The 63160-nt window shown below is 39.8% G+C and overlaps 1 protein-coding gene across 5 annotated transcripts; it reads left to right on the top strand.

Annotated features, from left to right (window-relative positions):
- The first annotated feature begins 6102 nt into the window (after positions 1 to 6102).
- Positions 6103 to 50324, top strand: HYCC1 (hyccin PI4KA lipid kinase complex subunit 1). 5 transcript variants are annotated; one of them, XM_018909501.3, is made up of 12 exons: positions 6144 to 6229; positions 26545 to 26624; positions 27488 to 27589; positions 31247 to 31426; positions 34159 to 34239; positions 34779 to 34894; positions 35217 to 35312; positions 36990 to 37106; positions 37833 to 37920; positions 38412 to 38571; positions 44809 to 45023; positions 45974 to 46137. In XM_018909501.3, the coding sequence occupies exons 2-12, from the start codon at positions 26574 to 26576 to the stop codon at positions 45986 to 45988; spliced, it is 1221 nt and encodes a 406-aa protein (XP_018765046.1). In that variant the 5' UTR covers positions 6144 to 6229; positions 26545 to 26573; the 3' UTR covers positions 45989 to 46137. The 5 variants fall into 5 exon arrangements, with proteins under 5 accessions (XP_050826685.1, XP_009084285.1, XP_018765046.1 ...); XM_018909500.3 differs by having other exon boundaries at positions 44809 to 45103; positions 45974 to 46111; XM_050970728.1 differs by lacking the exon at positions 44809 to 45023 and having other exon boundaries at positions 6103 to 6186; positions 45974 to 50324.
- Positions 50325 to 63160: the final 12836 nt, after the last annotated feature.

The following is a 63160-nucleotide window of genomic DNA, read 5'->3' as shown; positions in this document are numbered from 1 at the left end:
ACTCTGAGCCCCCCCATCTAGTTGCAGATGTCCCTGCTGGCTGCAGGGGTGTTGGACAAGATGACCTTAAAAGGTCCCTTCCAACCCAAACTGTTCTATGATTCTATGATTTCCTAATTCCAACCTTCTGTCTCCCTTGCAGCTTAGCTTGCAATTTGTCATCCTATCTGCTTTAAAATAAACATTAATCTCTCTGAGGATTACGAAACTTAGTAATGTAATTGAAGCCTTAACTTTTCCAGAGGGAATTGCTTAAAATGTGAGTCTCTAAGCCAGTGCTGATTCTTGTACACTGGAAGAGCTACAGCTGACAGCAGGATGTGGCCATGGGGCAGATCAAAAAGATGCTTCTGTGCAGACACACTGATGCTCCTTTTCAGGGCTGCTTTCACAATTCTGTGTGGACCCAACCACAGTACATGGCCTGAGGACTTCCTAACACCGGCTGGGTGTCGGGGCGTCCAGGCTGCTTCTCTGGATTAGCAGAGGACCCATGAACTTCTCAGGCTTGGCTCTAGCACCCTAACTTTGGGGCTAATGGACTTACATCAGAAGGGAGAGCTTCTTACATAAAAACGTCTGCGTGTGTTTCCAGCTTTTGGGATTCAAAGGCAAAGCTGACAAGCGTGACCCAAGAGCGAGCAGTGAAATGTCAGCCGGTAGTTCTGAGTACAGCCCCAGCCCCTTCATGAGCTCACGGCCCGCCGAGGGAGGAAGTGGTGAGCTCAGCCGGGCAGCCTCGCACGCCGCCGGCATCGCCCCGGCCCCGGCCCGGCCGCCCCGGGGACACGGCTGGGCTCGCTCCCTGCGAAACATCCCATGTCTGCAAGTTTCTCACCAAAAGAATATGCAGCTCCTGGGCTGGCCAGGGTGTCTGACGGCCCTTGTAAACCGAGCTGCTAATTTTCTGCAGTCCAGCAGCAAGATAATAAATACACACATTCAGAATATTGCCAACGTGCCCAGGCACACAGGGGCGGGAGAGGAATTTTCTGTAGGAGTAACAATTAGCAAGCATCTGAAGAACCATGAGAACTCAAAAATCCCTGAGTTGCTTTGCAGCATTTTTCCTCATGCATCCTCACCAGCCCTCCCTGTTTCTCCTTGTGTGTACCAGGGAGGAGCAGATCCCAGTTCAGGCACTACAAATAGTTGTGGTTAGGCAGAGGAAACCCAGCTCAGCCGTGATAATTTGGATAACTGCGATACTTTAATTGAGCTGCTAATACCAAGGTGTTGCGTAGAAGGCCTGTGGGTAGCAGCTTTTCTTTCAGTCCTTTGCTGAGCAGGAAGGACTGTGGTGCTGAGTGCGTGGGCAGCGTGCCACAGGACTCACAGGAGATGCTCTGCTCTAGTGGATCCTTATCTCTCCCTTCTAGCTCCCCCCTCCCTCTCCTGCTGTCAGTTCTGTCGTGGTGCTCTATGTTTGACTGTGCTTCTCATAACAGCAATCTCCACATTGTTCCTCTCTTCCCCTCCTTTACCTTTAGGGCTCATTTCTAAGATTTTGGACTACACAGGTTTTGATGCAATGCTTGTGCCTTTCCACTCAAACAAATAGTCTTGTGAACTGCTGTGCTTACAAGCCCTGCATACACACTTTTAACCTCTGCTTTTTAAGTGCAAGGAAGAAAAAGTAATGGATATCCTAGCTCTTGTGTAGTGGGGCTAGTTTATATTTTTTTTTATGTTTATGATAATTTGGTTGCTATGTTTTTAAATATTGCCTTATGTTCGTGTATAGTAAGAAAAAGCTTTTTCTGTTATCAAATCCTTATAGTATTTTCTCCTCAACGTTTAATAAAAATCAGAATCTATTATCTTGTATTTTCAGGTATTGTAAGCATCATCTCTTAGTGCAAAATATTGATATGGAATATACTGTTTAGATAACTGGCCTTCAACAGCAAGTCAGATGCAGTTTTAAATTTGAGTTATGTTAATTTGAACTTTTAGAAAGGCTTTGCATAGTATAATAAATTAACTCTTCTGGTTTTGATTCTACTGTAGTGGTTTTGTGATAAATACTTTGCAATATTAGCAGATCAAGCCATAGCAGCGTTGTGCCTGTGTGTAAGCTTTGTCATGAAAAGCAAAGTAAGGAGAACTCCAGGTTGTCAGAACTCCAGCTAGTAAGAAGTGTTAGATAAAAGCTATCTTTATTTAGAATACATAAAACTTACCACAAATTATAAGTTAAGGATATTTTTTATAGTTCTATGCCAATGTATGATTTTTATTTTTAACTTGAAGTTAAAAAATTGACCAACAAAATGATTATAGAATCTTTCCTTCTTGAACAGTTTCCTTTAAAATGCTTTGTGATAATATGAGAAATCTGCGACTGTGAGATATTCAGTGTTTCAGAGTCAAACAGATGTGAGCTAGTGATTTTTCACTTTCTGGAAAGATCTGGTAAAGAGCTTTCTGCTAGAGCAATTTTCTGTCAAAACATGGATTTGATAAAATGTAACATTTTGTAGGAAGATATTGATTTCTTTTATGCTTTCAAGAGAAACCTACAGAAATATTTTATTTATGGTTGAAACAAGAACATAAAGAAGAAAACCATAAGTCAAAACTGAACATCTGACACTGTCAAAATATCATAGCTGGTGGTTTCAGAGGCCCTAAAATAAAAATTGCAGAATTTGTGGAGATTTTTTACAAAAAATGCTGTCATCTTATTTCTATTAGAAAATAAATTTTGGAGTATCTGTTTTTACTTCCTAGTTTAGCATTATTTTCTTACTTTTTTTTTCCCCTGACTTTTTACATGCTTTGGTTGCTGAAACTGTTTTCATTAATAATGCCAGACCAGGAGTCTCCAGAGCCTTCTGCATTTGATACAAAGCTTTTGGACCTCTGCTGATTTGCAGAATGACTCGATGCTTCCTTGTAGACCCAATTAGGGGAGTTAATCAAAAGCTCTGTAGGAGTGTAGTGTGACTTCTGGGCATCTTTGAAAATCTTGGCTGAATTTTTAATCAAGATCACTGATTGCTCTTAATTCTGCAACAAGTGTTGCTCCATCCTAACCAAAACAGAAGGGCTGCTCCACAGTGGTGCTCCCATCCTTGGAGCAGCACCTGCTGTTACTCTGGTCACAGCCAGCCTGGTCTAGGCTGGCACTGGGACAGAGGGCCAAGCAATTGTCCCTTCTGGAATTCTGTCTCTCTCCCTAAACATGCCCTTCTTGGTGTCTCAGAGGCTACAGATCTGGTCTGAGATCAGATGACTGGAAATAACTGCTGTTTTATTCCCATGCTCCAGATTATCTTTTTAAAATGGTCTCAGTGTTGAATTGAGCTTTAAGAACATGGTCATATGACAGAGATTAGGGTTGTTAAGTATTTATTTATCAAGGATTTCTATTTTTAAAGAAGCTTACAACTCCATTATATATCTAAATATAAGAACTTGTAATGAATAGGCAGAGATTAAAAATTATGAAGCAGGAAGAAGCTCTATGTTCCAAATTATATTTCTGAGAAATGAGAATGTTTTATGAAATCTGAAGATCTCTTCTTCCTGGAAATACTGTTTGTGAAAGAGCACTGAGCAGTCCTGACTTCTGTGAAAGTGGAACAAAACTTCTGATTCTATGTGGCCTTCCTCTGAGAGGGCAGTTCGAAATGGATTGCTAATGGCAAAAATCTCTGCCCTAAACATCAGACTAAACTGCAATAAGTGATGTGTACATCTCTGCACAAAAATCTAAGCACATGAAAACCAAAATTTATTGCATACTTTTCTGTGCATCTAAAATATTTAAGGCTAATGTGCTAAGAATGCCTGAAACACTAAAATAATTAAGGAGTTAAAAAAATAAAATCTGTAGAAGTAATATAAGCTGAACTATTTTCTTTTGCTAATGTGACCTGACATTGAAGGGCAGTTATCTGCTGCATGAGAATAATTTTGTTTGCAGATGATTCATTACTTTTGATAATCATTAGAGGTATAACACATTAATAACAGTAAAATTAATAACTAATGATAGCATGATCTCAGTTCCTCTGTTTGCAATTATCAGGGTCACTTGGTATGTCACAAGCCACATCAGCAGGCAGTCTCCCTCCTGGGAGACACTGGGTCTGAGCATGCAGGCTAATAAATTCTTCCTGCACTGCTGTATCTCTGCTTCCACTGCTTGTTCTTTGGTCCTCTCAGAACTGCAGGACCAGCAGTAAACCAACTCAGGGGACAGAATTGTGTTTGAAAATACTTGGGTTTTTCTACTTGGTTCTCTTCAGACTGAATTGACTTGGCCTTTTTTGTAGCTATTGGATCACAAAACCCAGGAGGGTCTCAGGAACAGCTACAGGGAAAAGCACTGTGATGGAGGCTGTGTATGCCTGCAGTGCTGTTGGCAGAAAGAGTGATGGGAGTGCAGAGAAAGTCAGTCAGGTAAAGAGCTTTAAAAAACCAAAACCCCCAAACTGTTAAGTATTCTGGCTGTGATACAAATGTATATTCTTTCAAAGGTAGAAGTTTATTGTCTCCCTTTAGAAGTTCCATTTTGGTTGTTCCTAAGATTATGGCATTTAACTGTCTCTCTTCGTCTTAGCGAAATAATAAAGCTTTTATCAACCTTTGTTGGAATTAATATCTATCTTGTCAGGAAAACAGACCTATTTTATCCAGTGTCATAGAAACTGATGACAGAATGAATTTAGACCATAACACAGTGGGAGTATTCTAAAGACAAATGCCTTAGTGAGACATTTATATTCTAAAAGCAATTTTTATGTATTAACTTTATATTATAAAAGGTCCTTGAAAATAACACATATTTTACTGTCAACAAATTAGTATAGCATATACCTATGGAAATGAATGGTACAATAGCACAAGTCTAGAAACAGTTCAGACAGAATGGTGCTGATGTATGTCCCTATGCAGGATGGCCAAGAAAGAAGAAGTGCATTGAACCTGGTATTTTCTCAGGTTCAAGGCTCCAGAGAAGTCAATAAACTTGTGTGTGAATGCATTATCTGCCTCTACAGAGTAATTGAGGAAATTAACATGTGCAAGGCATAGAAGACAATGGCTTTTAAATGAGTAATCATATGGGACAGCACTTTGTGACAGTGTTGGTGGTGTTAATTCAGGCTCTGTCCTTATATGATATTTGACACAGACCAAATCATAGCCTCCTTGCCTTGATTTCACCACACAGCAATTAGATGTACTGATTAACTTAATCTTTATTAATCCAGAGGTTTACCAGAAGTGTGTGCTTCTTAGGAATAAAACATACATCCTGAAAGCATACTTAAAAAGAAACTCTGGTGGTAACAAAAAAAATGTAAAAATAAAAAACTAGCTATTTGTGGGACATGCGGTTTTATTTCAAGATTGTTCTTCAGAGCAGTCCAAGGATGTCAGCAGAAAAAAAAATAGGGAAAAAATAGTACTTGTATTTGGAAAGGCCTTGGAGTGCTGTGGGATGAGAATTGCCCACAATTGATTCACTTGGGGAAGGCTGGTAAGAATCCAGTACCTAAATAATGATTAAGACACGCCTGATGAAAATTAAGAGGCATTCAGTTCCGCGTCATTCCCATCAGGGTGCCTCTAAGCATCTCCTGCGGAGCTGTCTGCCGTACCTTTGTTGGGTTGGGGCACTGCAGACCTGACTACCTCCCCCCTGCTCCTGCCTCCAGCTCTGCTTTTATTTCCAAGTGACAGGCCGGGGGGAACGTGTGACTTGGGGCAGCGGTAGAACGCTCGCAGCTCTGGTGCTGCTCTCTCGAGCGCATCCCAAGCGCTGCCGCCCGTTTTGTCCCGAGTGCCCGCTGCCACCCGCGCTCGCAGGGCAGTTTCGGGAGCGGGCGCTGTCCCGAAGAGAGCATCTCCCCGCGGGGCACGACCCTGCCCGGCGCTCCGGACCCCACCTAAGCTTCCCCCAGGGCCACGCTGCCGGTCCAGCCGCGGCACGGAGCCCATCACTCGCCCGCCTTCCGTGCCCGCCCCGGGGCTCCCTCACAACGTGCCCCCCGCTCCCGCCCGGCCTCGGAGCGGGCCGGCCCCGCCCATCGGGGAGCGGGGCGCGCGCACGGCCCGCTCTGCCGCGCCATTGGCTGGCGTGACCGCGCTGCGCGCTCCGGTTGGCTGCGGCCGCCGCCAGGCAGCGGCGGGGCCGGGCGGTGTCCGCCCGCCGCTGCCGCTCCCGGCGGGAGGGTGAGTTTGAGTCGCGGCCGCGGCGGAGCCGCCGGGCGGGAGGGTGAGTTCGATTCGCCTCCGCTCCCGCAGGGACAACTTTTTTCCCGCGCGGGGTTGGCGCATCCCGACGGGGCGGCCGCGGCCGTCGGGCAACTCGCGGCCGAGTGAGCGGAGCCCCCCCAGGCTGCGGGTCCCGCGCCCCACCCTGGGGCAGCCGGCGGCGCGCGGCTGGGGCGGCCGTGACTCGCCGGGGCGGCGGGGGCTGAAGGGCGCGGGGAGGGAGGCCGGGAGGGGGCGGCGGAGTTGCCGGGGGCAGGCCCGGTGCCCGGGGGCGATGGAGGGGCAGGGCGACACCCTGCCCCCGGTGCGGGGCTGCGGGCCGGCGCTCCGGGCACCGGCTGCGGCTTCCCCCGGTCCCGTGGGTCCTCTCGGGACCCCGCCGGCGTCCCGGCCGCGTCTGGCCGCCCGCTCGCCGCACACAGCCCGCACCCGGTCCGGCCGCGGCAGGGCACAGCGGGCATCGCCGGGGCAGTCGGGGGCCGGCGGGGCAGCGGCGCCTTGTGCCGCCGGGAGAAGGCGGCCGGGGCTGCGGGGGAGACAAAGGAGCTGCTCCCGCGGCGTCCCCGGAGCAGGGTAGGCAGCACGGTGCCTGGCAGCGGGCTCCCGGTGCCGCTGCGGACCCTCGTGGGGAGGTTTGGGGCAGAGTTGGGCGGCGTGCTGAGGAACGCCTTCGTGCGGACCCGTCCTGGGGGTGTGTTTGGCGGTGTCGCTGCCGCCGCGAGTTGTGTGCCCGCCGCGGGGATGCGGGAGGTGGCAGCAACAGTTAGAACGGCGGAGTTGGGGAACCCGAGCGGGCAGCGCCGCAGGCTGCAGGGCTTGTGCCTCCGCGGGCTTCGTGCTTTAACTCGGAGCACGTTCAATTGAAGTGGCCTTCCATGTGCTTTGTGTGTCAAAGGTAAGGATGAAAGCAGAGAGAGTGCCCGTGGATTTGTCTTGTCCCATGTAATCCCGACAGCCATCACGTTTGTTTCCCGTCCAATTGAATTCTAGCTCTCTGCCGAAAAAGCTCCCCAGCTTTAGGTTCACAGGGAGATTTGTGCCCTTGAAGATTATGATATCCTGCTAGTATGGACCTTTCAGGAGTTTTAACGTATACTGCCAGTGTGAGGAGATGACTGTAGATGAGCCAAATATTAAAATTTCTACTACGTGGTTGGTGTTAGGGTGCTTAGCTTCAAATTCAGATTTAGTGATTTTTTTTTAAGGCAAGCTGAGCAAATTGCACTGCAAAGAGGCAAGAAGCAGTGTTATGGAGCAAAGCATAGAGTGACATTGATGTCTGCATTTTGTGGTATCTGAAAGGCCTTTCTGCAGTTTTTCCCTCCAATGATGAATTTACATGCCACAGTGGTTTTTCAGAAGTTTGTGCTTTCCACAATGTCATTGAAAGGTTGGGGTTAGAAGGGACCTTAAAGATCATAAAGTTCATGCCTCTAATGGCATCTTGCTTTTGTTCTCTCCACCATTCAACAAGTTCTTTTATGTTAAAAAAATTAAGTAATGTGGTATAATGTGGTCAAATTAATTTGCGATCTGTTGTAGTTTCATCAGTGAAATAGTTTTGGTAAAAGTAGTGTGCTTTGAAGTTGAGTTTTAAATCCTTCTGGCAGTGTTTTTGGATGTATTTTTTCCTTTAGAGTAGGAAAAAATATAAACCCACTAATTTTGAAATACAAAACCGATCTGCTTCTCTTCTGTGATAATCTCTTTGTGAGGCAAGGCACTTCTATAAGAGTGATGATAATTTTGAGGAAGTTTGGTACTACTTGGGATGATTTATTAACTGTAACAATTCACTTCCTTGCAGCAGTGAGCTGTTTTAAAGGGACATGTTATGCTTAATCAGAAAGCTTCTTCCAAGGAAAAAGGCTGTCAGGGGCAGGATCATGTTGAAATTCTGCTGTAGCCTCCTGAATGGGCGGGTTTGCTTTCACTTGAGAGAGTCCATGGGAGACATGTTCCCAGGCATAGCTGGGTTGTTAAGTCACTTGGATTCTAATTTTGTGAGGACTTGTATCACAAGCATGCATGTGCGATATTGTAAGGCTGGGCACTACAAGTGGTGTGTGTCATCTGGGTTTTGCTTAGCACAGTGGGGCTGGCTCTGAGCTGGGAGACAAGCCCATATGCTGATGCATGTGACTGGGTCAAACCTCATTGTAAGTCACTGAGTTAAAATCTCATTCATAGTACACGTTCCTCTAAAACCCCAATATCTTGAACCTTCCCCATGTTCATGTCAGGAAATTGATTTTCATTAAAGCCTGCCTTAAGGTACATATTAGGTTGTCTTCTTAATCTGTCACTGACTTCAATGCATGCAGTGTGAAAATCACCTTGTTCATACTGGAGTGTAAGAGCCAAAATGAGGGATGTGGGACTCCAGGCGGCTCTCCAAAATGCAGTTTATTCCATCCACGAGGTTATAGCAGTCCAGGGTCATGGGTGACAGAGCCTGTGCCTACAGCTGTCAGCTCCAGCTGCAGGCAGGCCTGGAGACCCTTTGGTTCTGGTTACAATGCATTATATACTTTTCTTTGCTTAACATCTTAATACAGTAGAACCAATCTATACCTTATCATAACTACCATAATTACCAAATTCATGTTACTATTCTCCAATCACTAAAAGTTAGTACATTACAGTTTAAGCCAGAAGTTGTTATTCAGTTTTCTTGCAGTGGAAAATTCTGAGACCTTTTTTCTACTTGTCACATCAGCAGGCTTGTTTGCCTGTGCTATCTTCTTGCTTAGTAAAAACATCTTCTAGTTTGGGGTGGGTTTATCCTTTGCTCTAAGTCATAAAACCCCCTTCTAACTAACATACCCTATGCCTCCTTGGTTATCCAGTAAGACTGGCTCAGCAGTTCTTTTCTTCTATATCAAAACTTGCTTCCAACTCTATTCCTTCATCAGACTCCACATTTAAAAATCTTTCTGCTAAGCATACATAGCTGTGAGACTTTATTGTCAAACTTTCATCCTTCCCAACACTGGAGGTTTAAATTATTAAAGTGTTGGCTAATGTCTGGTTATTTTAATTAGAAATAAATGGTCTGATGTGACACTGTGGTTTTTTTTTCAGGTTGTATGGAGAATGCATAGTTTGCAAAATGATTTCTTAGAGAAAAGTCACAGTTCCCAGGTTTCCCTTTGGGACTAAGAGCTTGTGGAGTATTTGAGGCTTTAGGATGAAACTTTCATGAGGCATAAATGTTTACGTTGATGAGACTATATTAAAATGTAGTAGCTCTTGGGCTCTTAACAAAGATCACCTGTGCACTCAGCAAACATACAAAGCCTCCATGGGGAAGAGCTTAGACTTAAATCTGTTAGGTGACTTGCCAGGTCAGGTTTCATTCCCAGCCCTTCCCTTTGACAGATGTGCTCTTTGCATAACCTAGCACGCTTCCTCTCTCACCAAGGGAAGACTGGGTAGAAAGCTGATCTATCCTTAGGTCTCCCCTAGGACTGTGTGGGCAGTTTTGTTAGCAGAAGTGGAAGTCACACCTGTGAATCTCTGCGCTCGCATGGGTTTCGTCCAGTGTTACCGAGCAGTCAGTCTTCCAAGAGCAAGGTGCAGGAAATTTAACCAGGAGATCTGATCTTGCTGGGTAGGAGATGAGAAGCCTGACAGTCTGACCTTCCCTGCTTGCATACTCTATTTTCTTTGAAGAGGGCTACAGTCCAAATCTTGTACACTTTAGAAAAACTGAAGACTGCCCATGTGTAATTATATTCTGAGGTTAAATAGTTTGGCTGGAGTGACCCTGTCTAATCTCTGAGACTTCCATGGGATTATGGAAATACAGCATGCTTAAAACCTGCCGTTTATATGCAGTGTCTTTCAGTGTGTTGGTTTGTTCTTGGTAGGATGTAGTTGAGAGAGGTTGTTGATTTACTGGAATCTTGTAGCTTAGGAGAATTACAGCTTTTGTTTTGTTAATGCTGTTCTGTTTAATTATGCTAGTATATATATGTAAAAAAGATGTCTTAAATTAGAATTTTAGGCCTGTGATCTTTTCTTTAAATCTGTGTTTTCTTTCTGTTCCAGGAAAAATAGCCCTTTTGGCATTTGCTGTTCTCAGTTGCTAGAATTGAAATGGTGACGTATGAAATGCACATTTGGAAGTGGTGCATGTTTTGGAATTAAAGCATTTTTTAATAGCATCAGTTATTTAGAAACTTAAATTGGATTAGTTTATTTGAAATGCTTTGTGAGATAATCTTGGAAGGCAGCAACAAGGTGTCAGGATAAGGACAGAAATCTGTGTCAGTGTTGTTGAAGACAAGGAGTACTAAAGTATGAAAATGTTTTTAATGTGTAGCAGCTGCATGTTGCTGCTAGGCTGTGTTTAAAGCTGCTGCTCCAGCTCTGCATGCCATTAAAATGGTTATTCCTGCAATGGCCAGACTCTTTCCTCTACTCTATAATGTGTAAGTGTATGCCCACACTTTTTAGATTATGTGCTTCTGCATGAACTTGAGATTTTCTCTACAAGCAACTGACAAACAACAAACAAATAAACATTAAAAATGTTTATTCCTGCAATGGCAAGACTCTTTCCTCTACTGTTTAATGTGTAAGTGTATGCCCACACTTTTTAGAGTATGTGCTTCTGCATGAACTTGAGATTTTCTCTATAAACAACTGAGAAACTGACACTTGAGTTACTTAAAGTTATTTGAAAACATCTAAAAAGTTTTGCACAAGACTTGACAGGTGAAATGCCTCTGCATTTGTTCTTTCTGTAAATCAGATTTCTATCAGCATTTGTGTTAGAACTTTCCTAGCATGAAAACTCAAATACTCTTATATTAGATACAAAAAAAAAAAAACAAATCAAACCCCAAAACATCAAAACCAACATCTGAAAGCTCTAACAACTGTAATAGTTTTCAACTTGTAGCATTTCTACATTAGTGCTGGATATGAAGTATATTCTTGTACTTGTGGTGAAACTGTTTTGAAGCCTTTGCCCTAATCAGGACCACGTTCAAGAGGAGCAGAATAAAAATAGCATCTTGGCCGAGTCTGTGAGGGCAACTGTTATTTATGGCAATTTCTTTGGTCACATCCCCACATGAACTTACATGCTTTGCTAACAACTGGAAAGACAGTGAGTGAAAGCAGTATAACTTAGAGCCAAGTGAGTCTTGAAATTGTCTGTATGTGACCCCATTTTGTCTTGTAGTGCCAGAAAGGGGAGGATGTTGGTGTAGGTCTTAGTGTGATGAATTAAGGGTTCTGTTTATAAGGCTTCAGTTTAACTTCTAAATGGTGTACAAATGTAAAACAGATGGGTTTAATAAACAGTGGTTATTAGAGGCATTATTTATTAGGACTGGAATCAATAAAGGACATGGAATTTGGACAGATATTTAATTATCATCACTCTTGTATATGGAGAATGCCATGGAAAGTGAGGATATGCATGAAGCATTTCTTAATTTATAAATGACCAGCAATGCTGAAGAATCATCTGAGTGTTGAGATTAAGACTTAGAAATGGGTTATCTCTTCAAAACAGATGTATGTTTTTGTTTTTCCATCTCTAACCTCTGATAACATGAAATGCTGTGTAGCAACTGAAGAACAGTAAAGAAATGTAGGTGAAAGTACTACTAGTAAAACATGCTTATTGCTGATGCAAAAGTTGCAAAGTATTTGTATTCCATCCTGATTGGCACAAGAGCTCTCATTCTAAACTTTGTGACAAAAAAATGTATACTTGGGGCACTTTTGGTAGCTATTAAAGACAGCTTTCTTAGGCTATCTTATCTCATACCTTTACATTTTGTTACTTTTCTCTATTTGGAATCTAACCTTATTTAAAAATAGCATGCTCTGAAGCTGCACTGGATACTAATTAATACTCTTCAGTGCTTAAAGCCATGCTGTCTCCTAAGATTTCCTGCTGTTTGCACTGGATAAATATTTATGCTTCAGCAAGGCATTAATTTCAACCTGACGAACAGTGCATACAACTTTAATATTTTGCTAATACTAAACACCATGAATCACTCCTTTTGCTATGTTTTATTGTAGTTCCTTTTTTTAGGAAAGGAGAAAAAAAATCCCATTACACTTTAAATATGTGGTAGGGAATTATAACTAATTCTCAACAATTAACCTGTCTAGTAGTCTGAGTATTGTACAGGAGCTAGTGCTGGGTAATATAAGGTCTCCATGAGCATCTGGGTAATGGACAAGGTTGTACTATGTAGTGATTTGTAAAAAGCAATTGCTTTCTATTAATTATTTTCCATCCTATAATACTATTTGTTGTATTAAAGGAGATGACTGGAATATGTGGAAAAGCATTAAGTTGACCTAGTAAATTTTTAAAAATTGCATTTGGCAAGTTTTTGACACCAGCTACCTTCTCTGCCAGTTAGGATACTGTGAATATTTTCAGTGTACTGTGTAAATCACATCAGGTATACTACAGTCACATCCCTACCTGAGGATCTAAAGGATCTTCAGGTATAAAAATGATTTTTTTTCCCCCATGGTAAATACTCCTTTGTAGTATTTGCTGGCTGAAGAAAATTGTGTTTATTCCAGATTTGAAATAGGTAGACTGCAGCATTGTGTATTTGGTGTTAGGCTGATGAAGGGGAGAACAGTGTGATCAAAGTGGGGGAAGGAGCAGGGTTGGGGAGTTCCTTAGCTCTTGGTACTTGATGCTAAATCAACAATTTTATGTTCCTTATGTTCCATCAATTTAGACTCGTTTTGCCAGTGAAATGCTGAGTATTGTCCTACGGTTTGTGGTTAATAGCATATCTGGTTAAACCAATTACTATAAACTCGGTTAAGAGAATATATTTATTGTTGACTTCTTGTAGGCTGTGCCAAAATACCTGCCTGCTTCACGTCTGTCACATGCTGCAGACATGCTACTGTTTTTACTCAGTTACAGCTTTTAGGCTCAATAAGCTGCAGTCTCCCCGCTCACATCTCTTAGGTTCCTAATTGTATTGACTCCGTATGTCAGGTGTAGAAAGACTAACAGGCTCCTGTGTTTTTTTCCCTGCTTTGAACTAAATTCCCAGTGCAGCAGCCAGAGGAGCAGGTGAGAGGCTTTTGACAGTAATTCTGCATTCTGCGCATCTGCTTACATATGCATCTGCAGCTTTGTGAGTTCTGGTATAAGATTTACCAATTTCTGCCTGTCTTAAGAGAATGTGATTTATATTTAATTGTAAAGCTGAGCAAAAAATTTTGAATTTCTTTACCCTTCTCCCTGTTTTCTCAGCAGCATTATGTGTCAGCACTGTAAATTAGGGGTATTTTCTCAATAGTCACATTGTGATGAGGCACTTCAGACAATCAAATTTGTTCTGTTACTCAGTGAAACACAAAAAAGGAAACATCTGTTTTGCTTAGTCTGAAATGATACAGCTTGGAGTAACAGGATTCTGTTGTCTCAGCTGGAATTGGTTGAAGTTTTGTTGACTTTTCAGTAATGTATACAAATATAGCAGAACTCCTCTTCCAGCACTTCTGCATCATGCTGGGGATTGGATGAGTAAATTTGCAGTCTCTACTACTTTTAATTCTTTTGCTGCCTTACTTTAGCTTGGTATATGTATTTTCAATATCATTCTCATTGTTCTTAGGCTGAAATTTAAGAATATCTAAAGCATATGCATTTGGATTGGTTACCAAGGGTTTTTACTAGAATGGAATGGTTATTTGTGCAGTGGTATTTTCTCCCAGACTGTTACTGGCAAACTGTAGCTGCATCTGGAAGAATTGTAATGATTTTCCACCCAAAACAACATAATCAGAGATCTCTAAACTGTGCCATTCCCTTGTATACATAGTGCACTCATTCATTCCTTAAGGAAGTAATGGAAATCTTTGGTTCATTGCTATTTTATTGGTTATTCAAAAGTGGCTTTGGTTTTGTCCTGTTTTGGTAAAGAAGTGAATTCCAGTTCACCTGTGCTCACAAAACTGCTCCAATCCCATGAAACAGTGGCAGGGACAGCCTTGACCGTTTACAGCTGCTTCTTGGTGTGGTAGAATAAAAGTCCTGTATAAATTCAGTAGGTGGAGTAGGATGTGGATACATTGGATGTCAAGGGAAGAAAGAGCACCTAGATGAAGGTCCTGCTTCTACACTAAAGAGAGGAACTGACAAAAGTGGAAATGGAAAGTTAACTGAGTGATGAAACAGGAACCAAATGATGCCACACCCTTGAAGAAGTTCCTTAAATGTGTCTATAGATGTTAAATCATAGGTGTATGATCTTTTTATTTTGTGCGATTAACCCTCAAATGTCATAAGGCTTGAGAAGTGGCCATTCACTTAGATTATATTTGTTTTTTTTTTCATCCAGTGTGATGGAGGTTGCTTTGTTCTTGGTTCATTGCAACACTTATTTCATACGCTTATGACAGTTTTTACAAGCAGAACATGTTGTGTCCAAGGGTTGTTAGGCTGTATTGATGTCCTTTGGCTCTGATTCATCCAGTCCACTACGCCCCAAATACATGTGCAATCAGACCAATTTCCATGTATTGTCACAACTGTGTCTGGCATTCAAGTGACTTTTCAGACACTGCTTGTAAGCACAGTACACTAAATCAAGTGCTCAACTTCACAGACCTGAGATTATTACAGAATTAAATTTTGACCACTTTGTAGTTAGGTTACAGAAATATTTGCCTGGCTCTAAATCATCAAATCTGTGCTCTAAGCGAGTACTCTGAATTAATGACTGATTATAGAAGTACCACTCACTTCTTCTAGAATACTAAATATGTAGGATATGTAATAATGCTCTTAAAAGTCAGGCCTGCCTTGAGCAGAAGACATTGTGTGATTTAATGAGAATGCAAATAAAAGAAAGAGAAAAAGAAAATGAATGTACGCTCTGTTTTTTTAAATCTTGAACTGTTTTCTGCTACTAAGGTGGTAACAATATAACTTCCATAGAAACTTTCTGTTGTTGTGACTTTGGAATAATGGCAGATTACTTGATAATACCAATTAACTTGGAAATCTGAACTCAAATAAAGAGTCCTTCCAGAACCTGTATAATTTGAGTTTTACTAGCTTTCTATTTCTTGGAGTAATTAATATTCTGACCTTAAGGTGCTTTCATGAAATGGGAACTTTTTATTTTAAAAAGCTTTTTCATCTAACATGAATTCAATCTAAATTAATACATCTCAACATAAGAGAATTATAATCCTTTTCTGCTTTGACAGTATTATGCTTTTGGGATTTGACTTAAAAAAAAAAATTACGATGCAGAGCAAGACATACAGGGTAGTAAATTCTCTTGAGACTTTGAGTTGCATATATTTTGTCTGTATTACAGCATTTGTATGAGACAGTAGAGCATTTAATGTATTGGATGTATCTTCTGAATGAGACAGAAGCGTGGGTCCTGCCTCTAAAAATTTTAGTTGGGAATTCATGTTTTTCTGTAAAGTATGTAAAAACCCACAAAATTGTTCCTAGTTGCTCTGAAATGTTTTTCAAGTGAATGTGTCTAGTCTTGTGAGTGTATGCGGATGGGCTGTTGTGGGGGTGGGGGAATGTGGAGGGATGAGGAAGAATAAGAGAACTGTCACGAAGAGATAAAGCATGTTTCTCCTGAAACTGTTTAACACAGCTAAATACATGCATTGCATGCATATATTGATAATTTTAATTCTGTAATTTAACAGGGAGCAGTCATTGACTGCTAAAACTAAGACCTAAGGTTATTTGCAGTATTGATGCACCCCTCTTCTGGAAAATATACCTTTGCATAGATTGTTGTTTTTCTTCCCTGTGAAAATGAGCTATAAAAATACCTGTCAGTAGACTATCATAGATCTCTTTTTGCTATAAAATCTGGGGTGTATTCCTGATAGCAAGGTTCCTGCTTTTCTTTGATGATCTTAGAGGTAATGGTGGAATGGTACACTGGCGATAATGTTTTGTAGATAGAAAGCTATCAGAAATGCTAATGCTGCTGCACTGGTAGGGTTAGGGTGATGGTATGTATCATAGCACTTATCAAATGAAGGTTCTGGAGTCAAAATGAAACCTTCCCATTGCAGTTGTATTTGATCATGTCTGATATTATGCTGTATTGTAGATCTTCCCTGGGCAGCCCAGTGTGATGGCACAACCGATCCGGAGAAGTCACTGGGAGCCCCGGGGAGAGTTCTCTTTTCTTGGTGAAGGGCTGGGTGCCCTGGAATGGGTTTGGCCCAAAAGAGGGGCCTGTGCTTTACCAGATAAGGCTGTCCTGGCATAGGAATAGTATTCCCCAATTTAATATTTCCACTGAAACCTTCCAAACCGCAACTGCTCGCTCAGTCTCCCTTTCCCCCTCTGCCTCTCCTGCCTAGAGATAGAGAGGAGAATTAGGGGCACAAAAAGTAAAGGTTACAGGTTGAGATAAGAACAATTTACCGGAAACAGAAATTGAATAAGAAAGTGAACAGTAACAGCTACACTATCAATAACAAAGTGTACAAAATAGGCAAATGATTGAGACATGATTGCTCACCATGCAGAACTGGCTACCCAGAGTGCTTCCCCTGGCGATGATGAGAGAATAACATCTGGATCCTCGCTATGCCCTGCCTAGCTACTGCAAAAATTACCTCTGTCCTGGCCTGATCCTGTCATAAGCCACTTCTGAAGCGCCTAGGACTTTTGCAGCCCAATTTGTTTGCAGCTCAGTTTGTGGAGCTCCTTACATTTTATGGAGGCAGAAGGATGATTGAGTTGAAATCAAGTCCCAAGAGCTGCTATGAAATTTTTTCCTCATGTTGCTTGTGTAGTATCTTCTAAAGCTAGTGTCTGGCTTGCAGGCTGTCATGGTTTTATAGGTAGACTTCTCTGCTTTCCAAATTGAATGAGGTGCAGATACTTAGAGCAGGGTTGGAAATAGGCAGTCTCCTAAAACTCATTCTTAGCCAGCAGAATTGGACGTTTTGGTCAAAAATGGTGAGGTTTTGGTCAAAAGTCTTGAATTCTTAATATTGCTGCTAAAAAGTAGGTGAAGAGTCTCTCAGACTCCTGTCCTGCTTTGGGAACTGTGTCCTTTTCCTCCTGCTAGGTCACTGCTAAACTATTTGCCAGATAAATGCTTCTGGATTTGTACTACTTGAAACTATGTGCTGTAATGGTAGAAGGTGTTAAAATTGTGTCTTTTACAGTCAATGCTCTGAGATGAGGTTCAGGCCCTGCTCAGTTCTCCACATGCTTTTTAGTTATAGACAGGCTGTTGTGCAGCATCTGCCTGTGCATGCTTTACATAGAGAGCCTTTCAGCAGCTGAGTTACCCAACACCTTTCTTTTCATATGACTGAACATTCTGAACAAACTCTAACATGAGATGACTTGCAATTTTCACTTAGAAAACAAAACTTGGTTTTTAAAATTAGCTTGCAGCAAATTGACTTCACAAATAGATTAAGTGAGTAACTGCCTGTAAAGGTAATACTGTGGTAGCTTTGAAGATTGAGGAGGCAAGGAACTACATGTCATAGCATTGCTACCAAAATAATGCTCCATGCTTTTCAGAAGGCCACTGGTTAGTTCAAGACTTTCATGCAATACTGAAATGAAAGCTGCAACACAATTATTCTCTCTATAGTTTATTATATTTCACTGTTTTAAATTTGCCTTTGGGTTACTTCATAGGGATGCAGTGTACTTTGGGCTTAGGGAACTAAGGTGTAAAACAACAGTAGTATGTTTGGGGTACTGTACAGAATGTTTCTTGGATGGGATGAACTTGTGCAGCACTGCTTTCCCTTCCTGAAGTGATAAGAGCACTGTGTGATGCACTGTGGAATTAATTACCAGTTCACTGATGTTCTCAACATGAGTTATGGAAGTCTTGACACATAGAAAACAGACAAGATTTCTAAAGCTTTCTAGTTAATTTATTTGGTTAAGCTTGTGCTTGTACTCATTTTAATGTGAGTTAATTTGAATTCTATTGCTGTACGATGCATATAGTTATTATCTTGATTTTTTTTTTGTATGTGTTGGAACAGTTAACTATATTAATCCAGAAAACATAAGGACAATTAAGACAAGGTTTTTCAATTATGTGTGTTTTATTCTAAGATTATGCTGTTTATATATCTGTTTCTTTCTTAAAAAGTCAATAAGATGTAAACAGTAATGTTTGCATGGAATGAAAGTGGAAGCGAGTATATTTTAGCTTCTAAAAAATCTGCTTTGAAAGTAATAAGTCTTATTTGATTTCCCTATAATGAAACTGTTGATGAATTACAGATGATAGAAAAGCTAACATTTGAGGATATACTCCAGATGAAATAGCTTGAAAGAGTAGGGATTCTGCATGCCAGAGAATGAGGTGTGACTGGAGTAAGTTGACTTACAGGTGGTCTGTTGTGGCTGACTGTAGTTTTCAACATGGCAGATGTACTTGGAGTGTGCATTTGTGCAGAAGGCAACAGGGAAGAAATAGTAAAGCAGGATTTAAAAAGGTAGCAAGGAAGAAGTAGTAGAGGACCATGAAAAAATAAAATTCAAGCTGTGGAAGTTATTTCCTCTTACTTCATTTTGGCACTGTATTGTCAGGGCTGCTTTTGTCCTGCTTAAACAATACAGATGTGATTTACTATGGCTTGTATAAATTCAAGTGAATATATCAGTGCTTGTAGTCTCTTATCTCTATCCTGGTGACTTGTTTGACTGGCATGAGTAATTTGGTTGTCTTGGGACACAATTCCCCTTGATAGTAAAGGGTGAATACAAGGTTAGTTGAGTACAAATGTGGTTTGTAATTGATTGCTAATCTGAAATTGAGCAAATAAACTTGCCAGGAGTCAAAGATCAGGATTAAAATCTTCAAAAGCCTGTCCTATTAGGAGTCTTATCTTCTCCTTGAGACTTTTTAGAAAGCTTTAATCATGAATGTTTTGGGTCATGTGTGCCTATGTGACTATTTACCAGTAATGTAAATGGCCTTGTGGTTTCATGATCTCAACAACAGGTTTGTTGGTTTTTTGGTCTTTTTTTCCTTTTCCCCCCTCCTAATGGAATTGAGACGTTGTAGAAGACTGAGTTACAGTTTGATACATGAAGTACTTGATGCTTTACAGCCCAGAAGCCTCCAAACAGTATTCTGTGGTACTGGATACTTTGCACAAAAAACAACTGCATTTAAGACAGTTATATAGTTTCTGTATGGTCTAGCTGATGTATGGTTGCTTTCTATTGACTGTTTTTTTCCTTAATTACTGGCACCAAAACTGAATTTATGTCTGTCATCTGTGGCTGAATATTAATTTTTAAAATTGTAATGGGTGTCGTTCAGGAGGACTTTTCCATTTGGTGGGCAAATATCTATCGCTTTATCACATTGTTAAATTGTTGGAGAAGCGTCTATGCAGAGGATTGGGAAGTCTTTTTTAAATCTGTAACATGGAAGAGTCCACTGACTCCTGACTCTTTAAGGCTGATGTTCCACATTGTGATACAAAGTGTAAGCTCTAGAAAAGAGCTTTTATCAGTGTTGCTTCTATCACTGACAGAGGGGAGGGGAAGGTGGGAAGCAAAACTGAATAATGCCTTTGGCAAGATGAAATTAAAATTGACTGCAGTTTCACTTCCTGAGGTTCAGTAATCTTTACAAACCACTGGAAACAAATGTTCAGAACAGTTATTTTTGTGTGTTCTCTACTTTATTGTGCAGAAGACTGCAGAATGACCATAGTCAACCAGATGAGAATTTATGAAACCTTACTGACTAGCAGTGGCTGTTAATAGAGGCCAAGAAAGGAACTGAGAGAAAACTAGAAGAATGTGCTGGGGGAGCAACCTTTGACTCCAGCTTTCTGAACTAGAAGTGTTTATATATTTAGTGGCTCTGGATAGATTTTTCCATGCATATGTCCCAGTGGGTTTTTTTCTATGCATTTATGTAAAGCTCATGTACCTGGACCTCAATGCATACTTCCTTCCTACATTGTTTTTGGTAATTCGTGTTTGTTTTGAGCCTGCCACCTCTAGTGTCACCTACAACTTGTTATTTCTCTTGTTAGAAGATGCTGAATAACCATCTCTTATTTTAGGAATTTGCCTGAGCCTAAGTCAGTGATGCTTGGTGCACCATAGCTGTCCTGCTTTAAACTGAAGAAGGCAATTATCAGAGAATATTTGATACCCAGTGTTTGAGCACTGTTTGCAGTTGTATATTTAAATAGAACATGTGACTGTTTCAGGCTTAGCACAATGAGGTGTTTGTTTCTTTGTGAAAGTTTGAAAAAAATGAAGAAGTCAGACCTGACCTTTGTGGTTTCTGAAACCTGTTAGAGTGGCTTTTGGAGTCCACAATAGCATCTCTTTCTTTTCTCAGGAGACTTCAAGTGTTTTGCTGCCCATTATTGCACCTACAAGTATCTGAACAGAACAGCTTGACCATATTCAAAATTCTATAGAAGATGAACAGATGACTGTATCACTAAAATGAGTTGTGCATTAGCATCAGGAAAATACATTCTGTTCTTTGGCAGTTGAATCAAGAAGACACTTGCCTGAGTGTTCTTTACTGTTCTGTGGCTTACCAAGGATTGTGTCTTTGTCTCTGAAGTGAGGGAGAAGAAAGGGTTCAGCACTGTGAATTTTGCATGTAGACTGTAGTCCTTTAAATGAGCTTGATGAATCATGTAAGAGCTGACTAAAAGGTTTTTAATATTTCTTGTACCACTTCAAAAGGGAAGAAAAGTTGAGTCCTAATTGCCCCATCCCTACTTCTCTATAGTGCAAACTACTATAGAACAGAAGATGAGCATTTACTAGGGACTTGATCTCATGTGATTTGATGAATCTTAATGGAATGCTCACAAGTTTACTTTGTTCCTCTTCTGGGGTGAGTTGACAGATTTGGCTGATGGTTCATAAATAGCTCAACTTTCTGCTCTGTGTTTCCCTTTTAAGCTTTTTTTTTTTTTTTTAGCAAATAATACAGACTTCCCAGCAGATACTTTACAGATTAGGTAAAGATGCAGAATATGTTTATTCTCCTCTTCCAGCAATTCCCGGAGGATGAGGCTTGAACAGTTTTTGGCTCCTGTTTTTGTTTTTTCCAGCTCTGTGACTTTCCCTAGCAAATATCTAATACTGTGGTTTCAGAAGGTCAGTTCTGCAGAACTCAAGCATTCATTCTTTATCCAAGTCCAGCCTCCTTGTACTTAATCCAAATTGCATTTACACACGTGCATCTGTGGATGGATTCCACAAATGCTGGGTAGCTGTAAAGAGCAAGAAAGCCACCTATTGCGAGAACTTCTTTTTAAAAAAAACCTATGCATGTGTTGTCTGTGATTTCATTCAAAGACATAATTTGATATTATAATATTAAAGTCTTGTGTGACAGGTATGAAAATCCAAAGCCATTTAAGTAGATGGCTGCATTAGTTAGTTTGCCAGCGAATATGTCTTAATTTGTCTTGGCTGGCCCTCCACCAACTCAGTGCATGTAACTTTTTCTCCCTCCTCTATTAAAAACAGGAAATTCAGTAAGTTCCTGATGTATTTGTGCTGTAAAGGGTGAGGAAGGGAAAATTACCTATTTAGGGACTTTGTAGAAGTCTCTTCTAAGTGAGACTTGCTTTTGTCCGATAAATTTCTTTGGTATCTTATTCAAGTTACACTGCTCAGCTGAAACAAAAGAAAAATTGCTATCTCCAAAGGAAGGAGACTTACATTATTGCATTAGAATAGAGCAAGACCAATTAATAGCTGTCAGAGGCTGCTTAGGACTTGGGAACTTGTTAATTATTATTTATTATAAATCCTGTCTTTATAATAATCTGCTAATCCAAGTTGAGAGTCTTGTGGAAAATACTCCAAAGTGCTTTTAACTCACAAGGCACGAGAATACAGGTTATATTAGCCATATAAATATAGAAAATTAGCCATGTGTTAGCTAGACTGCATAAGCTGTGCCTGCTTTCATGTGGCAAATATGAAGACCTGCAATGCAAGACTATTACCTGAAGTGGCTTTACTTCATATGTAAGATAAACTAAGAATATATATACTGTCTAATAAAAATTCAACAGTCCTGAACCACCTGGCTGTTACTGAGCTCCATCACAAGTAGCTTTGTGGTATTTAAATAATTCAGACTTCTCTTTGCTATAAAAATCTTCATCGGACATCCAGATGAACAAGGAGCATGGAGACATTTGAAGCTGCTTTTCACATTTAATCAAAGTATTGTTTGGTTTGTGGTGATGAAAGTTGTTTTTAAAGAAATTCTCAAACTCCACTCATTTGAAATCTTTGCAGGGACTTAGTAAGAAGAGACCAAGAAAAAGAATCATTTAAAGAGAATTACATGCCGATGTACCTTAAAACAAGACTTTTTTGGGAAAAATGCTATGTAGTATTTATGTGTTATTTGAATTTCCTTTATGGTTTTGGTATTTATAAAGTACATTCTTAATGCAATACAACACTTTTTTTCCCTCTTTTTTTTTTATCCTCAAAGTAGCAGGTATTTGCTTTATCCACTTTATGTTGCTTTAATTCTGTGGTGGCTGGGACATCTCATGCTTACAGTGGCCTATATCTTACAGTTATATCCTCTGAAACAAAGCTGTAATTAAGGCATGTTTTTTTAATCCTCTGGGTCTTTTTTTTTTTTTTCCTGTAAAAGTTTCACAGATGGTATAAATTAGGCCTTTTTTTTGGTGCACTTAGTGTTAAAAATCCTATTCTAGAGGTACTTTTTAAAACTTTATGTGGGCTTCAGCAAAAAATTGTGTTGTTAACTGAAACTTGTTAATCCTTCTTTTGGAACAGTCTTGAGTTTTCCAACTCTGTCCAAATATTGTGCAAGTCCAACTTGATCTGTTATGTAACTAGAAGAAAATGAGGCAATCCTTAGTAAAGCAGTAGGTTGTCTGCCTGTTTAAATAGATCCCACACAGATGAAATGTGGAATTAAACCTTTTTTTTTTCCTTCTGGGGGACATCAATTGAACACATAATCCATGTCATCAAGGAAAATAATTGTAAAGTTAAGTGTTCTTATTTGTGATACTCAAATGTATATTGCTGTGGTTTGAGCAGATATATATATGGATTTTTTAAAGTATGTAGGTAAAATAAGGACTGTCTATCCCCTGTATGTTTCTACTGCCTTAACTCTCAGGGGAATGCCTCTGCTACTTTAAAAATAAATATAAAAGATCTGATCAGCAAAAACTTTGTCCTATTTCCTTTCTACAAATGTCATTTCAAAAGTTCATGCTGTTGCAAAAAAAAAAAAAAAAGTCATCTTTAAATACTTAGTCATAAAATTAGTCATAAAAATTTAGAGTATTATTCCAGTGGATAATGCCAAGGATCAAGGATGCCCTTACTGTTTTTACTGGTCAAATGAAACCTCTGTTCTCTGGGAACCTTGAATCTGAAAATAATGCTTGATGGATCAGTAGAGAAGGGTGAGAAAAAAATGAATCTGTTGGATATGTGGTATCAACTGTGGACTTGGTGTATCCAGGACTCCTCTTGGCTCTTTTAAATAATGGGATTCTTGCTTTGAGCTATCAATATTAGGACAGGTATTTGTGCTATTAATGGGGCTCAGTAGGGAATGGTTACTATTGTCAGCAGTGTAGAAACAGGTGACTCTGCAAAACCTTTGTCCACCTTCATAGGAATGAAAATAGGGCTAGTAGGTTGTGGGATTCTGTAGGAACTGGCAAGGTGGTTGCTTCAATAATTGTAGTAGGACTAGTCTTTGTGTTTGTTAGCACATGGTATTATCCTTCAAAGCCTCACTTCACAGCATGGTCTCCCACACAACCTATGCTGAGCATTCAGGGGCTGCTCCTCTGTGTTTTCATTGTTACACCTTCAGGGACCTGTCAGTGCTGATCAGAAAGACTTGGTATTCAGCCAAAGTTAATATGCATGGCAGTCCTTCCCATTTCTTTGTTGATACAGGATGACAGAGTGGGTGAGGTTTAAATGGATCTTTGGTGATCATGAAGTCCAGCCTCCTTTGCTCAAAGTAGTGAAAATTGGAACAGGTGTCTGGCTGCCCAAGATCTTATCAAACTGCCTTTTCAACCTCTCCTATTGGAGACTCCTCAGCTACTCTGGCACTTGGGGCAATTTTCTGTGCTCTGAGATCCAGGATTCCTGGGGGCTGCTCTTGCTGGTAATAACAAGAAGTAAAGGTGACAGTGAGTACCTTGACCTTTCCTGTATCTTCTCTTAGCAGATCCCCTGCTGATTCAGTTATGGAGCCCTAGCTTTCCTGCTGCTACTGCTGCTATTTTTGCAAAAGCCCATGAACCATTCTAGGACATTCTTGATCCTCCTTCTTGCTTTGATCCTTCTCACTGGGATCCTGTGATCTACTTTGTCATGGTCATTGCAGCTGTATCTGCCCTTGCCTTGACACCAATAGCCACTTTTTCCATGTTTGCAGTTTAGCATGTTTAGCAGAGGGCCTGCCTTTGGCTCCTCAGTCCCCTGTTTCAGGGGGTATTAATCAATGCACTTGTTCCCTCTTCTGTTTCCCCTCCAAGAGATAAGAGGGTAGTTCATGTTCCGTGTGAGGACCAGGTGCCTGTAATGTGAGGCTTCTTCTGCTGTATGTGAAGAGGGATTCCTCTTTTTTTCTTGCTCAGGGGATGAGTAGCAAACACCTGCCATAATGTCACCCATGTTATTCTGCCCTCTCATCTGTCACCCATACACTCCCAGCTGTCTCATTGTCCACAGCAGGGCCGAGCTCCATGTGTCCCTGCTGCTCTCCCAAATGAAGGGCACAATCCCTTTCCTCCCCCACAATCCTTGAGGAGCCCATATCCAGCCACGACAGTGGTCTGGTTTCCAAAAATTAAATCCTTACGCTTCCTTGGCCCTTCCCTGTTGTCCTTTCATCTTCCAATGGCAGTGTGTCTTTGTAGGGTTGTGAGAGGACATTGCCACGGTTGGTTTCCTGGGATTTCACCTGTCCTGGTCCATTATTTAATGATCATGCAAGTTAGGAGAAGGGGCACAGAAGTCTCTGATTGCTATATGTTATTACTGTGTATTAAAATGATTCTGAAAATGAAATTGCTGGACAGCCTGTTCAGTTTTATTCTTTTTGCCATTCATGTCTGAATAGTAATTTCCTCACAACCCTGTCTTTGCATTGAAATATCTTGGTTGCTACTTAAAACCTTCTTTAAGTTTGTGCTTTCCCCACTCCCCTTGCTTTGGAGGGTTATAGTGAGCTCTTGCTATTATCATATCTGGTTCCTCTCCCTTCAGGCTTCGTAAAATATACTGTATATAGTTTGTATATGCTCTAATATAGTGTGAATTTCAGAATAAAATACTTCTATTTGTGTTATAAAAGGCAATTCTTACCTCCATCTTTTCCTTCCTTGTCTTTCCCTGATAAGCCCATACTTATATATCAGTTCTTCAAAACTAATTTTAAACTGGCAAAGTAAAACTTGATGGGATATCTCCCATGACTGAACATTTCACCAAGATAGTGTTATTTTTTTCCCCAGATGAGTATTTAATTTTGTCACTGGTTGAAATCCATGGGTACAATTTGGATAAGCTAACAGCATGCTCTTTTAACTTCTAGTAGTTTTGCATCTTAATGATATATTGGTCTTTTGTGTCAGAATGAGCTGCTCCAAGGGACAGTTGTTCTTAAGTGGTTTCTCATAATTGGAGAGAAATCAGGAATTAATTTTAGTAGCCATTCTGCATCTCCTGTGTTCAAGTCCTATTGCTGATGACCTCTTTCTCTCTGAGACTGGCAGAATGTTGGGCTGGGGAGTGGGTCTTAGGCTCCATGCAAAGGCAGCAGGCTCATTGTCTTGCAGTTGCCATGGTGGGGGAGGACTGAAAGGTTTTCCATCCGCCTTTATTTCAGTGACCTTTTCCAAGCTGGGAATAGCAGTTGACTTGGAAAAACCTAAACAGTCGTTTCTCTTCAGTGAGTCCATACAGTTTCCTCTCGAGTCTTGGAAGCTGAAAAATAAATTGAAATTGAGGAGGTAATATTTTCTGTTTTCAGAATGCCATTTCTGAAAATCTTTGACTTGCTTCCCACGCAATACATAGTTGGAATTTATTAAACTGCTGTATGTGAAGAGTCCTGTGCTTAATGCTTCCAGCAGTGTGCATAAGTGAGGTACAATAAAAGTTCAAAGTAATGTCAGCATGTAAAATGTTAACAAGTAAAAGCATGATAAGATTCTTTAAATATTCACAGAGACCTAATTTTCATCATCTACTTAGTGTGGTGACTGGAGTATTCACAAACTGTTTGCATATTCTTTCAGGCTGAAGATTTTGAAGCAGATGTTGGAAGATGTTAGCTGTGGATACTGGGGTTGTGGAGGAGTGGTTATCAGAGTTCAAGGTAATACACTCTCCAATATGTAGCCTGAAGTGTTGAATCACTGCTGGTGAAGTATGCAGGAGGGCTTACATCCTCTAGAAAAAGAAAGATAGTAACCTTGGGTTTTGCTGAGATCATGTGATAAATACAAATGTCTCCTTAAAAGGATTTTTTTCCTTGCCTCTTTGGGGCTACATACTTCCTGACAGAGAGCAGTGAAAATGTATATCATAGATGAATGATTTTATTGGTTTGAGTACCAGACATGACTGTAGGTTTTGCTCCTGCTCTGCTTAGATACGCTGGAAATAGGTTTTCCTGTCTGTGGAGTGGAGTCCTTTCAAGAACTGGAAATAAGAATTACTGTAAGACTTACGTACATTTAAACATACATCTTCTAAAAGAGTTGTTAAAAATGTTAGATTTTTACCTTCTTAAGTACTGGAAGAAAATATGTTTAGTGTTAGAGAAGAGCTGGAATTTGCATTAACTGGAATTTGCTTTTCCACAGTAATTCTGTATCTGGTAATAATGTTCACTGCCTGTGTAGAGTTGGTCTTGAGAACTCCTTGAAGTATGCATCTGAAAACTGTAAAAGTTTCACAGGACTGACATCTCACAGGGAAATTTCATGGCAGTTGCATTTTTGTAACTTTTTAAAAATCAATTTCCCATCCGCTGTTGTTACATTCCGTATGAAATTGCAAAGTGATGGAATGCAGTGTGTCTTCTGGCAACAGTCTGAAAACGTGAGGATTTCTTTGTGAAACAAGGTTTAGTTTACAGTTAACTCTGATAAATAGTGACTTGTAATGGAAAATTGTTTGTTGAAGTAGCTGTTATATTTTAATGATAGAAATTGCTTATAATGTTTTTTATTTCAGACACTGCCAGAAGCATCCATTTCCAGCTATGCTGCCAGCTTGAAAGACAAGACTGCTTTGATTTCATCTCTTTACAATGTAATTCAGGAGCCACAGAGTGAAGTGAGTATTTTGGATCTCTCACCCAAAATGTCTGACATAACACTGGCAGAATGAAACCCAAGACCTTGCATGCTAGGTAATAGATGAAGAATCTCCTTCAAAAAGTTTGTTCTTAGTGATGACATACTATCATGAAAAAAAATTGGAAGTTTTGTAACCTACTGATCATAGTTAAGCTTGTAGGTCACATTCATGGGCTTTGGGACTTGGATGTAGAGTTGAGAAATGCATTAAGGAATTGAAATGATCTTTGTGTCTGACAGAATTCATTCTGTAATTATCACTTAAGAGTGAATCTCTTCGTGTCAGAAGCTTGTCTATACAATGCAAGAGAACAAAGTTAGGTTAGCCATCCTTTGAAATTGTTGCTTAGGGGCTTTTTTAGGTTTTTTGTTGTTTGAAATGCCTACAATATAAAGACGTGGGTTTATACAGTGGGTGTACCCTTACTGAAATGAGGGCAAATTATGAAAAAAATTGTGGGGAAGGGGGCAGGTTTTCTCAGTACCTGTACTAAGAAGGTTCTGCATCCCTTCTGTATCCTTTTATGACTGCCCTTGTTTTGAGATGTCCAGGTATGTTCAGAACATCCTGATCTGGGTTTAATTGTGTGTTGTTAACTGCCTTGTACCATCCAGAAATAATTTTGTGCATTATTTTAATACTGCACCAAATCCTTAATTCTTCTGAAAAGACCCAGAAATAAGGCATCTTCCCAAAGTTTGAGATTATGCCTGTACTAAAGGTCAGAGGATAAAAGGTTTTTATATATATGCTTTTAGAGAGAATGCTGATAGTGGAACTCCCAGGTTGTCCAGCAAAGAACAAATGTACTTTTAATTTGCTGCTCAGAAAGGCATTCTGAGTCATTCCAACTACTGAGTCAAGCCTGTCTGGTCTTCAGAATTCATATCAAAATGTAAATGAATCTGATGAGTCTCCCTGTTGATAGCCTAATTAATACTTTTATAAATTCTTTGACTTCTTCCTACTTCTGACCATCACTAGGTTTCTCAGGGGCCTTAGTAGCAGGGTGCTGCTGCAGCTTCTTCTTGAAAAGGTTGTTGGGATAATTCCAGGGGCAAGATGTTGAAGATTTCCCTGTTAGTTACACTTTGAATTGAAATGAAAAGCTAGTGCTGACACTGAGTGTTGTGCTGCCTTGAGAAAAAGTCCTAAAATCTTTTTTGGACTGTTCTCCAAGTAGCCATTGCTTTGTGGGAGAGGCTACTTGGAGCTTTCCACATTGTGAAAATATTTACAAGCCAGCAGTTAAAAAGAAAAGTAATATCTTTCCACTACTATTTGAGATTGTTAGCTGCAATGTGTAATGTCATCTTGCTGTACTGTGGAGGGTATGTGCTGTCCTCTCTTATCTCATGGGTGTAGTGCAAAGGGGAAAGATTAATGCATGGACACTGCAAATACTGCAGAGTTTAAAAATGGACAAACAACCCCATCTGTATACTTTGAATATATTAACTTACAATAATTATCAGTACCATAAAATTGTGATTAATCTTTTTTTGCAGGATGGATGTGGGGCTTTTTTTAAACATTTGAAAAGTAATCTTGGGTATTGGCATCTGTAACTGCATTTTCCTGCTGGTTCATGTTTGCTTTTTATATGGGTTGCTTTGGTTTGCTTTTCCAATAAATTAATTAGCCATTTGTAAGATAATGGACTACTTGTTTAACATCCACTTCATAGTAGCTTTGCTAGTAAAGACTTTGTTAGTTACTTTTGAGGTTCCTGGGCCACTTGCTAGGTGAAAAATGGAGTTCAGTGAAAAGAGAGTCCCGAAGATGTGTAGATTTAAAGGACTTAAAATTCACTAAACACTTCCAGTGGTCAAAAATAATTAAGTAAATGTGTGAAGGGGATTTTTTTTCCAAAGATTGAAGTTCTTTTGCTTTTTACTTAAAACACTCTTGCTGTCTTTTTAGATAGGAGCCAAACAGGCACTTGCATTAGGAAATAGCAAGTGTTTGGAGTGTGTAGCACACTTGGGTGCAGCTTAAAAGGAAGAGGGATGAAATTGCTTGGACATTCTGCTTCCAGCATTAAGAAACCTCTCAGTCTAGTTCTTTCTATCTTTTAGTTCAAAATATCTTGAAACAGGAACAGTCATTAGTGCGTTTTGATATTAGGTTGTAGCATGTGGTGGCATTTTGAGGAAGAAAATCTGTTTTGTACTGATTATGCATTTCAATGTGCTGATACAAAGCTGTCTGAAGTGAGATAATGATGTAAACATGGATACCTGTCACAGCTATTTATGGGCCTTTAAAGTTCAAGCACATCATTCAGAACTGATACTTCATTATGGGAAGAATGTGAATTGTGTAAAAAATATAAGCTGAATATGGAACACAGTTCTGCTGGTAAGGTTTTCTAGAAGGATCTCTGCTGTACTGCTTTTAAAACTGATGACTAGTTTAGCTTGGCATGGCTTTTTTGCCTTTACTGTAGATTTTTCAGGGATGATTTTTCCAAAGTGAAGCTATATCTCTCAGAAGCTAAAAGTTCCTCTTTTTTAGAATGGATCAGGTTGTCCCAGATTACTTCTTAAAAAAGAACTCAAATCTGCTAAGATCTTTCAGTTTCAGAAACAGCTTTGGGAGGTAAGAAATGTTGACTTGACTTTTTTTCCATGTTCAGGAGGAAAAGCTTAGGAAAGCAAGCAGGTATTTTTCTAGCATGGTCTCCCTGGTGATTTTGCCTCCTTTGCTTCAATAAAGGGATGAGTATAGGATTGGCTTTCTTATTTTTCTGAAAACTTACTCTACTAAAACTAAAGTTGTGATCTAGACAAGAAGCAGAACTGAATTCAGTCGTTCAGCTGGCTTTGAAAGTGCCTGCTAATTTTGACAATATTTTCTAATTGGAGAAAATTAGGAAATCTCCTAATTTCCATATATTGACAGGTGGTGCTTAACACAGTGTTTCATCCTTGTATCAGAGGTAGGTGGTAGCACAAGAAGGCACATTAAATCCAGGAACACAGGCAGGCTGATAACTTCATTGTTTTAAAATCTTTTTTTAACTTGATCTAGCTCAGTGTATTACTTCCAGTTCAGCGTTTTACATCAATTTATATCAGCTTAACATTTCTATCTCAAGTGTATAAATACATTGAAGCTTCTAGAAGCTTATAATGAGAGTAGGAAAATAAACTAATTCTACTGTGTACTAAGTTTTTGTAATTCTTGGAATTAAAGTGTTATACAGCTCTTCTCACTAGGTGGCTAAAGCTTCTAGCTTCATTTTGTTTATGCTGTTGGGAGTTGTAGGATAACAAGACTGTTTGTTCAGGTAGTTTGCCTGTATATTAGAGATACTGAGAGGTATGAGGGATGTGGTAACTATCCTCTATTTTTTGCCTTTGAGGCTGGAGGAAGTGAGCCAAAGACAAGGCAAAGCAGCCGTTGGAATTTTTTATTCATGTAGGATGAATGGCTCTACTTCTATCATACATAAGTATGTTACAGGCATGGAAGTGTGTAAGGTGACTTGAGCAGTTATTGTATCAGTCATGCCCTGATAACTAAAATGTTATTTTTATCAGTTTAAAGTATTGACTAAAGGATTGATCAAGACAAAGTTGCAGATTTTTGTAATGTTTTATTCATTCATGATTGTAACTTGTGTTTCAGCTTCTGGAGCCAGTTTGCCACCAGCTCTTTGAGTTCTACCGCAGTGGTGAGGAGCAATTGCTGCGGTTTACGCTGCAGTTTCTGCCAGAATTGATGTGGTGCTATCTTGCTGTCTCAGCCAGCAGAGATTTGCAGAGCAGTGGATGCATAGAGGCTCTTCTCCTTGGAGTTTATAACTTGGTTTGTATTCCAACATTTTGTTTTGGAATTAATATGAAGTGATTATTTCAGTCTCAGCTTTTCAAATTGGTGCCTGTCCGAAATCTACAACCTGAACTTTCATTCTTTGGTCAATATTTTCTCTGCTCTTTCTGTGGTTCTTGAATTTTTTGTTACTTATTTCTTGGTATGGTGACTAAACTCAAATTCTTCTTGAGAATTTTTTGAGACACTGCTTTTGAAATTGTTGCCTGTATTTTGACTGTCTGGACTAAAATCACAAAAAAAATTACTTTCAACTAATACTTGACTGCCGAACAGCTTGCTTAGCTTTGAGAAATTAAAGGTGTCCACTTTGAAATAACCATGACATTTTAAAAATACTTTTAATGAAAATATCCTGTTTGTTACTATATTTATGCTTTGAAGAACAGAATTAATAAGGAATCCTTAAAAGGACCATATTTTAGTCTTTTTATGGCTATTTTGTGGTTTTTTATGTCTGTTGGGATTCTTGTCTGTGTAGTTTGTTCTTGTTTAGGAAGGCTTTTTGTGAAGCGAAATAGTGATGAACTTCAAGTCTCTTCTCCAGATCTGAAAATCTGGAGAAGGCAGCTGCTATCCATCTCCTAGAAATAATCATAGGTGTCTTCACCAAGCAAGGGGAAATGTCTTTTTCACCCAGGAGTCTAATTTAAGAGACTGAAGCCCTTATGTTCCACTCCTCCCGAGGCAGAGTACAAGCTTCCTGCCTTTTCTGTATGCTCAGTTGTATCTGACAAGAAGAACATTCCTGAAAAGCATTTGCTCTTATCTTCTGCCTTAAGGCAATTCACTCCTTTATATCCATGGTGAAGTAATTTAAGGTGGTTCATGGATGTGGCTGTAATCACTTGTTTTTCTCCCAGAAGAGATTACATTTAAGTTAAGCTTGAAACCAGTTTGGTAACATCCTCTCTTAGCTGTGAAGAGTTTCTCTCTCAATTAGTAACTTGGCTTTCCATCTCCAGCTGCCTGGGGTCATAAGAATTTCACAGCAAGCTTCTTTAGGAAGCTGGAGATCAGCATGACTTTTGGGAACTTTTTTCCCTGTTTTGCTTTAAGACATAAGGAATGCTTATGGTAAAGCAGTGCCTTGTACTCATGCTGACTTCTTCCCTGCTGTTGGTGTTGCATAAAATTTATATGTTTATAAATGAAACAATCAAGATGGTATTGTTCTTTAGTGTACAGGCTGAAAAGGTAGTAGGTAACCTGCTTAGATACTTATTTTCTTTTTAACCAACAACCTTATGCATTCAAAACCAAGAGGAAGTACAAAGCCTAATATAAAAGTAATTCCTATGTAAATATGTACACTGGACTCTTGAAACTTAACATGCTTAGTAGGAGTCCTGCAGTTTCTTACTGAAGGAAAATGAGAAATGAAAAATTTGCTCAGAATAATTTTAAATTGGCTACATTGTGAGGAGTGTGGAATTATGTGGGTGAACCTAGAGATCATGAACTGGATTGTTCTACGTTCAGCTCAGGGATGTACAGTGGTAGTGCATGCAGCTGAAATTTTTTGCTTTTCTAGCTGTAATTATCAGGAGTTTTTTGATACACTTCATACACTTCATTACACATCATACTCTACAAATACATATTGAAATATACTCCTGAAACTTAATTACAAATCTGATTATAATGAAGAATACAAATATTAATATTTTTAGAAATTAGAAGTTTGTATGTAGCCGTTTTCTTTCCCTTTCTCCTGTATATTGAGGAACATGTTTTCCACATTTATCCAGAAGCAATATTAAAAATTAAAGTATCACTGGTTTATGTGGAGAGTGGAGAAGCTGTGCAGCTCTTCAGAAGGAGCAGCTCTGTGTGCCCTTTTGATCCTTTTCAGTCTTCCTTTACTGCTTTGTCTTTTATTTTAAGATAGGAGTTTTAATAATTACTCTGTGAAGTTAGACCTTCAGCCTTCCAGCATGGGTGTTAGGAGACACTGAAACTTCTCTCTCATTATTACTTCTGGATATATGAAATCAGCTGCTGAAGTTTAGAAAAGAGGGAAGTAAAATCTAGTGTGTGGTGTTTGTTTTGGTCAAATCTGCTTTGGATCATTAAAATTTATTATTTTAAGTACTCCAGTGCTCTTCTGTGGTACAAAACCACATCTTGTTTTGCCTTACCCATTAGTCTTCTGTTAGCTTACAGGAGCAAGAAGTCTGCCAGCTATTGCTGTGGTGGTATCTTTCAGGAAAGTAGCTTCTTTAAAGCTTTGCATCCATGCTTCTTTTAATTCCATAGAATGAGTTATCAGACTTGGGCTTTTGCAAGTGCTTATGAGGCTGCAGTCATTCCAGAGCTGTAGTATTTCCAAAACAAATTATTTGTTGAGTGCTTGCTTGATGGTTAATATTTTTCAGAACAGAATTATTGATTGTTAACCTTCACAATTAGCAAACAGTGTATAATTAAAGAAAGATAATGTTGTTTTAAACATGATGTTTCCTCTTAGTGTTTTTAATGTGGGTTATGTATGCAAATGGATGTGCCCTTGGCTAAGTTATTTGAAGAGTTTTTCATTAACAAACAAAATGTGCTGTGATAGAAAGCAAATAGAGAGATAATTTCTAGCTTGCAGCTTGGATCGTTATAGTACCCCTAGCAGTCCCTATAATAAATAGTGTTTAACACTTTAGGCTGTTTGTTTTCTGTAGTACAGTGTAACCATTGATATCTTCTGTCTTTTTCAGGAGATAGTTGACAAAGAGGGACATAACAAAGTGCTGAGTTTCACAATTCCATCTTTGTCCAAACCTTCTGTCTATCATGAAGTAAGTGACAGCTGTAAAGTGAAATTCCTGATGGAGAAGGGCAGTGTTACCATGATTGTCAGGGGTCTTGGCCAATCAAGTGTCTCCCAAGGCTGCAGGCATCTCACTGGCCAGAACCTGAAGGGGCATGGAGTTCAAACCAATTGGAGCATCCAGACTGGGTCTTTCAAATGTCCTTCATGCTTTGGGGGCCTATTTGTTAAGAACAAAAGTGAAAAGTAGTTTTAACATGTTGTATGATGACATTGGAACATAGTTCTGACATTTCTGAGTACTGTTGACTGGTCTCTGAGGCCTTTTCAAGGTGGAATAGTCCCAATTGCATAATACCCATGCAGCAACTCTGTATTTTTTTTCTTTTCTGGGACCATATGCCTTATTTGGTGTAAAATGAACAGATAACATCCAAACAGTTAGATAACATTGAGCCTGTTGAAAATTCATATGTAAATATGGTGATGCTTATTGCTGTCTATTTCCACTTGCATTATAGCAAGATTTGAGGTGGACATGCTCTGAATGACCCTTTTTTCCTTCAGCCTTCCAGCATTGGCTCCATGGCTCTCACTGAAGGAGCTTTGTCCCAGCACGGTTTGTCCAGGGTTGTGTACAGTGGACCTCATCCTCAGAGGGAGATGCTGACAGCCCAGAACAGGTGAAATTGTATCATGGGATTTTGCTTCAGAGTCCCTAATGGATCTGAGCTTCTAATTTTTAGTATAGTTGCAGACTGAAGGAGGATGGGTGTATGTTGTGTTTTGTCATGTGTTTTTTTGTTTCCAAACACGTGTAAATGTAGCAGAAAGATCAGCCAGGGTATATTACTACATGCAGGGGAAGAGCTTACTCAGTTGTTGATTAAATTGAAATACAATGCCAAATCTGTTCAAATAATTCTTAAAATTTTCCCTGTACATTTGTTTTCTTTTAAAAAATAAAGTTGGTAATGGAATTCCAATGTTTCTTTCAAATCCCAGGTTTGAAGTGCTGACTTTTCTTCTGCTCTGTTACAATGCTGCCTTAAGCTACATGCCTGCAATGTCTCTTCAGTCATTGTGTCAAATTTCTTCAAGGTAATTTCTGTAGGTTGTTTACTCTTGAAATGGCATTACCAAATTGAAGTGCAGTTAGTTTGGACTTTTTCTATAAAAACAAGCTTTGAGTTCCCAAAGGCTGCTTTTAAACTTGACTTCTTCTCACAGGTTTTTACAGCTGCAATATTTGCTTTTAAAGTATCTCTTATATAACTTTGGGTTGAGATCTCAAAATGGGGAACAATAACCTGCCTTATATGCAGGTTAATCTTCTCCTTTAAGAGGAAAAGTCAAAGTGAACTGTTTGTTTTTTATAACAGTAGTTGTAGTTGTATTGACTAAAGAAAACCAGAAGTGTCTTTTAGAAGTGTTTGCATTGAAGGTTTACTGAATAAATTCAGATGGTACTAATAATTTACTAATAAATTCAGATACTGTGCAGGTTTAAACTTTCTTGTTATTATAGTAGGTGTTGAAACTAGACGTACATCCATTTTTATGGATACATTCAGCATTTCCAAAATCAGCTGTTGCTTAAAAAAACCAAAATAACAATGCCAACATGCCCCTCCTGATCTCAAAGCAAAGCCTATGTCAGCTTTAATTACAGGGTCTATTTTTTGATCAATATCTATTTTCAAAGAAGAGAAATGTATAGTTAACATGTTTGCCTCTGGATTTTGAAAAGTGAACTGTATGTTAAGGGAAAAATTAGAATGCTCTCCTTAACCCAGGAAACCCAGGAGACCAAGAAGTCACCTGCAGCAGCTTTTTTCTAGGATAGTTCCTAGGGCTTCTCTCATAACTAAAGCATGATAATGGATGCCTTTAAGATTTCCTTCTCTTCAAAGGAGGCAAGAGACTTTGGAGTTTGAAGCACTTGGTAATATTTACAAGAGTAATTACAAGACCTTTGTTAGATAAACTGCTTTAATATATGAGGTAAAAATACTTAGAAGCTAAGGATTGTGGAAAGGAGACTGATGTTACTTATTCTGCTTGCTTAGGTTTTGATTGTATTTGGAATAAATAATTTTTAAAGCATCCAAGAAAACCCCAAGCAAGTTACCAGCCAATGCAAGCAAGTCTTCCTGCTTCAAAATGTTGAATGTCTGGATACTGAATTATTTAATGCTACACAATTTAACTTTTTTCATTGTTCTTCATTCCTGACTGGTTTTGTCATTCATCTGCTTATTGAAAATCTTTCCCTAACAGCAGTTTAGAATAGACAGCATGTTAGAGTACTGGGAATATGTGTCAGAAGCCCTGAATATCTTTCACTGTGCTGTTTGGATGTGGTGGAATCTATATTCTGCTATTTGGATATATGGAATAACTCCTTTAATTGATTTGAGCAATGGGGAATTTAGGAGGTTTTCTTTTAGGATCTACAATAAATATGTTTTCTTCTAGTAAGTCTAATTCAATTTTTATCACTTTCTTAAATTACAAATATGGATTGTAAATGTGAAAATTGCAGCACAAAATATTTTGTGCTGATCTCAAGTTGTAAATCCAGATTTTTTGTATCTGGGCAGTTACTAAGTCTCTCTTCATGAGAATGTTACCTTAGTTGGATGTCATTCTTGCATTTTTAGAAGAAGTAACTCAGGGCTTCTAAAAACTGATCAGTACTGGTGAAGTATTGAAAGTCTGTAACCTACAAAGGTGGTTCCACATTATTTACTAATGACAAATATATGATTTCTTCAGAATTTGTGTCTGTGGATATCCTCGCCAACAAGTGAGAAAGTACAAGGGAGTCAACAGTAGGATTCCAGTTTCATCTGAATTCATGGTGCAAATGCTAACAGGGATCTATTATGCCTTGTAAGTTGTGTTTTTTTTTTTTTTAATATGCAAACAAAATGCCAGCCCAATTTGTGTACTTGTTCAGACACACTACCTTGGAGGCATTTCATTTTCTACGGGCACACGTTGTGTGTAGCAATAAGGGGTCCTTGGGAAGAGACAGTTCTCCAGGTAGTTGGATGAAGTTACCTGTGCCATGCTGGGGAAAGATGGCTGGAGCAGCACTTGATAGGTGTAACTGCTGATGGGAAGCAAATACTGTAAAAACTCTTTTTCAGCCATTGTCTGCTGTTCACATTTTTGCATGGTTAGTTTTGACATCAGTGTGTTTAAGGAAAAGAGGTTATATTTTTCCTCTGAAATGCTGACTTTTGAAAGTCATGTTAATGTGTGAAGCTTACTCAGTAACTGAAATAATTGGAGACTAGTAATACAGGAATACTCAAAAGGTAGAGTAATATTAAAAAATCCTGATTGTATTTCAGAATGTTTCATGACTAGCTGATCAACAGCTAATGATATAATATTTAAACTGCTTGGGGTTGGCAGTGAAAATAAACCTTTGTCTCCATAGATGCTACTTCAGAGCTCTCTAAGTAGCAGGCTCACTGCTAACAAACACAATTAGTTCCAATTCTCTAAACTGAACTCTCAAGGAACACCAGAGCTGTGAAGGTTAGGTGACCAAGAAGGTTCATCTGTTGACATAGATGCTTATTATTACATATAATTTTACCTTTGCAGTTATAATGGAGAATGGGATCTGGCTCGTAAAGCTATGGATGACGTTTTGTATAGAGCACAGCTTGAGCTGTACCCAGAACCTCTGCTGGTAGGTATCTTATTTTCTACTCAATACTTGGTTGAGTAGAATTTTTAGCCTGGGAAATCCTTGCTGTGAGCATGCATGATACAAGATGATACCAGGAACCTGAAGCTGTGTGTGTGCTTGTGCAAAGAGCTCAGTCTGTAAGTGCACACACTGCACAGGGCTTTTCTCTGCACTAAATCGTGGTGTCATGTTTCCTTGTGACCAAGCTGTTTTCAGCAGAACACTTCTAAGTCTTCAGAACTAAGATAATGGTGCAGCAGAAGGAATAGCCACATCTTGAAACTGGAAACTTTAAGAAAGTGGCAAGTAGAAGTTCTGAGAGCTAATTGCAACCAACATTCTTTATAGGCCATGCAAAAAGGTGGCGTGCTTGTTGACCATAAATTGGAATTGTACACAGTATTCTTCTTGAAATAGGAAGAATCCCAACAAAATTCTTCTAAAATTTGTACCTTTGTGATAAAAACTGAAGTGCATCTCTTCTGTTCTAGGTTGCTAATGCAATAAAAGCTTCATTGCCTCAGGGTGCCATGAAATCTAGCAAAGAAGGTACAAGATGCATTCAGGTTGAAATTACACCTACTTCATCCAGAATATCAAGAAATGCTGTGACTAGCATGTCTATAAGAGGGCATAGATGGAAAAGGCATGGTAAGAAACACATTTTGCAGTGAATTCTTAGCTTTTTCCATGTTTTTAAAATAATATTGAGAATTTTATTATTTCACATATTTATTGCTTAAAGGCAAGCAGCAATTTGGAAGTTATTATTTTCTTGACTGGTGAATGGGAATCTCAACACAATTCAGATGAAGTATATTCTTTATTTCCTTAACCATGTTTTTAAAAAAACACAGCACACACAAACCCTTTTTGTTAAAGGGAGGTTCCTTTTTGTTAAAAGGGAGGTGTACAGAATTAGTACTTCCTCAGAAAATTATGTTCCTACTTTCTTCCGAAAACTAATTTCTAGTACCTGAAGAAAAATAAATATTTAAGAACTTTACCACAGAACCTCATCTGTCTTAAAGTACTTAAATAAAAATCGGGTTTAAGGGTATAGGGGATAACTGTTATGTTTTGGTGTTATGGTTTAAGCCCACAAAACAAGTAAACCCCATACAGTTGTTTGCACACTCCCTGCAGTGGGATGGAGGAGAGAACTGGAAGAGTAAAAGTGAGAGATTTGTTGTAATAAAGCCAGTTAATGAGATACAGCAAAAGCTGTGCCTGCAAGCAAAGCACAACAAGGAATTCATTCACCACTTCCTGTGGGCAGGCAGGAGTTCAGCCATGCCCAGGAAGGCAGGGCTCCATCACATCTAACAGTTACAAGTTTGGGAGGACAAACAGCAAATATCCCCCCTGTTCCTCCTTCTTCCCCCAGCTTTGTGTACTGAGTATGATGTTATGTGGTGTGGAATACCCCTTGGGTCACTTGGGGGCAGCTGTCCCAGCTGTGTTTTCTCCCAGCTTTTTGTGCACTCCCAGCCTGCTCGCTGGTGGGGTGGGGTAAGGAGCAGAAAAGGCCTTGGCTCTGTGCAAGCGCTGCTCAGCAATAGCAAAAATAGCCCTGTACCAACAAAATATCAACACCATTTCCCCCCAAATCCAAAACACAGCCCCATTTTAGCTGCTGTGAAGGAAATTGTCTCTGTTTCAGCCAAAGCCTGTAGATTTGGGCAAACTAGTTTAAGGGCTTCCACAAAGCAGAACACAAGTCTGGGCTGAAAAGTAGGAAAAAATGGTGCCAAATGTACTGCAGAAGTAGCAGTACCAGCAAGAGATTCTGTGAGTCTGAATGTTGTTTTCCTTCACCTTTGCCATCTTCAGATGAGGGAAGAGCCACTGGAGCAGCGATCAGAATTGGCAATTGTTCTGTTGGGATTGAAATCCTGGTAACAGGCTAAGAGCATGAGTGTAGATAAGAATGTTTTTCTAATAGGTTCACTGAAGATTTTGTAGTACCAGTAAAATTTCTGTAGGATGTTACTAAGTGAGCTTTGGTAGTATATGGACAGTTAGAAAAATTTTGCTAAGTTACTTGTCATAAATTGGCCAAGAGGTAATTCAGGTAAGTGCTGAGAAACACTTGGTGGTAGAACACATTGTGTTCTACCACCAATAGTACCAAGAGTAAGCTGCCAGAGAGGGCAAAGGACAGAGAAGAAAGGTAAAACAACCAAATTTCATTGCAGTTGATTAACTACTGAAAACCATCAGACAAACCTGGGGAGCAAAACATTAGTGTCTTTAGTGAGCTGGAGTAGCAGGTCATTACTGACATCTCAAGGCTGCTTTGTTTCTTCAGCCTTAAAGTTATTAAGCATGGATTATTGACCAGGTGCAAGAAAACTGTATGATAGCTTCTAAATGGACAAATGCCCTCTGAAGCTTGGCAATTTTGTTAGCTATTATTTTTGAGTGGTTTTGATGCTTGTTGAAATGAGAGGGTGGAGAGTAATACAGATCAAGGATACTTAGTGCTAGGTCATCCAGAGAAATTGAAAGTGTATTAAAATAAACATTCCCTTTGTGTTTACAGGACACTACAATGGTACAAAATGAGTATTGGATACATCCTTATAAGAATGCAAAATTTTCAGCAGATACAGAAATAGAGAAGTTTCTACAGTTATTGCCTCCTTGCAGGGAGTCTGGCTTGGTGAAGTTCAAGGAAAAAAGTGTGTGACAGGTGTGCCCTGCAGCAGATAACAGTAAGGTGAAAGGGAAATGAAAATACCAATTGAACTCAGAAGTGGAGTGGAACGCTGTGTTTTATGAGAGTCTTATAAAGTAGGACAAATTGAGAGGAACAGCAATAATCTAGTTAGTGCAATCCAAGCAAGGAGCAAGTAGTCAGTGTTCAGAGATGAAGACTGAAAGATTAAGGACTTTTTCAAAACAGTTCATGCCAACATTTTGTTTGGGTTTCTGTGAAAATGTTGGATTTGTCTCAACATTACAGGATTTAATGAAGAGGAAGAAAATCTCTCAGTGTAAGGTGGGTTGGAGTGGAATACGTGGCAGGTTGTGGGAGTAATTGTAAATTTGAAGGCTATGCAAAGACTAGGCTGATTAAGAATCCAAAGCTGAATCTGTGGTATCTAGCTAAGTGACTGCCAATTGTGTTCTTTTAAATGGTAAATATTCCATGCATAAATCACTTTGGCTAATCTCCTCAAAATTCTCATTATAAAATCCTAACAAACCTTTTGTTTGTGACTTGGACAGCCTTTTTAAAGTGGGAGTGGATGGTCTCCCATTTTCAAAATTCTTACTAAACTAATTCAGTGCCACACAATTCCTGAGGAAAGAAAGATATGAAATACCTCTTCACAGTTGGCATGCAGAAAGAATAACAGGGCTTGTGCTTACACATGCTTGTTTGAATTAAAATGAATATTGGAATTGGTAGAAATTAGATGACAAACCTCATACCTCTTGACCATTATTCTCGCTCTCTCTCTCTCTCCCCCTCACAGTGTAAGAGGAAAAAGTGTATTTGGGGGATTATTTTTATTTTCATTATAATAAAAACTAGTGTAAATGGATTCAGAAGTAATAGGAGACAGCTGAGAGGTATTTGATGTTATACATTACGTGGACGGATGAAGGAAGTTATCTCTTGGGGAAGCAAGAGCAGCAGCTTTCAATCACTACTTATGTGTGTAAAATAAAATAGAAGAACCTCAGTGAATCACATTTCCAGCTGAGAAGCATAGGCTTTATTTTCTTTATGTTTTAAAAAATTAATTTTACTATAGAAGTTTTCATACATTAGATCTTGCTAGCCTTTGCTAGAACTCTAGATTGAAGTCAGTTTTTAATAAAGGTTGACTTAACATTGAATCTTTTTGTGATACTTAACCCTGTAATTTGTTCATTAGGAGCAGTTACTTAGAGGGACTTTTTAAATTCAATTAGTAATGTGAATTTGGACTTCACAGATAGGTACTTGAGAGGCACTAAATGTGAGGGTGGTTTGCAAAATAGATCCATCTAATCACAAATGGGTAGTGGTTATTGAGTGAGCTGATACTAGCCACTACTTAGCAACAAATTATTTAGTGCTGTGTGATTAGATTGCCTATAAATTATCACACCTGGAGGGGAACATTAGCTCTTGTGTGTAGAGGTGTGTGTAAGAGAAATACTCTGATGTAACAGACAGAGAAGAGCTGACCAGATGTTGGTGAGATACATAACACAAGAACAAAGACATCAGCTAGCAAGGAAGGACAAGAAGTTACTTTTTTTCTTCACTGCAGAAGTTGACTTTCATGTAGTACACAAGGTTTAGAAATGCTAGTCTTTCAATTGTCTCTGTGGAGAGAATTTTCTTACTTTTTTTTTTTTTAACAGTATTAATCACTGAAATAATTGTAACTGGCAAGAATCTGAAGTTAATGCTAATCTTAGGGTATAAGCCTGGTTCTTTTATGACTAATTAAATATGCTAACACAGTTGTGCAGGATATGCAGCTTGAGCTTGTGGGGGTTAAAATTGAATTGCATTCTGAAAGGTCAGTTTGCCTGTGCAGTCTGAGGTAAATTATCTAGGCAACTGTAATAAGGTAGGTTATAATTTTGAATTAAGTTTTAGCAATTAGTAAACATGAAATGCATTTATCAGAGTTGGTTGTACTACTCAAAGCATTCAGAAATGTGACACCAAGTACATTTTCCTTCAGCTGCTGTGGGTATATCTATATTACCAATCAAACTGATGTAATTATTCATTTTCATTTCTACACTGATCAGCAGTGTCCTTGGTTTTCTCTTTTGTTACATTACCTTGTGCACTGGGTATTAATAGGTCTCTCTCAAAGGCTAGACCCCCAGAGCTGTCCAGCTTGAAAGCAGTATTATCTGCACCACCAAGCACTGTGAAGCTGAAGGTTTGGGTGTCCTTAAAAGCTGTAAAATAAGGAGGGTGTGCTGCTATGGAGGGTGTGGATTGTGTACTCTTATCCCTGCCCCAAGCCTGTAGCTGCTATGGTAGGCTGTGCTAATGGGAGTTGAGATACCCCATATCCCATTTTTTCCATTAGTTTCTTCCTGTAGTTGTTTAAATTCAGAGAAAGGTATATTTCCTTTAGACATAATTCTAATGAGTAAAACTCTTACCTTTTGGGATTTTTTTCCTCAGTTCATTGTAGTAATGGTTTCTCAGCTGTGGGAATGCAGCAGTATTGGGTGAAGTGCTGATATCTCAGCTGGATGTTACATTTAGAAGTGCACACTACCAAATATAACCATAACTGGGTAATGCTTCTTTGCAGAATCTTTTACCAAAAAAAAAAAAAAAAATCTTCCCCTCTTTTTCTGATTTCTGCTGTGTTCTTTGAGTCTTCTTTCTTTGGAGTTGGATAATTAGTGCTTTTCTGACAGTTAAGCTCTGTTCTGTCCTTTTCTCTCTCTGGAGCAGCAGGAAGGAGTTTCAGATTGCCATTGGAGAGGCACAAGTTCCTCACTCCCATGAAGTTAGAGCACTGAGGCCAGTCAGAGCACTGGTCTTCTTATTGACCTTTCTGCTTCTGTGTTTTTAGAAAAAAAAAAAGGGCTATATTTGGTGGTGCTTTCATTATCACAATTGTTCATTTATTGGTATTGCTATTCCAGTTCATGGAGCTCTTTGCCACCTTTGCTGCTGGAAATAGAAGACTTTTGCAGAAAGTACTGTTACAAGTCAATGGTTCTGAGTTTCCTCCCAAATATCAGGAATTTAGTGAGGAATAGCATCAGTTATTAATGCCATTTCCTTTGGGTGGTGCAGATTGTTAAATAGATACTTTGATTGGTCATTGATTAGTTAGAAATACTTATGATTATTAGAATTTTCAGGTAAAATGAGGGATAGCTCTTACACCAGGGGACACTGATGTCCATCCCTGCCACAATAACCCTCTGGCTCAGTTGTGATCAGAGCAGACAGCACAAGTGGTGGTGAAAAGCCCAGTGCTGGCACCACCTGACCTAGAAGTGCACTGTGCCTGCACAAGAGTCTTCAGGGAGGGGACAGGAGAAAGAGGGATCCCCTTGAATTAAAGAGCATTAGAGCTGCCACTGTGAAAAATCATCTCATTGTAAATTCCTCTGTGTTTGGACTTCATACTGTCAGTTCAGGGTGCTGCCAGCTTCTGTCATGCGCAGTAGCAGACTGGCAGTATGGTCTGGGTGGTCCTTACTTAATCCTCTGGTCTGAAAGAGCTGCATTACAAATAAAATAGGGACTCACTTGAGATTTGTTCTGAGCTGTGCTCTTAGTGCATTTTTAGTCTTGTCAAGTTTCTGTGCCACAGTGCTCTTCTCCACTAGTTTTTCTGGGGTATCCAGAAATACCTTTCCAGTTGAAAATAGTTTTTTGAAATGAAGGAAGAAAATGGATATCAAAGTGTGCTTGACTTTGTTGTTTCACTCTTAGTTTTCAGGCTGACCAAGGTGCAGCATTGTGACATTGTATGTGTAGATTTTCTAGTCTTGAATGATAATATATGAAGTTGATATGCCATTTCATTGTAAAAGTAGCTTTCATTCTAGCATGGTGATACGGAGAATATAGTTGTAAAAGGGAATTGTCAACTGTTCTTTGGTTTCTGATAATCTATTTCATGATCCTCAGAAATTTCAGTTTTGAAAGATCAAGCATGGGCCTTTCCAGAATGTGATGCAGGCCAAGAACTGGAAGATTGAAGACTACCATTTTAGAAATAAAGCAAAATTCCATACCTGCTAATGTTGCTAATTAACAAGAGGTTAATATGTGTACATCTGCTTTAATTTATAATGCTTAAATCATCTGTATCTATTGGCTTTTGTTTCATGTTTTGTTTCAGACATATTTTGTTTGTTTGTTTGTTTTTTCTTATCCATCTTTAATTCTAGAACAACCAGAGAATGGTAATGATGCTACTGAATTGGGCAACTTTATCATACCTGAGATTAGTGTCACAAGTGTGGCTGGAGAAAGGACCGGGAATGGGGAAAAGAGCAGAGCTCTAGCAGAGAATGATGTTCAGCATTTACAGGGAGTACAGGAAACAGCTACAGAGCCTAGAACTGACAGCAAAGGCATGCCAGAAATCAGGAGGCAAAAATCTGTAAGAAAAATGATGGAGGATGGAATAAACTCATCTGGCAGAGTGCAGTTTTAGCAGAGCACTTGTAGCTGCACTGTAAGGTACCGCTGTTGATTGAAAGGGTCACTGCTGCATGTTTCAAGAATTAAAGTATGCAGTTAATATATTTGCATGTGTAATAACACAGTTGCATGTATTGCACACAGCTTTGTCTGTGCCACAGACAATGATGACATACTTACAAGTAGATCTGGAGATCTACTAGTTAATCTGGAAAATACACTGCGACTCAACATACCTTTGAGTTTATTAAGCATATTTATGAGAGTTTACAAAATCTGGTGATCAATGGTATGAAAAATTCATCAAAATGGATGTTAAAAGTATCTTGCTCTGTAACTCAGACTTCCCAAATTCTGCCTTTCATGGTGTACTGCAGATCTTATGTTGTGCTTGAGTTTCCAACTCTTACCACCAGACCTGTGATGCAGAAAGTGACCTTTCAGTCCTAAAGCATTCTTGGTTGCTTAATACGCAGGTGCCATAGGGTGTCCTGGGGCATTGATCACATACCTCTGTAATTGACAAGCTTTGCCAAATCCTGTAGTGGATCACTTGCTCAAAATAAGATTTACACCTCTGTTTTGTCCTGTATGGTACTTTCTAATCTCTAAGTTTCTAATTTCTTGCATGAATTAACAAGACTGCATTTTTTTTTTCCTTCAAAATCACAACAAAATGAGATTGGGGGCATGCTTTTTGATGTAGTTAATGCGACATTACTTGCTGTAGCTCTATATCCTAATGAACCTTAATTCCAAAATTTCATGGAATAGGTAAGCATTGTCTTCTCTTCTCTGTTCTACTGCTTTATGGCTTCGTGCTTATAAAAATCAAAATTGAACAATATGTAAAATCAATGAATGTGAGACGGTAAATTTTAATTTTTTATTTCTGTTTCCATCATGCAGATAATTCTGACTTAGCAATTGAAGAAGAACTGATAGAAGTGTCTGAAACCGATGAAGGGTTTTACTCTAGGGCTACTTCTGGTACAAGTCAGTCTGCCCTATCTAACAGCAGCACCACGAGCAGCAAGAACCTCTTAGGGAAGAGCCAACGAAGGTCTGGAGGAAGCAAACCTGGAGGAAAAGAAAAAGAAGGGGAAACCTGCCGAGAGCATTTATCACGGAAACAAACTCAGAGAGCCATGAGTGAGAATCTAGAGCTTCTCTCTCTGAAGAGACTGACACTGACAACCAGTCAGTCCCTGCCTAAGCCTGGAAGCCATAGCCTGGCCAGAACGACCACTACTGTGTTTAGTAAATCCTTTGAACAGGTCAGTGGTGTCCCAGTTCCAAATAATCGTGGTGGTGTCTCTGGTACAGAGGCAAACAGGTTTTCAGCTTGCAGTCTTCAGGAGGAAAAATTGATGTATGGAACAGAAAGAACAGATCTTTCTATTTTAAGCAAACAACCTAATCAGCAGCGACCTCCTAGTATTAGCATAACTTTGTCAACAGATTGATATTACATTGGCCAGTATAAAAAATAAATTACTGAGACTTTATCCTGATATTGGTACATTAAGCTCTTAATATGCCATAAGTTAAGTCTCAAACCCGGAAATTCTTACTTGGCTCATGTTTGACAGTAATAGTGAATAGACTACAGTTATAATTATTTTGAGTCAGCTTCTGATATCTTTACAGCTTCAAGGAAAGTTTATGCCTTCACCAGCTGAACAAGCGTTAGGGTTGGGTGTCACTGGCCAAGGTGTGTGGCTTCTTACAGATGTACACTGTGGGAACAAATAGAGGATCTCTCCCAAATTCTACTTTTTTCTTCCACTTGGCATAGGCAAAACTGCAAGTACTTAGTTTTTCTAGGAGGAGTCTTGCAGTGTCCTCATGCAATTTTGGAAGAGCATTGTAAGAACAGACATTGTCTTACATGTGAGCTGTGCTTACATGTAAATATAAACTAGAAGCATCACTTCATTGTTTGGTGTTCTGGTGGCTTTTGTATTGGTAGTTAGTACATGTAGCAATGTTCATACTTCTTTATGCCTGTATAAGTCCAATTTTAGACGCATTTTGGTTTATCTGTATGTCTTGAAACTGGGCCTAAAGTAATACAGCAGCAGAGCTTGTGGCTATGAATTATTATCAATTGCTGTAGTAGTCACTCTTAAGACTTAAAAATTATGTGACAGACTCTTTCTTTAGGATTCTTAAATATCAGTTCTAAAACTACTCACTGAAAAGTCAGTCATCAGTATTTTTATTGTCTATGGGGAAGAGATGTGCTTGTGTACCAATGTTATGTAGAAATATGAGCCTTTTGCACTGACAAGCAAATCAGGAGTGTGAATGTGCTTAACAGGAATTTTGTGCTTGAGACTAAGAGAATACTACCAAAGGATGTGTACTTTCAGTAATTTGCAAGCACAAAGGGGAACTATAATGTAAATATCAGTAGCACTGTAATTCCTAAGGGGTTTTTTATCTATTATTTTTCTAGTTCGAAATTCTAAACCAGCAACCTCTTCAAGGTTTTACCTAACCTTTAGCCTTCAGTGAGTTTGACAACAACTTTTATAATGTTAAGATTTTAATTAAAAATGGACATTAAAACTTCTTATGCAGAAATCTGAAGAAGCAGTTGCTGACAAAGCCACTCCAGTAGCAGTTATTAGCTGATGAACAGACAATATATTACTATGAGTGGAGAAGTAGGGTGAAGATCTAAGGCATAGTTGCTCCCAACTGTCCAGATTTCTGCAGCTGTTAATCCATTATTGTCAAGAACATTGTAAAAAAACAAACACTAAAATTCCGGTAGTTTCCCATTTGCTTGGGGATAAATTTAGATACTTTTGACTTAAACTGAAGCACAAGTAACTTTTAAACAGCTAGTGTTATTCAGGTTTATAGCAACTAATTAATGAAAAGAGTAAGTAAGTCATATAATTGTACTAATAAGACCACAGACTGGATTTGTACATTCCTGAGAATGCACCAAAGTATGCAAAATAAGCCCATCAGTCTGTAGGTGTTCATATTTACCCAAGAGCCTGAATTTAAAGGAGTATGCCACAATTTCTCATTCTTCATTTTGTTGTGGGACACCATTCTAGTCTAGTAATGCAGTACTTCACCTTTTTACAGTGAAATATTTTCCTAATTTTACATGAAAACTTATATTCCTAATTGATAAACTACCAATTTGCCCTGTTTATTTTTTAATACTGACCAGTGAGAAAAACTGGTTCTTTGAGGTTGTTTTTGTAAATACTTTCTACAGCAGAAAACTTAGCCTCTTTTTTATAGGCTTTTCTGCAACACATATTAGATTGACCAATGCATCTGGCTGCTGGACATGCATAACCACCACCAGCAGCAGGGTGTTGGCAGCTGATGGTTGGCACTGGTTGTCTCTACACACAGTGAATGTAGAGCTCTTCCTTCCCTTGAAATTGGATCTAGATGTTGCAAAGAAATAACCTGCAAAACTTACAGCAGTTTCCTAATCCACTTTTGCAGTGTAGGATCTAAAGAACTCATTAGAAAAAATTTGCAGTAATTTAAATTGACATGAAACCAGAGTAGATAAATAAAATTGTAGTAGACAAATATTTGTTGGTATGGTATTAGTTGCGAGGTAGTGTTGAGGGGCTAGAATTTATGAGAATTCTGCTGGTTTTGCTTTGTTTCATTCAATTCATAATTGTTTGTTACTTCCATGGTAGACACTCTTTCAAGCTGGGTGTTGGTATAAAAATAGTTATTATACTGGGAAGATATAGCTCTAAATAATTAGGATCTCAAATTAGGATCTAAAATGCCCTAAAGTGTAGATATGTGACATAATGTTTCCAGTACTCTTGGCCAATGGTGTTGAAATGAAGTTTGTTTATTCTTTTATTCTATCCAGCTGGTCTGGCTTGAACCCAAGTCATAGGCTCTTATTGGTACAACTGAAATAACATAAATCTTCATACTTTTTTGAGAAAATGATAAAAGGAAAGGTTCTTGGTACTAAAGACTGTTCTGTCCATACATATGTGGCTTCTTGTAAACACATTTGTATTGGTCTCTAGAGTAACTTACCCAGTGATAAGTGTGTTTTTGTGAGCTGACATCTCACCTTCATACTGATTGAGTCTAAATAATTTCTTTCCTGAGTACCAAAACTTTGAGTTGTCCTTCTTTCTTTTCTTAAAAACTGAAAAGTTAAAAAAAAAAAAAAAAAAAAAAAGCACAAGGGGAGTGAGGGCAGAATTATTTGTTGACCACATATCCATGGTGCAGGATTAGGAGAGGGGTGGGAAGAGTGATGAGGGAAGTAGGGCAGGAAGCAGATATTTCTAAAATTGTCAAACTCTGGGGGTTTGAGCATTATCCAATCACTTCAGACTGTCAGATGGAAAATCTTTGTTAAAGAAGTAGATGTCTTTTAACAGTGTAAAGGAAAGCCATTAAGACACCACATATTACAGTCTGCCCAGGAGTGGGTAGTTCTGATGAATACCTTCCAAACACACACAGCTGCACCATTCTGCAGGGAAAATGTTATGTAGGAGTGAATCATCTCACATTGTAATAAGAGAAGTTGTTTCACTGCTGACGTTTATAACTGACCTTACTGTTCCAAATCAGAGGCCACTGTTTCCAAGGATGGCTTTGAACAGCAACACTTGCAAAACTCATTGAAGCTGAGAAGAATTATTTTTATTGTGAGAATATGTAACATTTGTGCAAGAAGTTTATGGCCTCTAACCACTTGCTGTAGAGCTGCAGTGACTTTTCTGAATGGATTTAAATGTCTTGAATTGCCTTGATTACCTAAAAAATTTGAAAAGTACAGAAATAGAACTATTTTAGCCACACTTCTCTCTAAGGAGGTTTCCTACGAGAAATTCTAGAAATTTCTAATGTAACTGTCCAGTACTTTTTGTTGGTCTTTGAGGCTTACCATGTTGTATATAGATGTATAATATATTGCCTTTTGTATTTGTATAATTCTACTTCTAAGACTAGATGTGCACATTTGATATTCCCTGGAGTCTGTGGAACATCTGCATCAGTCTATAGATGTATGTCTTTCACATGAGAACCTGAATTTAAGCAGCTGCCACACTTTCATTCTTCAGCTCATTATGTGACACTGTTTTAGAAACAGTTTTTCACCTTTTTTGCAGTGACGTGTTCTCTTGATTGTACATGAAAACTTACATTCCTAATGTATAGGCTACAGGATTGTCTTTTTAGTGTTTAATAATTTTGGCAGTAAAATAAATTTGGTTTTTTTGAAGTTGTATGCTTTTGTAAATACTTTGTACAGCAGAAAATTTTGCCTCTTTACGGACTTTGTTTTGATACACATTACACAGCTACATGTTTGTTCAGTTTTCATTCTACACATCCAGAAGTCACAGTAAGGTTGACTGCATTACTTAAAATATGCTGAATACCTGTTTTATACAACACAGGGTCTGCAAATGCAGCCCTGTCAGGAGGGACACCGTGCCTGAGAAACGCTGCTGGGTAAAGGGCGAGTCCAAGCAGATGAGTTGCAAATTGGCAGAAGCAGATGGTGATCCTGTCAGTAAAGCAGCACTACTTGGGCAGAGTGGTAGTTTTGGTGGTGTGAATATTAACAAGTGGTTTGATACACAGCCTTTATCTGCACTGTGTCCAGGGTAGCTCTGGGGGCTGTTCTTGCTGGTAACAACAGAAGCAAAGGTGGCAGTCAGTACCTTGGCATTTTCTGTCAGCAGCTCCTCTGCCCCACTCAGCTGTGGTGCCTTTTTTTTCCCCTAGTCTTTCTGTTGCTGATGATCTCTCTGCTAATTTTTTTTTTCCCTTGCCTTCCACCTTCCATATTCCACTTCATTTAGGCTTTGTCTTTCCTAACCCCACCTGTGCATGCTTGGATGGTGCGTCTCCCCAGGTTGCCTGCTCTTGCTTCCACCTCTTGTATGCTGCTTTTTCATGTCTAGTCAGGAGCTCCTGCTTCATGCTTCCATGCCTTCTGCCACCTCTGCTTGCTTTTCTGTGTGTAGCCATTGACCATTCTTTAACCTGGAAGAGATGGTTCTTGAGCATCCTCCAGCTCTCCTGGGCCTTTCTCTCTAGGATGGTCTCCCACGGCCATCTGCAGAGAAATTCCTGTGCAAGGCAAGCTCTGTTTTGTAGGTCCAGGGTTGTGATCCTGCCTTTAGTTCGGGGTTTTTTTCTTTTGCCCTTACAAATGTAGTCTCTAGTGTAATGCTGCAGAGAAGCCTGGATGAAGGAAAGAGCTGTAGTAGAGGGCAGCCGTGGGAGATCTCACTGCATAGTTTCCTGTTTTTCAGATGTCAGTGTTTAACCATGTCTTTTGAAAGGACAAAACTCAATTTCCCATCATTTAAATGGGTGAGAAGGGAAATCTGATTTCAAGCTTGGAGTAGGTAGAAGTTTTCCTTTGCAAAAGGTACAAATTAGACTTGATGCTGTGATTGTCCTGTAAGTGTGTAGGATTTGCAATTTCAGTTACAGTGAGTGAAAGGCAGTGCTTAAAATGGGCTCTTATGTTGTTTCAGGGTCGAATAGCTATTGATTAGTGAAAGACAACATGAATTTCAAAAGCTTTTCTCTTCCCAAAATGTGGTACTCCAAAATACTGCCTGGATTTGAAGGATGAGAACATAGCTGAGAGCCTGCTGGACAATTCACGGGATGAGGGTTTTATGAAGGTATTACAAGCAATTAGTAACAAGTTACAGAAATTACATTTGTTCCTACAGACTTCACAGCTGGTTGCCTGCACTGAGCTTGTAATAGTTGTTTTTCATGTTTTATGTTAATCTGGCTCTGTATTAAAGATGACTCCAGTATGGGGGTTTTCTCCCAGCCCACAGCTGCCAGGTAATAAATACACCTGCTAATTCAAGGTGGTGGGAAGAATGTCACTGTGAAACTCCAGAAGCCTTTGTGAAACAAACCCTCACATCACACAGTGCTCGCTTGGTTAGCTTGGTTCCTAAAATAAGGTGGAGTTTAGTCATCTGCTATTCTCCATGTGCAGGGACAATACCAGAATGTAATGGTGCGGAAGGACTCGTGGAAGTCACTCTGAGTCACACAGCACTTCTGACAAGCTGCCTGCTTGTTGTTCTCATCAGTAGTGCTGACTAATCCTGGCAGTCCCCCACACAGACTTGCTTGGTCTGGAGTCTGAGGGTAGGTTTTGTGCTGTGAGAGGGCACATTTCAGAGGGGGTTAGAAATGTCAGCTTCTGCCTCCACAATGCACAACAAAGTAAATGAAGGTGTGTCACATACTGGTGTAAGAAGTCCTTGGTGTGGATAGCATTTCTGCAATACAAATTGTCAGCCAGAATAGTGAATGTTCAGTGCTTTCTCTGCAAAGATACTTTCTTCATGCATGAAATCATGGAATCACAAAATGGTTTGGGTCGGAAAGGACCATAAAGATCATCTGGTTTCAGTTCCCTTGCTATGGGCAGGGATGCCACTCAGTAGACAGGTTGTACAGAGCCCCATCTAACCTGGCCTTGAACACTTGCAGGAGTGAGGCATCTACAGCTTCTTGGGGCAACCAGTTCCAGTGCCTCACCACTCTCACAGTAAAGAATATTTTCCTAATGTAAACTTACTCTCAGTTTGAATCCATTACCCCTTGTCATGTCACTACATTCTCTTGTACATCATCTTTGATTCCACTGAATCACTAATTTAAAAATTACATCTAAAACATATGTGTGTGTATTTTACACATATTGTTTTCCTCTTCAGCTATCAAGGTATGGGGATTGTAGTACTGCCATGGAAACTGGTGGAGCTGGCAAAACCTTGGACCAGCACTGGTGTCAATGACCTAGGATACCATGTAAAGTAGATATAGCTAGGCAGTGAAGGGTTGTATTGTCACTCGTGTATTTTACTTGTGGTTTTATCTGCCAGCAGTAAATTGATTTGAGTATAAATTGTAAAGGCTCTTGAAGTTACTCCTTAAAGATGTTTTCTGTTTTTAAAAATCACAATACTCCTATTCTTTTCCTTTTGATTTTTTAGTTGGTAAAATGCATTGTGTTTTCATTATTGTTAACAACCGGCAGTTCAGACTTCATTAATAACTGGGAGGGAATCAGGATAGTATTATATATGATAACATTTTGTGAACCAACTGTCATACCAAATGTCATCTTTCAGCAGACTGTCTTGCCCCTCAAATGTTGGTGTGTAAGAAATGTGCTGTAATAAACCAGTAGAACTACTTTCAAAAGGTAACATCATTGATATTTAGTTTACTTGTTAGTTCATTGGGATTTATATTCCTCATTTCAGCCATTGGAAAATACCAATCCAACTGCTCTTTAGCAAAAGTACTGATTTCATCTCTCCCTGTATTGACTGGAGAAAGGTACAAGCACTGTCAAACCCATTCAGAACATCCTGAGCTAGGACAATCCTTTCTGACACCCACAAGGTGTTTATCCCATGTCTTCCTCCCTTTTCACCCTGAACAGCTTGTTTAGCATTGCTGCTTTCCTTCTGATTCTGACTGAATTGAATCCCTACATTCCCTTTCTTGCTGAATTAAGCCCAAAGAAGCTTTAGCACAGCCTCAGTGGCTTCAGCAGAGCTCTGAAGGTCAGCAGCTGTCCCCTTTGCTAAAGGCCTTACAAGCAGGCAGATGTCTAGGAAGAATAGATCTGGTTTAGTGGTTCTCTGGCCAGGCTGTAAAGATCAGCTTGAAATAATGTGGACAGGTGCTGGGATTTAGGATTCAAACTGCATCTGTTCAGATTTATGACTAATCATGAAGTAGTTGCATTTTCAAACATTTTCAAATGTCTAAAGTAGGGAAAGAGGAAAGAAATAGAGCACAAATCTCTATCATTCTCATTTCTGCTATTCTTGCTTTATGATCTCACTTAAAAGTACGTAATGCCTTTACCAGCTTTTGAATTTTAAGGTGGAATGGCAGCAAGGCTGTTAAAGCTTCCTTATAAGTGGATGATATTTGTTCAGCTTTAGCTGAGTCCTCTGACAAATCTTGATTCTTGACTATTTGGGTTGGGAAAGAGCTCCTTGACTGTCTTGCATACTGTAACAAATTAATATCTTTAAGCTTCCTTGTCTATCTGTGAGAACTTGCTTTTTCCTGCTGCCAGCATAGGAAGCCAAGCTACAAAAACATTGAACAATTCCTGCTAGTTCCCTGCTTTGGCATCATTGCACAAAATAAAATGTGCTTATGGATGAATAAGAAATTGCTGAGCAATGGATTTCTCCAAGATCCAGACTGTTCAACCCACCTTTTCATAAACCTGGCACGTGTGATACAGACTGCAGCACAACATGTGTGCCCCATTCTCCAGGAGTGTCAGGGTGTTACTGTACCTGAGGAGCCATACTGGATGAAAAATGGTGATGTTTGGGAGCATCAAGAGTTTTGATACATTCTGGTAATGGTGAGATGAGTAACTTCTTCAATACAGCAACAAAATTAGTTTCTAGGTAGATCTACTTATAAGGTACTTGATGCTGTAATTCAATTTCAGGCAGAAAAGCAGCCCCTTGGAAGAATCTTGATTTGCTCTTGAGATACTGAACAGTCCTAATATGCTTTGACATTCAGTTCCACGTTCATAATCCCTGTAATTATTCCTTCCTACTCCAACAAGAGTAGGCAGTGTACAGCACAGGGGCTGAGGGATAGTTCTGTTTCATGCCTGAAAGGAGGAACGTGTCATACAAAGCACACTTTGTACTGAGCTGTGGGAAAAGAGGTGAATGGGAGGCGAAACCAGAAGCTTCAAGAGCAGCTCAAAGTGTCACTTCCTCTCTGCCTGTGTCTGGGGGCACTTTTGTATGAATGAGGAAACTGCACAAAATGAGACACACATAAAGCTGAGAGCTTTTGGAAGAAATCTCTTCTCCCCTGGCTCCCAGCTGACTGCAAGGGCAGGCATCTTCCCATCAGGCAGAACTTGTGCTATGGCATTCTGCCCCTTCCCTGCCTCTGCTTCCTTCTTGGAGAGGAAGCAAAGTGCTGGTGCTACCACAGCAACAAATACAGGCAATTTAGTCCTGAAACAACCTACCACGGGACTAGAACACGTGTGGGCAGCAGTGGTGGCTGCACTCTTCTACATAACTTTAAGTGCTGCTGATTTTCTTGTCATGCTTTGCTGGCAAGAAACGCGTGGCTGGTACCTTTTGGAAAGCACAAAATGAAATGCTCAAAGATTTAGCCAAAGGATAGAGTCTCTGGCATTTGCCACCCTAAGAATGAGAGGAAAATTGTGTGGAAAGCTGCCATTTAGCATAAAATTAATTTAAGGAATATACTTGAGCACCTGCAAGGAACTGAATGAAGAAGGAGCAGAAGAGAATGTCTAGCCTAGTGGGACCAGAAAGTCTTCGTGGTGAACTATTGCTAGAAGAGAAAGCAGAATTCAACTTCTGCAAGGAAATAAAAAATGTAAGTACAGATTCCTTCACTATAAAAAGAGAACAAGGGGGGAAAAAAGCGGGGGGAGGAACAGGAAGCAAGTGTAAGAAAGTATTTTCTACAAGATTGACATTGCCACCCCATGGCCGGTCAGTACAAGGACAGGGTGATGCACAGCCGAAGGCAAAGGTGTTCCTGTGGTCGGTGTCACTCAGCGCTGCCCCTTGGAAATGCCAGCGTCAGGTTGGGCACCCTGGGCAGGCACAGCCTGAGCCGAGCATCATCCCCTGGGCGGGCACAGCCTGAGCCGAGCACCATTCCCTGGGCAGGCACAGCCTGAGCCGAGCACCATCCCCTGGGCAGGCACAGCCTGAGCCGAGCATCATCCCCTGGGCAGGCACAGCCTGAGCCGAGCACCATTCCCTGGGCGAGCACCACGCTGACCCCGCCGTGGCACCGCTCTCTGAACAGAGGGGACTTGTAATGCCAGGAGGAACAACCTGGTGACCCACAAGGTCAATGCCTGATCTGCTCTCAAGTTATCACAGCAGATAACATTTCCTTGAGGTTTGTGGCACTGTGCTATACAAAGTACTTGCATTAACCTTTCTCTTTGTGGCTTTCGTTGCCTGAATGGGTGACATGAAGCTCAGCAGGGTTACAGTCCTGGAGGCACTTTGTGGGTCCTTTTGTCAGAAGTGTGATCTGGCTTGACAACTTTTGCTCGAATTTCTCAATATCTGCTCAGTGGGCAGGTTATTAGCCAGCATAAACTCCTCTCTAGTCTTGCCAGTCACTTCTTCTAACCTCTACACTATTCTGACAGGCAAATCAAAATGTCAAGTCAAATAAAACATCAAGACCTTGTTAGAGGATACGAGCAGGCCACCATATGGAAAACAGAAGAAAGTAAAAAAGGAGGTTCAGGGTGCCTTGGCAGCTTTTTTCCCAATGGATTAATATACAGTCCAAAGGAAAGGAAACAGCATGAGAGAAAATACCAACTCATCTAACAAATGCAAACCAACTCATCTAGCAAATGTGAGACACCTGCATCATTTTTCACACAGGTACACAGATGTACCTCTTTGTAGATATGCATGTGACTGTCATCAATTAATGACAATCCCTATCATATCTCTTGGGAAAATTTTCTGTAGACTTATCTAGAAGTTGACTGAATTATCTGAAAAACTACATGGAATTCTATGAGAATTTGTGGTAGAAGAGAAATACTGGTTAGTTAATTAATAAAACAGATAAAACCTAACTTTTTCTTTTGCTGCATTGTATAGGTGAAATGAGAGTTTTGCTGTCATATGTGATCTGTGCTAATTACTGCAATTATAATACTTGCAGAGAAGGAAATTTGCAAAAAGTATATTAAATGTTCAGCACTCAGCTGCTTGTCAGCTGAAAGGAAGGCAAGTTAATTGAATGTAACAGTCAATCCTCTTTCTGTTGTTAATCAGTGGTTAATTATAATGTGCAGCTACATGGCCATATGTCACTTGCTGTGGCATAAGAGTAACGTGTCACTGTTATTGATCACTGCATTGGAGGAGCTGGAGCTGCTATACCCCTGTGCTAAATGCCTTACAGAGAGGTGACTGCTTTCAGTTTTGCATAAAATTAATCTTCATTCAAAGTGTAGGAATTAAAATTAGGCTATATATCCAACCAGAATCTAACATATTGTATTACTCTGATTTTTGAGTGGTAAATAGATGTAAAAAAACCAGAGAATCATTGAGGTTGGAAAGAATCTTTCAGATCATTGAATCGAAACACTAACCTAACACTGCCAAGCCCACCACCAAACCATGTTCCCAGGTGCCACATCTATATATCTTTTAAGTACCTCCAGGGATGGTGACTCCACCACTTCCCTGTGCAGCCTGTTCCAATGCCTGACAGCCCTTTCAGGGAAGAATTTTTTTCTAATACCCTATCCACACCTCCCCTGACACAGCCTCAGGCCATTTCCTCTTGTCTTGTCACTTGTCACCTGAGAGAAGGGACTGGCCCCCACCTTTACTCTGGAGAGCAATAAGGTCTCCTCTGAACTTCATTTTCTCCAGGGTAAAAACCCCCATCTCTCAGCTGCTCCTTGTGAGATTTGTGTCCCAGACCACTTACCAGCTTCACTGCCCTTCTTTGGGCTGAAAACCAAAAAAAAAAAAAATAAAATAGATGAAGTGGCAGAAGGATCTCCTAGGACCAGGCACAGAATTACTGAGAGGAGTGTTATTGCCAAGTGCAATTTTTCTGTAGACTCCTTGAAACTAAGCAGAACTGCCCAAAACTGATTTAGTGTTCCTGGGTATCTGGAAATTGACTGCTTTTGATCTATAACAGCTTTGGCTGTCCACTAAAAAATGCAGAGTTGTCTAAAGGACTGCTTTTCTCAAAAGTTTATCACCCATTTGATATCACCCATTGTTTACTTGTGCCTGCTCTAAAACACTGCTTAGAAACCAAGCATGGTTTTCAAATTAGTGTCCCATAGAAATTGATCCTCTGTCTCTCCTGTCCTGATGGATTTTCAGGCTTGAGGACTGGCCTGTGTAGGGTCAGATACTAAAAATGACTGTGGGAATGAAGACAAAGTCTTAAACCTCAGAGGCTGAGTGTTATGTACAATAGAGCCCAAATCTATAACTTGCAACCCCTGGAACTGGAGATGATGATATAATTATCACAATTTAAAAAGGTAATAAGCAATATGCACTACAATGCATTGCCAAATATTCTTCAAAGTTTCCCTGAGTAAGCACTTTTCATCTGTGAGGATCAGGAAGAATCTAACAATTTTTATGAGGTAAGAAGAGCAATTCAGCATGGTAGAGAAGGAGGCATAATGAAGCTGGTCTGGCTAACAGTGAAAGGGAGGCACTTTCCAACACAGATCGATTATCTCTTCCATTCTGCTTCAGGTTGGAAAATGGGATGGAAAAATATCATGTTTTCTGATGGCAGGAAAACCATTATTAGTCCAGTTGATTAGACTGTGCATTAGCCAGTGTGTTTAATCATTTTTCTTCCCCAATAACATAAAAAAAAGTGAGAAACATGTTGAAAAAGGGAGTTGAGTCTTTACAACATTGAGTTGTTTGAAGATGGTAACGTACCCAGTACCCTCACCTATAGGAGAAAGCGTGCTACTTAAACCTTCATTTATTCACCTGTGTCTGGAAAACAGGGAATTGGGTATCTGCCTGAGTATCTGCATGCACTGACATTGAGGACTCCAAAGCATGGATAAAAAATTAAAGGAAGGTTAGAGGGTAATTAATGCTTTGCCCACTTAGACTAGAGCCTTTGATGCCACTTCCCCCTCGTGACAGCTGCAGGCAGAAAGGCTTGATCCAAAAGCAGAGCACAGCATTGATCTGATTTCAGTAGATCAGCTACAGTATTGCTTTCTTCTGTCACTATTCACAGCACTTCATGGGAGGCTCCAGCACCCTTTCAAAATATTTCCACTTGCCTGGAATGCTCTGTATTCTATCAGCAAACATCTTGACTTCTGAATTCAGTAAGAGTTGACTTCTGTGGGAGAAGAATGTCCCCCTTCATCTGAGACTGTGTTTTTATTGCACCTCCCTTAAACCTGATTTTAGGTCTATGGTTTCCTAGAAGAACATCACTTGCATGCAGATTATTACTTTCAAATTTGTTTTTCCAGGCCAACACTGAGATACCTCAGGGAAACAGAGCTTTCAACATACAAGCTCTGAGCTTCTGTGGTGGCTTGCTGTGTTTGGTCCTAGGTCTTGTCTTTAGTGCTGTGGTGCTGGTTTTGGAGCAGCTCTGGAGGTCATCTTTCAATCATACACATGATGTCTACTCAAAAGGTGGATCAGCCATGTGTGCCTCTATGGCATAAGAGCCTCTCTAATCTGACCAAACCTTGGGTTTCTCCCTCTCACCTTGGCCCTCTTAGGGACACACGTGCAGAAAAGCAAGTGGGTGTCATTCTGGGTCTCTCTGCTCCAAAGGGCCAAGATGAATGGCATTTCTGAGAGGCACTTTTGTGCAGAAATCTATCAAAGAGCTGGTATCTACTCAAACACCAGACTGCTTGGAACAGCATGCCCAGAAATGTTGGCATTTGAGTTGAAAATGTAAGTGTTTATACATCCCACTTCCTACATTTATCTATGTAGTTATGGTATGGATCTGATTTTCCAGGCAGAAACAAAAATACCATTCCATCTTCTCCCTTTTACTCAAAGGGTGTTTTGCAGTGTAAGAAATAAGGAGTCCTTCTGCATAAGGAACAGCTACCATTTATGATTCCTGTGAAGGAGGAAAATGGAATATCTCTGACAAAGAGTCAAAAAAAACCTGACAGCACTGATACCACTGGCAGCCTACACAGACATCAAAGTGTTACAGCTTGAGGTAAATGGAATTTGTTTGTCCTCCTTGCATGATGGACTGCATGTTTTCAGATAAGATGATCTTCTAACAGTGTTTATCAGATTTTTCACCTTTCCCCTGTGTTAACAAAAACTCAGCTGCCCTAAGGTGAGTGAGAACAAACCAGAGTTTCTGACAGTAGTGCAAGCCTGTCTCTGGAGGAAGGGAACCTATCCCACAGTTTAAAAGGTATTCTATAGTTTGGGTGTCAAGGCATTTATTCCATAATTTCAGTGTCTTGTCACTGGACTGGTCAGGACAGACAGAGTTGCTTGTTGAACAGCACTGTGATTTTTCTAATGTTTTGCTAGACTTAATCATGACTTTGTAATCAGAGAAACACTTGCCATCTATATAGGGCTGGGAGGAAACATGAGATTTTCTTACATAGAAATGCCAGCATTTTAGAATGCTCTGTTCTTTAAAGGGACTTCTACAAGGAAAGCATGCCAGAAGCACTAGTATGTGTCTTTTTCATAGTTTGTCTATGTGTTGTATACAAAATACATAGTAGGAAATTATCTCAGTGAGGTTGGATGGGACTTTGAGGAGCCTGGTCTAGTGGAAGGCATTCCTGCCTATGCCAGAGGGGTTGGAACTAGGAAATCTGTATGGATCCTTCCAAACCAAACTGTTCTATGATTGTAAGATCCTATTCCATCTCCTGTCCACTCCTGATGGCTTCCAAAGACTGTGCACGCAGCTGAATTCTGCCCTCATGGTCAAAGATCTGCCCATGACTGTTTCTGTATTACTGTCACATAAACTTCACCAGACAGCTGTCAGAGGTGCCAGCCTTTCAGTCAGCTCCCCTCAGATTTCTCTCTTGCAGTTAATTAAAACCAAAGCAGTATTTACCTGTACCAATGAGCAGATGATAGAGCACCCTGTCCTTCTGTAGCCAGAGTAACACACCAAAACTTTTCCTCAGCATGTGCTTGCTCAGACTATCAAATCTGCTTGGAGATTTGATAGTCTGAGCTTCATTTGCAAGTGATGCCTGGGCCAGCCTCTTTACGTTGTGCTTCTATGCAGGCAGGTTCAGCAGGCTTTGTTTCTTTTTAGGGTTTTCCAATGAGCTTTATATCTTAATGAAAATGCTTATGTAAGGCCTTCAAAACAGCTGTTACACAGCTGAATGAGAGCTCATTACATTTTGGCTGTGGCTGATGCACCTCTTTTTTCAATCTCCTGGTAATTGCCTTGCTGCCTGCTATGGAGCTGCAGCAGAACTGAGACAGTGCTTGTGGTGTGGCTGAATTACTGTCAGTACCCAGGGCCTGGCTGCTTTCACAGCTTAATTAAATTTCAGCAGTGTAATTCTGAAGCTCTGTAATTTAATAATGCCCAAATTAAGACTCTTTATGCTTGAAGAGGATCTAGCAAGTGGATTATTCATTGTGCTGGGCTCTGGTGACCTGTCTTGCCTGACAAGTCAGAAGTTGATGCTGTCAGCTATGAGCACAGAAGTCCTGGGTGCCCCCAGTGAGGCAGCTTTTGTTGTCACCACAGCCTAGGCTGGACATCTTCCAGTCAGGTCATCTCCTTCCTCCAGCAGGTCTTGGTAGTCAACTGAGACTATCCCTCAGGTCTCTTACCCTGGTCTAGCTGTGTGAGGGAGCAAACTGAGTTTAAACCTATTTTTGCACACCCCTTTTTTCACCCCTGAAGTACACAGTTTATTGTGTGGCAGACACAGTTATTAGCAACCAGGCTTTCCCCCTCTCCAGAGCTCATTTTTTCATTTGAGTGCCAAATCTGGATGAAGGCAGAAGGTTGGCAAGCCTTCTGGGATGGATTGTAAGAGAAGAAATACAGAGAGAATTTCTGCTCTTGAGCTCTATAGATCTAGAGGCATTCCAGACAGGAAAATTATGAGACTGCTGGATTTAAGGCATTTTACTTGAGTAGAAAATCCTGTTTGTGATGTCAGTAATGATAAAACATTTGAATGTTTGGACACAAACTTAGTGTCTCAAAGATTTCACACTTATCAAGTTAGCATTGCCAGGCATTGATCTCTAAGTAGAATCAACTTCTTATAGCACCTGCCTTCTTTCCCTTCAGCTGCTGAGAAGGGAGCAGCTCTTTCAAGCAGCACTGAGCATGTCACCAGTCCTTGCTAAATTAGCAGCTGGAACATTCTCAAGAAACTTAGAAAGACCAGCTCAAGGTTACAGCAGGGGCCAACTGGCTGGTGAGCTACCAGTAGACTTTCTACTTTCTGCAAAAGAAATTTGCAACAATAAATATATAATTGTGTCAGAACAAACATCAAAAGATCAAAACCAGCCAGCTCCCAGGTTACATCTGATTAGTCCTCTGGGAAAAGGCTTTTGCAGTACTTAACACAAGGGCTTTGAGCCCCACTGACATCTGGCTGACAAAGCAAATGGATATACATATTGTAGCATATTTTAGTGTTACTATGGTGAGGGAGAAGGACAAAGATATTAATTTCTCCATGAGGTTTTTACTGGGAGATGCAAAGGGCCGTGCAGTCTGCTGCCCTAATCTCATTGTTTACAGAAGTTGATATGTGAAACCCATCAAAGCTTGTGAAAGAAAACAAATCTAAATCTCCCTTTCTGCATGCTACAGCCCAGGCTTGTTGTAACTGAGCCCTTCTAGCAGTCTCCTTCTCTGGCACTACAGATCCAGAATAGTGTGGGGTGTTGGAAGGCATTATTCACACATCCTACCAACTTTGAGTTACACTGACTCTGGCTAAGTCCATATTGTCCTCGTATCAGGCCAATATATTATTTCCTCATTTTCACTCTTCAGGTCTTACAGCACACTTTTTCAGCCTTCCTCCTTCATTTTCTTTCCAACTCTTTGTTTTTCATGTGGCTTTCCATGGAGTAATTTGTTTTACATCAATAACTACTCAGCTATGATTTGATTATTATTTTACTCCAGTAGTGCATGGGTTTCCACAAAGAAGCCTAAATTCCATGTCATTGAAATGCTGTACAAAATCCATCTGTCTTGGACAAACCAACCTTATGGAAAAGCCCTAAGAGAAATTATCATCTCTGCATTCTGCTGTAGAGTTAATTCTCTGACACTGATACTTGTATATTCTTGATCCCCAGCTCAGAGAGTCCCAGTGGCCTGGCCAGGATCCCTTGAGCTTGACACAAAGGAACGGGAATGCTGCTGCCATGCCCTCACTACAAGCCCTTGACTAGGGACAGCAAAGTGGTTTCTGGACAGATCTGTCATTCCCCTTAGAAGGAATCAGCTGGTGTCTTTTACCTCAGA

This window comes from Serinus canaria, chromosome 2 (genome assembly GCF_022539315.1).
Source record: "Serinus canaria isolate serCan28SL12 chromosome 2, serCan2020, whole genome shotgun sequence".
NCBI classification, from domain to species: Eukaryota; Metazoa; Chordata; class Aves; order Passeriformes; family Fringillidae; genus Serinus; species Serinus canaria.
This window is presented reverse-complemented; position numbering and strand designations above follow the sequence as displayed.

Bases quoted from the DNA above. Each gene is read 5' to 3' on its own strand.
- HYCC1 (XM_050970728.1), top strand. From the start codon at position 26,574: ATGTTAGCTGTGGATACTGGGGTTGTGGAGGAGTGGTTATCAGAGTTC. The intron at 34,240-34,778 runs GTAAGTGACAGC...TTTTTCCTTCAG, and splicing joins AACCTTCTGTCTATCATGAA to CCTTCCAGCATTGGCTCCAT. The intron at 34,895-35,216 runs GTGAAATTGTAT...TTCAAATCCCAG, and splicing joins ATGCTGACAGCCCAGAACAG to GTTTGAAGTGCTGACTTTTC.